Below are 65878 nucleotides of genomic sequence, written 5' to 3'. Positions count from 1 at the left end.
TGGTGGCGGGGTGGAGGAGCTGCAGCCGGCCTCCAGCAGCTGATGGCGGGGTGCAGGAGCTGCAGGCAGCCTCCAGCAGCTGGTGGCGGGGTGGAGGAGCTGCAGCCAGCCTCCAGCAGCTGATGGCGGGGTGCAGGAGCAGCAGCCAGCCTCCAGCAGCTCATGGCGGGGTGCAGGAGCCGCAGGCAGCCTCCAGCAGCTGATGGCGGGGTGCAGGAGCTGCAGCTAGCCTCCAGCTGGTGATGGCGGGGTGGAAGAGCAGCAGCCAGCCTCCAGCAGCCAGCCTCCAGCTGCTGATGGCGGGGTGGAGGAACAGAAGCCTCCAGCAGCTGATGGCGGGGTGCAGGAGCTCCAGGCAGCCTCCAGCAGCTGATGGCGGGGTGCAGGAGCTGCAGCCAGCCTCCAGCTGGTGATGGCGGGGTGGAGGAGCAGCAGCCAGCCTCCAGCAGCCAGCCTCAAGCTGCTGATGGCGGGGTGGAGGAACAGAAGCCTCCAGCAGCTGATGGCGGGGTGCAGGAGCAGCAGCCAGCCTCCAGCAGCTGGTGGCGGGGTGGAGGAGCAGAAGCCAGCCTCCAGCAGCGGATGGCGGGGTGGAGGAGCTGCAGCCAGCCTCCAGCAGCTGATGGCGGGGTGCAGGAGCAGCAGCCAGCCTCCAGCAGCTGGTGGCGGGGTGGAGGAGCAGAAGCCAGCCTCCAGCAGCGGATGGCGGGGTGGAGGAGCTGCAGCTAGCCTCCAGCAGGTCATGGTGGGGTGGAGGAGCAGCAGCCAGCCTCCAGCAGCTGATGGCGGGGTGCAGGAGCAGCAGCCAGCCTCCAGCAGCTGATGGCGGGGTGCAGGAGCTGCAGGCAGCCTCCAGCAGCTGATGGCGGGGTGCAGGAGCTGCAGCCAGCCTCCAGCGGCCAGCCTCCAGCTGCTGATGGCGGGGTAGAGGAAGAGAAGCCTCCAGCAGCTGATGGCGGGGTGCAGGAGCTCCAGGCAGCCTCCAGCAGCTGATGGCGGGGTGCAGGAGCTGCAGCCAGCCTCCAGCTGGTGATGGCGGGGTGGAGGAGCAGCAGCCAGCCTCCAGCAGCCAGCCTCCAGCTGCTGATGGCGGGGTGGAGGAACAGAAGCCTCCAGCAGCTGATGGCGGGGTGCAGGAGCTGCAGCCAGCCTCCAGCAGCTGATGGCGGGGTGCAGGAGCTGCAGCCAGCCTCCAGCAGCTGATGGCGGGGTGCAGGAGCTGCAGGCAGCCTCCAGCAGCTGATGGCGGGGTGCAGGAGCTGCAGGGAGCTGCAGCCAGCCTCCAGCAGGTCATGGTGAGGTGGAGGAGCAGCAGCCAGCCTCCAGCAGCTGATGGCGGGGTGCAGGAGCAGCAGCCAGCCTCCAGCAGCTGATGGCGGGGTGCAGGAGCTGCAGGCAGCCTCCAGCAGCTGATGGCGGGGTGCAGGAGCTGCAGCCAGCCTCCAGCTGGTGATGGCGGGGTGGAGGAGCAGCAGCCAGCCTCCAGCAGCCAGCCTCCAGCTGCTGATGGCGGGGTGGAGGAACAGAAGCCTCCGGCAGCTGATGGCGGGGTGCAGGAGCTCCAGGCAGCCTCCAGCAGCTGATGGCGGGGTGCAGGAGCTGCAGCCAGCCTCCAGCTGGTGATGGTGGGGTGGAGGGGCATCAGCCAGCCTCCAGCAGCCAGCCTCCAGCTGCTGATGGCGGGGTGGAGGAACAGAAGCCTCCAGCAGCTGATGGCGGGGTGCAGGAGCAGCAGCCAGCCTCCAGCAGCTGGTGGCGGGGTGGAGGAGCAGAAGCCAGCCTCCAGCAGCTGATGGCGGGGTGGAGGAGCTGCAGCCAGCCTCCAGCAGCTGATGGCAGGTTGCAGGAGCTGCAGGCAGCCTCCAGCAGCTGATGGCGGGGTGGAGGAGCTGCAGGCAGCCTCCAGCAGCTGATGGCGGGGTGCAGGAGCTGCAGGAAGCCTCCAGCAGCTGATGGCGGGGTGGAGGAGCTGCAGGCAGCCTCCAGCAGCTGATGGCGGGGTGCAGGAGCTGCAGGAAGCCTCCAGCAGCTGATGGCGGGGTGGAGGAGCTGCAGGCAGCCTCCAGCAGCTGATGGCGGGGTGCAGGAGCTGCAGCCAGCCTCCAGCTGGTGATGGCGGGGTGGAGGAGCAGCAGCCAGCCTCCAGCAGCCAGCCTCCAGCTGCTGATGGCGGGGTGGAGGAACAGAAGCCTCCAGCAGCTGATGGCGGGGTGCAGGAGCACCAGGCAGCCTCCAGCAGCTGATGGCGGGGTGCAGGAGCTGCAGCCAGCCTCCAGCTGGTGATGGCGGGGTGGAGGAGCAGCAGCCAGCCTCAAGCAGCCAGCCTCCAGCTGCTGATGGCGGGGTCGAGGAACAGAAGCCTCCAGCAGCTGATGGCGGGGTGCAGGAGCAGCAGCCAGCCTCCAGCAGCTGGTGGCGGGGTGGAGGAGCAGAAGCCAGCCTCCAGCAGCTGATGGCGGGGTGGAGGAGCTGCAGCCAGCCTCCAGCAGCTGATGGCGGGGTGCAGGAGCTGCAGGCAGCCTCCAGCAGCTGATGGCGGGGTGGAGGAGCTGCAGCCAGCCTCCAGCAGGTCATGGTGGGGTGGAGGAGCAGCAGCCAGCCTCCAGCAGGTGATGGCGGGGTGCAGGAGCAGCAGCCAGCCTCCAGCAGCTGATGGCGCGGTGCAGGAGCTGAAGGCAGCCTCCAGCAGCTGATGGCGGGGTGCAGGAGCTGCAGCCAGCCTCCAGCTGGTGATGGCGGGGTGGAGGAGCAGCAGCCAGACTCCAGCAGCCAGCCTCCAGCTGCTGATGGCGGGGTGGAGGAACAGAAGCCTCCAGCAGCTGATGGCGGGGTGCAGGAGCTCCAGGCAGCCTCCAGCAGCTAATGGCGGGGTGCAGGAGCTGCAGCCAGCCTCCAGCTGGTGATGGCGGAGTGGAGGAGCAGCAGCCAGCCTCCAGCAGCTGATGGCGGGGTGCAGGAGCAGCAGCCAGCCTCCAGCAGCTGGTGGCGGGGTGGAGGAGCAGAAGCCAGCCTCCAGCAGCTGATGGCGGGGTGGAGGAGCTGCAGCCAGCCTCCAGCAGCTGATGGCGGGGTGCAGGAGCTACAGGCAGCCTCCAGCAGCTGATGGCGGGGTGCAGGAGCTGCAGGCAGCCTCCAGCAGCTGATGGCGGAGTGCAGGAGCTGCAGCCAGCCTCCAGCAGGTCATGGTGGGGTGGAGGAGCAGCAGCCAGCCTCCAGCAGCTGATGGCGGGCGTGCAGGAGCAGCAGCCAGCCTCCAGCAGCTGATGGCGGAGTGCAGGAGCTGCAGGCAGCCTCCAGCAGCTGATGGCGGGGTGCAGGAGCTGCAGCCAGCCTCCAGCTGGTGATGGCGGGGTGGAGGAACAGCAGCCAGCCTCCAGCTGCTGATGGCGGGGTGGAGGAACAGAATCCTCCAGCAGCTGATGGCGGGGTGAGGGAGCTCCAGGCAGACTCCAGCAGCTGATGGCGGGGTGCAGGAGCTGCAGCCAGCCTCCAGCAGCCAGCCTCCAGCTGCTGATGGCGGGGTGGAGGAACAGAAGCCTCCAGCAGCTGATGGCGGGGTGCAGGAGCAGCAGCCAGCCTCCAGCAGCTGGTGGCGGGGTGGAGGAGCAGAAGCCAGCCTCCAGCAGCTGATGGCGGGGTGGAGGAGCTGCAGCCAGCCTCCAGCAGCTGATGGCGGGGTGCAGGAGCTGCAGGCAGCCTCCATCAGCTGATGGCTGGTTGCAGGAGCTGCAGGCAGCCTCCAGCAGCTGATGGCGGGGTGGAGGAGCTGCAGCCAGCCTCCAGCAGGTCATGGTGGGGTTGAGGAGCAGCAGCCAGACTCCAGCAGCTGATGGCGGGGTGCAGGAGCAGCAGCCAGCCTCCAGCAGCTGATGGCGGGGTGACGGAGCTGCAGCCAGCCTCCAGCAGCTGATGGCGGGGTGCAGGAGCTGCAGCCAGCCTCCAGCTGGTGATGGCGGGGTGGAGGAGCAGCAGCCAGCCTCCAGCAGCCAGCCTCCAGCTGCTGATGGCGGGGTGGAGGAACAGAAGCCTCCAGAAGCTGATGGCGGGGTGCAGGAGCTCCAGGCAGCCTCCAGCAGCTGATGGCGGGGTGGAGGAGCTGCAGCCAGCCTCCAGCAGCTGATGGCGGGGTGCAGGAGCTGCAGGCAGCCTCCAGCAGCTGATGGCGGGGTGCAGGAGCTGCAGGCAGCCTCCAGCAGCTGATGGCGGGGTGGAGGAGCTGCAGCCAGCCTCCAGCAGGTCATGGTGGGGTGGAGGAGCAGCAGCCAGCCTCCAGCAGCTGATGGCGGGGTGCAGGAGCAGCAGCCAGCCTCCAGCAGCTGATGGCGGGGTGCAGGAGCTGCAGGCAGCCTCCAGCAGCTGATGGCGGGGTGCAGGAGCTGCAACCAGCCTCCAGCTGGTGATGGCGGGGTGGAGGAGCAGCATCCAGCCTCCAGCAGCCAGCCTCCAGCTGCTGATGGCGGGGTGGAGGAACAGAAGCCTCCAGCAGCTGATGGTGGAGTGCAGGAGCTCCAGGCAGCCTCCAGCAGCTGGTGGCGGGGTGGAGGAGCAGAAGCCAGCCTCCAGCAGCTATTGGCGGGGTGGAGGAGCTGCAGGTAGCCTCCAGCAGCTGATGGCGGGGTGCAGGAGCTGCAGGCAGCCTCCAGCTGGTGATGGCGGGGTGGAGGAGCAGCAGCCAGCCTCCAGCTGCTGATGGCGGGGTGGAGGAACAGAAGCCTCCAGCAGCTGATGGCGGGGTGCAGGAGCTCCAGGCAGCCTCCAGCAGCTGATGGCGGGGTGCAGGAGCTGCAGCCAGCCTCCAGCTGGTGATGGCGGGGTGGAGGAGCAGCAGCCAGCCTCCAGCAGCCAGCCTCCAGCTGCTGATGGCGGGGTGGAGGAACAGAAGCCTCCAGCAGCTGATGGCGGGGTGCAGGAGCAGCAGCCAGCCTCCAGCAGCTGGTGGCGGGGTGGAGGAGCAGAAGCCAGCCTCCAGCAGCGGATTGCGGGGTGGAGGAGCTGCAGCCAGTCTCCAGCAGCTGATGGCGGGGTGCAGGAGCTGCAGGCAGCCTCCAGCAGCTGATGGCGGGGTGCAGGAGCTGCAGGCAGCCTCCAGCAGCTGATGGCGGGGTGGAGGAGCTGCAGCCAGCCTCCAGCAGGTCATGGTGGGGTGGAGGAGCAGCAGCCAGCCTCCAGCAGCTGATGGCGGGGTGCAGGAGCTGCAGCCAGCCTCCAGCTGGTGATGGCGGGGTGGAGGAGCAGCAGCCAGCCTCCAGCAGCCAGCCTCCAGCTGCTGATGGCGGGGTGGAGGAACAGAAGCCTCCAGCAGCTGATGGCGGGGTGCAGGAGCTCCAGGCAGCCTCCAGCAGCTGATGGCGGGGTGCAGGAGCTGCAGCCAGCCTCCAGCAGCTGATGGTGGGGTGGAGGAGCTGCAGCCAGCCTCCAGCAGGTCATGGTGGGGTGGAGGAGCAGCAGCCAGCCTCCAGCAGCTGATGGCGGAGTGCAGGAGCAGCAGCCAGCCTCCAGCAGCTGATGGCGGGGTGCAGGAGCTGCAGCCAGCCTCCAGCTGGTGATGGCAGGGTGGAGGAGCAGCAGCCAGCCTCCAGCAGCCAGCCTCCAGCTGCTGATGGCGGGGTGGAGGAAGAGAAGCCTCCAGCAGCTGATGGCGGGGTGCAGGAGCTCCAGGCAGCCTCCAGCAGCTGATGGCGGGGTGGAGGAGCTGCAGCCAGCCTCCAGCAGGTCATGGTGGGGTGGAGGAGCAGCAGCCAGCCTCCAGCAGCTGATGGCGGGGTGCAGGAGCAGCAGCCAGCCTCCAGCAGCCAGCCTCCAGCTGCTGATGGCGGGGTGGAGGAACAGAAGCCTCCAGCAGCTGATGGCGGGGTGCAGGAGCTCCAGGCAGCCTCCAGCAGCTGATGGCGGCGTGCAGGAGCTGCAGCCAGCCTCCAGCAGCTGATGGCGGGGTGGAGGAGCTGCAGCCAGCCTCCAGCATGTCATGGTGGGGTGGAGGAGCAGCAGCCAGCCTCCAGCAGCTGATGGCGGGGTGCAGGAGCAGCAGCCAGCCTCCAGCAGCTGATGGCGGGGTGCAGGAGCTGCAGGCAGCCTCCAGCAGCTAATGGCGGGGTGCAGGAGCTGCAGCCACCCTCCAGCTGGTGATGGCGGGGTGGAGGAGCAGCAGCCAGCCTCCAGCTGCTGATGGCGGGGTGGAGGAAGAGAAGCCTCCAGCAGCTGATGGCGGGGTGCAGGAGCTCCAGGCAGCCTCCAGCAGCTGATGGTGGGGTGCAGGAGCTGCAGCCAGCCTCCAGCTGGTGATGGCGGGGTGGAGGAGCAGCAGCCAGCCTCCAGCAGCCAGCCTCCAGCTGCTGATGGCGGGGTGGAGGAACAGAAGCCTCCAGCAGGTCATGGTGGGGTGGAGGAGCAGCAGCCAGCCTCCAGCAGCTGATGGCGGGGTGCAGGAGCAGCAGCCAGCCTCCAGCAGCTGATGGCGGGGTGCAGGAGCTGCAGGCAGCCTCCAGCAGCTGATGGCGGGGTGCAGGAGCTGCAGCCAGCCTCCAGCTGGTGATGGCGGGGTGGAGGAGCAGCAGCCAGCCTCCAGCAGCCAGCCTCCAGCTGCTGATGGCGGGCTTGAGGAAGAGAAGCCTCCAGCAGCTGATGGAGGGGTGCAGGAGCTGCAGCCAGCCTCCAGCTGGTGATGGCGGGGTGGAGGAGCAGCAGCCAGCCTCCAGCAGCCAGCCTCCAGCTGCTGATGGCGGGGTGGAGGAACAGAAGCCTCCAGCAGCTGATGGCGGGGTGCAGGAGCTCCAGGCAGCCTCCAGCTGCTGATGGCGGGGTGGAGGAACAGAAGCCTCCAGCAGCTGATGGCGGGGTGCAGGAGCAGCAGCCAGCCTCCAGCAGCTGGTGGCGGGGTGGAGGAGCAGAAGCCAGCCTCCAGCAGATGATGGCGGGGTGGAGGAGCTGCAGCCAGCCTCCAGCAGCTGATGGCGGGGTGCAGGAGCTGCAGGCAGCCTCCAGCAGCTGATGGCGGGGTGCAGGAGCTGCAGGGAGCTGCAGCCAGCCTCCATCAGGTCATGGTGAGGTGGAGGAGCAGCAGCCAGCCTCCAGCAGCTGATGGCGGGGTGCAGGAGCAGCAGCCAGCCTCCAGCAGCTGATGGCGGGGTGCAGGAGCTGCAGGCAGCCTCCAGCAGCTGATGGCGGGGTGCAGGAGCTGCAGCCAGCCTCCAGCTGGTGATGGCGGGGTGGAGGAGCAGCAGCCAGCCTCCAGCAGCCAGCCTCCAGCTGCTGATGGCGGGGTGGAGGAACAGAAGCCTCCGGCAGCTGATGGCGGGGTGCAGGAGCTCCAGGCAGCCTCCAGCAGCTGATGGCGGGGTGCAGGAGCTGCAGCCAGCCTCCAGCTGGTGATGGTGGGGTGGAGGGGCATCAGCCAGCCTCCAGCAGCCAGCCTCCAGCTGCTGATGGCGGGGTGGAGGAACAGAAGCCTCCAGCAGCTGATGGCGGGGTGCAGGAGCAGCAGCCAGCCTCCAGCAGCTGGTGGCGGGGTGGAGGAGCAGAAGCCAGCCTCCAGCAGCTGATGGCGGGGTGGAGGAGCTGCAGCCAGCCTCCAGCAGCTGATGGCAGGTTGCAGGAGCTGCAGGCAGCCTCCAGCAGCTGATGGCGGGGTGGAGGAGCTGCAGGCAGCCTCCAGCAGCTGATGGCGGGGTGCAGGAGCTGCAGGAAGCCTCCAGCAGCTGATGGCGGGGTGCAGGAGCTGCAGCCAGCCTCCAGCTGGTGATGGCGGGGTGGAGGAGCAGCAGCCAGCCTCCAGCAGCCAGCCTCCAGCTGCTGATGGCGGGGTGGAGGAACAGAAGCCTCCAGCAGCTGATGGCGGGGTGCAGGAGCTGCAGCCAGCCTCCAGCTGGTGATGGCGGGGTGGAGGAGCAGCAGCCAGCCTCAAGCAGCCAGCCTCCAGCTGCTGATGGCGGGGTCGAGGAACAGAAGCCTCCAGCAGCTGATGGCGGGGTGCAGGAGCAGCAGCCAGCCTCCAGCAGCTGGTGGCGGGGTGGAGGAGCAGAAGCCAGCCTCCAGCAGCTGATGGCGGGGTGGAGGAGCTGCAGCCAGCCTCCAGCAGCTGATGGCGGGGTGCAGGAGCTGCAGGCAGCCTCCAGCAGCTAATGGCGGGGTGGAGGAGCTGCAGCCAGCCTCCAGCAGGTCATGGTGGGGTGGAGGAGCAGCAGCCAGCCTCCAGCAGGTGATGGCGGGGTGCAGGAGCAGCAGCCAGCCTCCAGCAGCTGATGGCGCGGTGCAGGAGCTTCAGGCAGCCTCCAGCAGCTGATGGCGGGGTGCAGGAGCTGCAGCCAGCCTCCAGCTGGTGATGGCGGGGTGGAGGAGCAGCAGCCAGAATCCAGCAGCCAGCCTCCAGCTGCTGATGGCGGGGTGGAGGAACAGAAGCCTCCAGCAGCTGATGGCGGGGTGCAGGAGCTCCAGGCAGCCTCCAGCAGCTGATGGCGGGGTGCAGGAGCTGCAGCCAGCCTCCAGCTGGTGATGGCGGAGTGGAGGAGCAGCAGCCAGCCTCCAGCAGCTGATGGCGGGGTGCAGGAGCAGCAGCCAGCCTCCAGCAGCTGGTGGCGGGGTGGAGGAGCAGAAGCCAGCCTCCAGCAGCTGATGGCGGGGTGGAGGAGCTGCAGCCAGCCTCCAGCAGCTGATGGCGGGGTGCAGGAGCTACAGGCAGCCTCCAGCAGCTGATGGCGGGGTGCAGGAGCTGCAGGCAGCCTCCAGCAGCTGATGGCGGTGTGGAGGAGCTGCAGCCAGCCTCCAGCAGGTCATGGTGGGGTGGAGGAGCAGCAACCAGCCTCCAGCAGCTGATGGCGGGCGTGCAGGAGCAGCAGCCAGCCTCCAGCAGCTGATGGCGGAGTGCAGGAGCTGCAGGCAGCCTCCAGCAGCTGATGGCGGGGTGCAGGAGCTGCAGCCAGCCTCCAGCTGGTGATGGCGGGGTGGAGGAACAGCAGCCAGCCTCAAGCTGCTGATGGCGGGGTGGAGGAACAGAATCCTCCAGCAGCTGATGGCGGGGTGAGGGAGCTCCAGGCAGACTCCAGCAGCTGATGGCGGGGTGCAGGAGCTGCAGCCAGCCTCCAGCAGCCAGCCTCCAGCTGCTGATGGCGGGGTGGAGGAACAGAAGCCTCCAGCAGCTGATGGCGGGGTGCAGGAGCAGCAGCCAGCCTCCAGCAGCTGGTGGCGGGGTGGAGGAGCAGAAGCCAGCCTCCAGCAGCTGATGGCGGGGTGCAGGAGCTGCAGGCAGCCTCCAGCAGCTGATGGCTGGTTGCAGGAGCTGCAGGCAGCCTCCAGCAGCTGATGGCGGGGTGGAGGAGCTGCAGCCAGCCTCCAGCAGGTCATGGTGGGGTTGAGGAGCAGCAGCCAGACTCCAGCAGCTGATGGCGGGGTGCAGGAGCAGCAGCCAGCCTCCAGCAGCTGATGGCGGGGTGCAGGAGCTGCAGCCAGCCTCCAGCAGCTGATGGCGGGGTGCAGGAGCTGCAGCCAGCCTCCAGCTGGTGATGGCGGGGTGGAGGAGCAGCAGCCAGCCTCCAGCAGCCAGCCTCCAGCTGCTGATGGCGGGGTGGAGGAACAGAAGCCTCCAGAAGCTGATGGCGGGGTGCAGGAGCTCCAGGCAGCCTCCAGCAGCTGATGGCGGGGTGGAGGAGCTTCAGCCAGCCTCCAGCAGCTGATGGCGGGGTGCAGGAGCTGCCGGCAGCCTCCAGCAGCTGATGGCGGGGTGCAGGAGCTGCAGGCAGCCTCCAGCAGCTGATGGCGGGGTGGAGGAGCTGCAACCAGCCTCCAGCAGGTCATGGTGGGGTGGAGGAGCAGCAGCCAGCCTCCAGCAGGTCATGGTGGGGTGGAGGAGCAGCAGCCAGCCTCCAGCAGCTGATGGCGGGGTGCAGGAGCAGCAGCCAGCCTCCAGCAGCTGATGGCGGGGTGCAGGAGCTGCAGGCAGCCTCCAGCAGCTGATGGCGGGGTGCAGGAGCTGCAACCAGCCTCCAGCTGGTGATGGCGGGGTGGAGGAGCAGCATCCAGCCTCCAGCAGCCAGCCTCCAGCTGCTGATGGCGGGGTGGAGGAACAGAAGCCTCCAGCAGCTGATGGTTTAGTGCAGGAGCTCCAGGCAGCCTCCAGCAGCTGGTGGCGGGGTGGAGGAGCAGAAGCCAGCCTCCAGCAGCTAATGGCGGGGTGGAGGAGCTGCAGGTAGCCTCCAGCAGCTGATGGCGGGGTGCAGGAGCTGCAGGCAGCCTCCAGCTGGTGATGGCGGGGTGGAGGAGCAGCAGCCAGCCTCCAGCTGCTGATGGCGGGGTGGAGGAACAGAAGCCTCCAGCAGCTGATGGCGGGGTGCAGGAGCTCCAGGCAGCCTCCAGCAGCTGATGGCGGGGTGCAGGAGCTGCAGCCAGCCTCCAGCTGGTGATGGCGGGGTGGAGGAGCAGCAGCCAGCCTCCAGCAGCCAGCCTCCAGCTGCTGATGGCGGGGTGGAGGAACAGAAGCCTCCAGCAGCTGATGGCGGGGTGCAGGAGCAGCAGCCAGCCTCCAGCAGCTGGTGGCGGGGTGGAGGAGCAGAAGCCAGCCTCCAGCAGCGGATGGCGGGGTGGAGGAGCTGCAGCCAGTCTCCAGCAGCTGATGGCGGGGTGCAGGAGCTAAAGGCAGCCTCCAGCAGCTGATGGCGGGGTGCAGGAGCTGCAGGCAGCCTCCAGCAGCTGATGGCGGGGTGGAGGAGCTGCAGCCAGCCTCCAGCAGGTCATGGTGGGGTGGAGGAGCAGCAGCCAGCCTCCAGCAGCTGATGGCGGGGTGCAGGAGCTGCAGCCAGCCTCCAGCTGGTGATGGCGGGGTGGAGGAGCAGCAGCCAGCCTCCAGCAGCCAGCCTCCAGCTGCTGATGGCGGGGTGGAGGAACAGAAGCCTCCAGCAGCTGATGGCGGGGTGCAGGAGCTCCAGGCAGCCTCCAGCAGCTGATGGCGGGGTGCAGGAGCTGCAGCCAGCCTCCAGCAGCTGATGGTGGGGTGGAGGAGCTGCAGCCAGCCTCCAGCAGGTCATGGTGGGGTGGAGGAGCAGCAGCCAGCCTCCAGCAGCTGATGGCGGAGTGCAGGAGCAGCAGCCAGCCTCCAGCAGCTGATGGCGGGGTGCAGGAGCTGCAGCCAGCCTCCAGCTGGTGATGGCAGGGTGGAGGAGCAGCAGCCAGCCTCCAGCAGCCAGCCTCCAGCTGCTGATGGCGGGGTGGAAGAAGAGAAGCCTCCAGCAGCTGATGGCGGGGTGCAGGAGCTCCAGGCAGCCTCCAGCAGCTGATGGCGGGGTGGAGGAGCTGCAGCCAGCCTCCAGCAGGTCATGGTGGGGTGGAGGAGCAGCAGCCAGCCTCCAGCAGCTGATGGCGGGGTGCAGGAGCAGCAGCCAGCCTCCAGCAGCCAGCCTCCAGCTGCTGATGGCGGGGTGGAGGAACAGAAGCCTCCAGCAGCTGATGGCGGGGTGCAGGAGCTCCAGGCAGCCTCCAGCAGCTGATGGCGGCGTGCAGGAGCTGCAGCCAGCCTCCAGCAGCTGATGGCGGGGTGGAGGAGCTGCAGCCAGCCTCCAGCATGTCATGGTGGGGTGGAGGAGCAGCAGCCAGCCTCCAGCAGCTGATGGCGGGGTGCAGGAGCAGCAGCCAGCCTCCAGCAGCTGATGGCGGGGTGCAGGAGCTGCAGGCAGCCTCCAGCAGCTAATGGCGGGGTGCAGGAGCTGCAGCCACCCTCCAGCTGGTGATGGCGGGGTGGAGGAGCAGCAGCCAGCCTCCAGCTGCTGATGGCGGGGTGGAGGAAGAGAAGCCTCCAGCAGCTGATGGCGGGGTGCAGGAGCTCCAGGCAGCCTCCAGCAGCTGATGGTGGGGTGCAGGAGCTGCAGCCAGCCTCCAGCTGGTGATGGCGGGGTGGAGGAGCAGCAGCCAGCCTCCAGCAGCCAGCCTCCAGCTGCTGATGGCGGGGTGGAGGAACAGAAGCCTCCAGCAGGTCATGGTGGGGTGGAGGAGCAGCAGCCAGCCTCCAGCAGCTGATGGCGGGGTGCAGGAGCAGCAGCCAGCCTCCAGCAGCTGATGGCGGGGTGCAGGAGCTGCAGGCAGCCTCCAGCAGCTGATGGCGGGGTGCAGGAGCTGCAGCCAGCCTCCAGCTGGTGATGGCGGGGTGGAGGAGCAGCAGCCAGCCTCCAGCAGCCAGCCTCCAGCTGCTGATGGCGGGCTTGAGGAAGAGAAGCCTCCAGCAGCTGATGGAGGGGTGCAGGAGCTGCAGCCAGCCTCCAGCTGGTGATGGCGGGGTGGAGGAGCAGCAGCCAGCCTCCAGCAGCCAGCCTCCAGCTGCTGATGGCGGGGTGGAGGAACAGAAGCCTCCAGCAGCTGATGGCGGGGTGCAGGAGCTCCAGGCAGCCTCCAGCTGCTGATGGCGGGGTGGAGGAACAGAAGCCTCCAGCAGCTGATGGCGGGGTGCAGGAGCAGCAGCCAGCCTCCAGCAGCTGGTGGCGGGGTGGAGGAGCAGAAGCCAGCCTCCAGCAGATGATGGCGGGGTGGAGGAGCTGCAGCCAGCCTCCAGCAGCTGATGGCGGGGTGCAGGAGCTGCAGGCAGCCTCCAGCAGCTGATGGCGGGGTGCAGGAGCTGCAGGGAGCTGCAGCCAGCCTCCAGCAGGTCATGGTGAGGTGGAGGAGCAGCAGCCAGCCTCCAGCAGCTGATGGCGGGGTGCAGGAGCTGCAGGCAGCCTCCAGCAGCTGATGGCGGGGTGCAGGAGCAGCAGCCAGCCTCCAGCAGCTGGTGGCGGGGTGGAGGAGCAGAAGCCAGCCTCCAGCAGCTGATGGCGGGGTGGAGGAGCTGCAGCCAGCCTCCAGCAGCTGATGGCAGGTTGCAGGAGCTGCAGGCAGCCTCCAGCAGCTGATGGCGGGGTGGAGGAGCTGCAGGCAGCCTCCAGCAGCTGATGGCGGGGTGCAGGAGCTGCAGGAAGCCTCCAGCAGCTGATGGCGGGGTGCAGGAGCTGCAGCCAGCCTCCAGCTGGTGATGGCGGGGTGGAGGAGCAGCAGCCAGCCTCCAGCAGCCAGCCTCCAGCTGCTGATGGCGGGGTGGAGAAACAGAAGCCTCCAGCAGCTGATGGCGGGGTGCAGGAGCACCAGGCAGCCTCCAGCAGCTGATGGCGGGGTGCAGGAGCAGCAGCCAGCCTCCAGCTGGTGATGGCGGGGTGGAGGAGCAGCAGCCAGCCTCAAGCAGCCAGCCTCCAGCTGCTGATGGCGGGGTCGAGGAACAGAAGCCTCCAGCAGCTGATGGCGGGGTGCAGGAGCAGCAGCCAGCCTCCAGCAGCTGGTGGCGGGGTGGAGGAGCAGAAGCCAGCCTCCAGCAGCTGATGGCGGGGTGGAGGAGCTGCAGCCAGCCTCCAGCAGCTGATGGCGGGGTGCAGGAGCTGCAGGCAGCCTCCAGCAGCTGATGGCGGGGTGGAGGAGCTGCAGCCAGCCTCCAGCAGGTCATGGTGGGGTGGAGGAGCAGCAGCCAGCCTCCAGCAGGTGATGGCGGGGTGCAGGAGCAGCAGCCAGCCTCCAGCAGCTGATGGCGCGGTGCAGGAGCTGCAGGCAGCCTCCAGCAGCTGATGGCGGGGTGCAGGAGCTGCAGCCAGCCTCCAGCTGGTGATGGCGGGGTGGAGGAGCAGCAGCCAGACTCCAGCAGCCAGCCTCCAGCTGCTGATGGCGGGGTGGAGGAACAGAAGCCTCCAGCAGCTGATGGCGGGGTGCAGGAGCTCCAGGCAGCCTCCAGCAGCTGATGGCGGGGTGCAGGAGCTGCAGCCAGCCTCCAGCTGGTGATGGCGGAGTGGAGGAGCAGCAGCCAGCCTCCAGCAGCTGATGGCGGGTTGCAGGAGCAGCAGCCAGCCTCCAGCAGCTGGTGGCGGGGTGGAGGAGCAGAAGCCAGCCTCCAGCAGCTGATGGCGGGGTGGAGGAGCTGCAGCCAGCCTCCAGCAGCTGATGGCGGGGTGCAGGAGCTACAGGCAGCCTCCAGCAGCTGATGGCGGGGTGCAGGAGCTGCAGGCAGCCTCCAGCAGCTGATGGCGGTGTGGAGGAGCTGCAGCCAGCCTCCAGCAGGTCATGGTGGGGTGGAGGAGCAGCAGCCAGCCTCCAGCAGCTGATGGCGGGCGTGCAGGAGCAGCAGCCAGCCTCCAGCAGCTGATGGCGGAGTGCAGGAGCTGCAGGCAGCCTCCAGCAGCTGATGGCGGGGTGCAGGAGCTGCAGCCAGCCTCCAGCTGGTGATGGCGGGGTGGAGGAACAGCAGCCAGCCTCCAGCTGCTGATGGCGGGGTGGAGGAACAGAATCCTCAAAGCAGCTGATGGCGGGGTGAGGGAGCTCCAGGCAGACTCCAGCAGCTGATGGCGGGGTGCAGGAGCTGCAGCCAGCCTCCAGCAGCCAGCCTCCAGCTGCTGATGGCGGGGTGGAGGAACAGAAGCCTCCAGCAGCTGATGGCGGGGTGCAGGAGCTGCAGCCAGCCTCCAGCAGCTGATGGCGGGGTGCAGGAGCTGCAGGCAGCCTCCAGCAGCTGATGGCGGGGTGCAGGAGCTGCAGGCAGCCTCCAGCAGCTGATGGCGGGGTGGAGGAGCTGCAGCCAGCCTCCAGCAGGTCATGGTGGGGTGGAGGAGCAGCAGCCAGCCTCCAGCAGCTGATGGCGGGGTGCAGGAGCAGCAGCCAGCCTCCAGCAGCTGATGGCGGGGTGCAGGAGCTGCAGGCAGCCTCCAGCAGCTGATGGCGGGGTGCAGGAGCTGCAACCAGCCTCCAGCTGGTGATGGCGGGGTGGAGGAGCAGCATCCAGCCTCCAGCAGCCAGCCTCCAGCTGCTGATGGCGGGGTGGAGGAACAGAAGCCTCCAGCAGCTGATGGTGGAGTGCAGGAGCTCCAGGCAGCCTCCAGCAGCTGGTGGCGGGGTGGAGGAGCAGAAGCCAGCCTCCAGCAGCTAATGGCGGGGTGGAGGAGCTGCAGGCAGCCTCCAGCTGGTGATGGCGGGGTGGAGGAGCAGCAGCCAGCCTCCAGCTGCTGATGGCGGGGTGGAGGAACAGAAGCCTCCAGCAGCTGATGGCGGGGTGCAGGAGCTCCAGGCAGCCTCCAGCAGCTGATGGCGGGGTGCAGGAGCTGCAGCCAGCCTCCAGCTGGTGATGGCGGGGTGGAGGAGCAGCAGCCAGCCTCCAGCAGCCAGCCTCCAGCTGCTGATGGCGGGGTGGAGGAACAGAAGCCTCCAGCAGCTGATGGCGGGGTGCAGGAGCAGCAGCCAGCCTCCAGCAGCTGGTGGCGGGGTGGAGGAGCAGAAGCCAGCCTCCAGCAGCGGATGCCGGGGTGGAGGAGCTGCAGCCAGTCTCCAGCAGCTGATGGCGGGGTGCAGGAGCTGCAGGCAGCCTCCAGCAGCTGATGGCGGGGTGCAGGAGCTGCAGGCAGCCTCCAGCAGCTGATGGCGGGGTGGAGGAGCTGCAGCCAGACTCCAGCAGGTCATGGTGGGGTGGAGGAGCAGCAGCCAGCCTCCAGCAGCTGATGGCGGGGTGCAGGAGCAGCAGCCAGCCTCCAGCAGCTGATGGCGGGGTGCAGGAGCTGCAGGCAGCCTCCAGCAGCTGATGGCGGGGTGCAGGAGCTGCAGCCAGCCTCCAGCTGGTGATGGCGGGGTGGAGGAGCAGCAGCCAGCCTCCAGCAGCCAGCCTCCAGCTGCTGATGGCGGGGTGGAGGAACAGAAGCCTCCAGCAGCTGATGGCGGGTTGCAGGAGCTCCAGGCAGCCTCCAGCAGCTGATGGCGGGGTGCAGGAGCTGCAGCCAGCCTCCAGCTGGTGATGGCGGGGTGGAGGAGCAGCAGCCAGCCTCCAGCAGCCAGCCTCCAGATGCTGATGGCGGGGTGGAGGAACAGAAGCCTCCAGCAGCTGATGGCGGGGTGCAGGAGCAGCAGCCAGCCTCCAGCAGCTGGTGGCGGGGTGGAGGAGCAGAAGCCAGCCTCCAGCAGCTGATGGCGTGGTGGAGGAACTGCACCAGCCTCCAGCAGCTGATGGCGGGGTGCAGGAGCTGCAGGCAGCCACCAGCAGCTGATGGCGGGGTGCAGGAGCTGCAGGCAGCCTCCAGCAGCTGATGGCGGGGTGGAGGAGCTGCAGCCAGCCTCCAGCAGGTCATGGTGGGGTGGAGGAGCAGCAGCCAGCCTCCAGCAGCTGATGGCGGGGTGCAGGAGCAGCAGCCAGCCTCCAGCAGCCAGCCTCCAGCTGCTGATGGCGGGGTGGAGGAACAGAAGCCTCCAGCAGCTGATGGCGGGGTGCAGGAGCTCCAGGCAGCCTCCAGCAGCTGATGGCGGCGTGCAGGAGCTGCAGCCAGCCTCCAGCAGCTGATGGCGGGGTGGAGGAGCTGCAGCCAGCCTCCAGCATGTCATGGTGGGGTGGAGGAGCAGCAGCCAGCCTCCAGCAGCTGATGGCGGGGTGCAGGAGCAGCAGCCAGCCTCCAGCAGCTGATGGCGGGGTGCAGGAGCTGCAGGCAGCCTCCAGCAGCTAATGGCGGGGTGCAGGAGCTGCAGCCACCCTCCAGCTGGTGATGGCGGGGTGGAGGAGCAGCAGCCAGCCTCCAGCTGCTGATGGCGGGGTGGAGGAAGAGAAGCCTCCAGCAGCTGATGGCGGGGTGCAGGAGCTCCAGGCAGCCTCCAGCAGCTGATGGTGGGGTGCAGGAGCTGCAGCCAGCCTCCAGCTGGTGATGGCGGGGTGGAGGAGCAGCAGCCAGCCTCCAGCAGCCAGCCTCCAGCTGCTGATGGCGGGGTGGAGGAACAGAAGCCTCCAGCAGCTGATGGCGGGGTGCAGGAGCAGCAGCCAGCCTCCAGCAGCTGGTGGCGGGGTGGAGGAGCAGAAGCCAGCCTCCAGCAGATGATGGCGGGGTGGAGGAGCTGCAGCCAGCCTCCAGCAGCTGATGGCGGGGTGCAGGAGCTGCAGGCAGCCTCCAGCAGCTGATGGCGGGGTGCAGGAGCTGCAGGGAGCTGCAGCCAGCCTCCAGCAGGTCATGGTGAGGTGGAGGAGCAGCAGCCAGCCTCCAGCAGCTGATGGCGGGGTGCAGGAGCAGCAGCCAGCCTCCAGCAGCTGATGGCGGGGTGCAGGAGCTGCAGGCAGCCTCCAGCAGCTGATGGCGGGGTGCAGGAGCTGCAGCCAGCCTCCAGCTGGTGATGGCGGGGTGGAGGAGCAGCAGCCAGCCTCCAGCAGCCAGCCTCCAGCTGCTGATGGCGGGGTGGAGGAACAGAAGCCTCCGGCAGCTGATGGCGGGGTGCAGGAGCTCCAGGCAGCCTCCAGCAGCTGATGGCGGGGTGCAGGAGCTGCAGCCAGCCTCCAGCTGGTGATGGTGGGGTGGAGGGGCATCAGCCAGCCTCCAGCAGCCAGCCTCCAGCTGCTGATGGCGGGGTGGAGGAACAGAAGCCTCCAGCAGCTGATGGCGGGGTGCAGGAGCAGCAGCCAGCCTCCAGCAGCTGGTGGCGGGGTGGAGGAGCAGAAGCCAGCCTCCAGCAGCTGATGGCGGGGTGGAGGAGCTGCAGCCAGCCTCCAGCAGCTGATGGCAGGTTGCAGGAGCTGCAGGCAGCCTCCAGCAGCTGATGGCGGGGTGGAGGAGCTGCAGGCAGCCTCCAGCAGCTGATGGCGGGGTGCAGGAGCTGCAGGAAGCCTCCAGCAGCTGATGGCGGGGTGCAGGAGCTGCAGCCAGCCTCCAGCTGGTGATGGCGGGGTGGAGGAGCAGCAGCCAGCCTCCAGCAGCCAGCCTCCAGCTGCTGATGGCGGGGTGGAGGAACAGAAGCCTCCAGCAGCTGATGGCGGGGTGCAGGAGCACCAGGCAGCCTCCAGCAGCTGATGGCGGGGTGCAGGAGCTGCAGCCAGCCTCCAGCTGGTGATGGCGGGGTGGAGGAGCAGCAGCCAGCCTCAAGCAGCCAGCCTCCAGCTGCTGATGGCGGGGTCGAGGAACAGAAGCCTCCAGCAGCTGATGGCGGGGTGCAGGAGCAGCAGCCAGCCTCCAGCAGCTGGTGGCGGGGTGGAGGAGCAGAAGCCAGCCTCCAGCAGCTGATGGCGGGGTGGAGGAGCTGCAGCCAGCCTCCAGCAGCTGATGGCGGGGTGCAGGAGCTGCAGGCAGCCTCCAGCAGCTGATGGCGGGGTGGAGGAGCTGCAGCCAGCCTCCAGCAGGTCATGGTGGGGTGGAGGAGCAGCAGCCAGCCTCCAGCAGGTGATGGCGGGGTGCAGGAGCAGCAGCCAGCCTCCAGCAGCTGATGGCGCGGTGCAGGAGCTGCAGGCAGCCTCCAGCAGCTGATGGCGGGGTGCAGGAGCACCAGCCAGCCTCCAGCTGGTGATGGCGGGGTGGAGGAGCAGCAGCCAGACTCCAGCAGCCAGCCTCCAGCTGCTGATGGCGGGGTGGAGGAACAGAAGCCTCCAGCAGCTGATGGCGGGGTGCAGGAGCTCCAGGCAGCCTCCAGCAGCTGATGGCGGGGTGCAGGAGCTGCAGCCAGCCTCCAGCTGGTGATGGCGGAGTGGAGGAGCAGCAGCCAGCCTCCAGCAGCTGATGGTGGGGTGCAGGAGCAGCAGCCAGCCTCCAGCAGCTGGTGGCGGGGTGGAGGAGCAGAAGCCAGCCTCCAGCAGCTGATGGCGGGGTGGAGGAGCTGCAGCCAGCCTCCAGCAGCTGATGGCGGGGTGCAGGAGCTACAGGCAGCCTCCAGCAGCTGATGGCGGGGTGCAGGAGCTGCAGGCAGCCTCCAGCAGCTGATGGCGGTGTGGAGGAGCTGCAGCCAGCCTCCAGCAGGTCATGGTGGGGTGGAGGAGCAGCAGCCAGCCTCCAGCAGCTGATGGCGGGCGTGCAGGAGCAGCAGCCAGCCTCCAGCAGCTGATGGCGGAGTGCAGGAGCTGCAGGCAGCCTCCAGCAGCTGATGGCGGGGTGCAGGAGCTGCAGCCAGCCTCCAGCTGGTGATGGCGGGGTGGAGGAACAGCAGCCAGCCTCCAGCTGCTGATGGCGGGGTGGAGGAACAGAATCCTCCAGCAGCTGATGGCGGGGTGAGGGAGCTCCAGGCAGACTCCAGCAGCTGATGGCGGGGTGCAGGAGCTGCAGCCAGCCTCCAGCAGCCAGCCTCCAGCTGCTGATGGCGGGGTGGAGGAACAGAAGCCTCCAGCAGCTGATGGCGGGGTGCAGGAGCAGCAGCCAGCCTCCAGCAGCTGGTGGCGGGGTGGAGGAGCAGAAGCCAGCCTCCAGCAGCTGATGGCGGGGTGGAGGAGCTGCAGCCAGCCTCCAGCAGCTGATGGCGGGGTGCAGGAGCTGCAGGCAGCCTCCAGCAGCTGATGGCTGGTTGCAGGAGCTGCAGGCAGCCTCCAGCAGCTGATGGCGGGGTGGAGGAGCTGCAGCCAGCCTCCAGCAGGTCATGGTGGGGTTGAGGAGCAGCAGCCAGACTCCAGCAGCTGATGGCGGGGTGCAGGAGCAGCAGCCAGCCTCCAGCAGCTGATGGCGGGGTGCAGGAGCTGCAGCCAGCCTCCAGCAGCTGATGGCGGGGTGCAGGAGCTGCAGCCAGCCTCCAGCTGGTGATGGCGGGGTGGAGGAGCAGCAGCCAGCCTCCAGCAGCCAGCCTCCAGCTGCTGATGGCGGGGTGGAGGAACAGAAGCCTCCAGAAGCTGATGGCGGGGTGCAGGAGCTCCAGGCAGCCTCCAGCAGCTGATGGCGGGGTGGAGGAGCTGCAGCCAGCCTCCAGCAGCTGATGGCGGGGTGGAGGAGCTGCAGCCAGCCTCCAGCAGGTCATGGTGGGGTGGAGGAGCAGCAGCCAGCCTCCAGCAGCTGATGGCGGGGTGCAGGAGCAGCAGCCAGCCTCCAGCAGCTGATGGCGGGGTGCAGGAGCTGCAGGCAGCCTCCAGCAGCTGATGGCGGGGTGCAGGAGCTGCAACCAGCCTCCAGCTGGTGATGGCGGGGTGGAGGAGCAGCATCCAGCCTCCAGCAGCCAGCCTCCAGCTGCTGATGGCGGGGTGGAGGAACAGAAGCCTCCAGCAGCTGATGGTGGAGTGCAGGAGCTCCAGGCAGCCTCCAGCAGCTGGTGGCGGGGTGGAGGAGCAGAAGCCAGCCTCCAGCAGCTAATGGCGGGGTGGAGGAGCTGCAGGTAGCCTCCAGCAGCTGATGGCGGGGTGCAGGAGCTGCAGGCAGCCTCCAGCTGGTGATGGCGGGGTGGAGGAGCAGCAGCCAGCCTCCAGCTGCTGATGGCGGGGTGGAAGAACAGAAGCCTCCAGCAGCTGATGGCGGGGTGCAGGAGCTCCAGGCAGCCTCCAGCAGCTGATGGCGGGGTGCAGGAGCTGCAGCCAGCCTCCAGCTGGTGATGGCGGGGTGGAGGAGCAGCAGCCAGCCTCCAGCAGCCAGCCTCCAGCTGCTGATGGCGGGGTGGAGGAACAGAAGCCTCCAGCAGCTGATGGCGGGGTGCAGGAGCAGCAGCCAGCCTCCAGCAGCTGGTGGCGGGGTGGAGGAGCAGAAGCCAGCCTCCAGCAGCGGATGCCGGGGTGGAGGAGCTGCAGCCAGTCTCCAGCAGCTGATGGCGGGGTGCAGGAGCTGCAGGCAGCCTCCAGCAGCTGATGGCGGGGTGCAGGAGCTGCAGGCAGCCTCCAGCAGCTGATGGCGGGGTGGAGGAGCTGCAGCCAGCCTCCAGCAGGTCATGGTGGGGTGGAGGAGCAGCAGCCAGCCTCCAGCAGCTGATGGCGGGGTGCAGGAGCAGCAGCCAGCCTCCAGCAGCTGATGGCGGGGTGCAGGAGCTGCAGGCAGCCTCCAGCAGCTGATGGCGGGGTGCAGGAGCTGCAGCCAGCCTCCAGCTGGTGATGGCGGGGTGGAGGAGCAGCAGCCAGCCTCCAGCAGCCAGCCTCCAGCTGCTGATGGCGGGGTGGAGGAACAGAAGCCTCCAGCAGCTGATGGCGGGTTGCAGGAGCTCCAGGCAGCCTCCAGCAGCTGATGGCGGGGTGCAGGAGCTGCAGCCAGCCTCCAGCTGGTGATGGCGGGGTGGAGGAGCAGCAGCCAGCCTCCAGCAGCCAGCCTCCAGATGCTGATGGCGGGGTGGAGGAACAGAAGCCTCCAGCAGCTGATGGCGGGGTGCAGGAGCAGCAGCCAGCCTCCAGCAGCTGGTGGCGGGGTGGAGGAGCAGAAGCCAGCCTCCAGCAGCTGATGGCGGGGTGGAGGAACTGCACCAGCCTCCAGCAGCTGATGGCGGGGTGCAGGAGCTGCAGGCAGCCACCAGCAGCTGATGGCGGGGTGCAGGAGCTGCAGGCAGCCTCCAGCAGCTGATGGCGGGGTGGAGGAGCTGCAGCCAGCCTCCAGCAGGTCATGGTGGGGTGGAGGAGCAGCAGCCAGCCTCCAGCAGCTGATGGCGGGGTGCAGGAGCAGCAACCAGCCTCCAGCAGCTGATGGCGGGGTGCAGGAGCTGCAGGCAGCCTCCAGCAGCTGATGGCGGGGTGCAGGAGCTGCAGCCAGCCTCCAGCTGGTGATGGCGGGGTGGAGGAGCAGCAGCCAGCCTCCAGCAGCCAGCCTCCAGCAGCTGATGGCGGGGTGCAGGAGCTGCAGGCAGCCTCCAGCAGCTGAATGCGGGGTGCAGGAGCTGCAGCCAGCCTCCAGCTGCTGATGGCGGGGTGGAGGAACAGAAGCCTCCAGCAGCTGATGGCGGGGTGCAGGAGCTCCAGTCAGCCTCCAGCAGCTGATGGTGGGGTGCAGGAGTTGCAGCCAGCCTCCAGCTGGTGATGGCGGGGTGGAGGAGCAGCAGCCAGCCTCCAGCAGCCAGCCTCCAGCTGCCGATGGCGGGGTGGAGGAACAGAAGCCTCCAGCAGCTGATGGCAGGGTGGAGGAGCTGCAGCCAGCCTCCAGCAGATGATGGCGGGGTGCAGGAGCTGCAGGCAGCCTCCAGCAGCTGATGGCGGGGTGGAGGAGCTGCAGGCAGCCTCCAGCAGCTGGTGGCGGGGTGGAGGAGCTGCAGCCGGCCTCCAGCAGCTGATGGCGGGGTGCAGGAGCTGCAGGCAGCCTCCAGCAGCTGGTGGCGGGGTGGAGGAGCTGCAGCCAGCCTCCAGCAGCTGATGGCGGGGTGCAGGAGCAGCAGCCAGCCTCCAGCAGCTCATGGCGGGGTGCAGGAGCCGCAGGCAGCCTCCAGCAGCTGATGGCGGGGTGCAGGAGCTGCAGCTAGCCTCCAGCTGGTGATGGCGGGGTGGAAGAGCAGCAGCCAGCCTCCAGCAGCCAGCCTCCAGCTGCTGATGGCGGGGTGGAGGAACAGAAGCCTCCAGCAGCTGATGGCGGGGTGCAGGAGCTCCAGGCAGCCTCCAGCAGCTGATGGCGGGGTGCAGGAGCTGCAGCCAGCCTCCAGCTGGTGATGGCGGGGTGGAGGAGCAGCAGCCAGCCTCCAGCAGCCAGCCTCAAGCTGCTGATGGCGGGGTGGAGGAACAGAAGCCTCCAGCAGCTGATGGCGGGGTGCAGGAGCAGCAGCCAGCCTCCAGCAGCTGGTGGCGGGGTGGAGGAGCAGAAGCCAGCCTCCAGCAGCGGATGGCGGGGTGGAGGAGCTGCAGCCAGCCTCCAGCAGCTGATGGCGGGGTGCAGGAGCAGCAGCCAGCCTCCAGCAGCTGGTGGCGGGGTGGAGGAGCAGAAGCCAGCCTCCAGCAGCGGATGGCGGGGTGGAGGAGCTGCAGCTAGCCTCCAGCAGGTCATGGTGGGGTGGAGGAGCAGCAGCCAGCCTCCAGCAGCTGATGGCGGGGTGCAGGAGCAGCAGCCAGCCTCCAGCAGCTGATGGCGGGGTGCAGGAGCTGCAGGCAGCCTCCAGCAGCTGATGGCGGGGTGCAGGAGCTGCAGCCAGCCTCCAGCGGCCAGCCTCCAGCTGCTGATGGCGGGGTAGAGGAAGAGAAGCCTCCAGCAGCTGATGGCGGGGTGCAGGAGCTCCAGGCAGCCTCCAGCAGCTGATGGCGGGGTGCAGGAGCTGCAGCCAGCCTCCAGCTGGTGATGGCGGGGTGGAGGAGCAGCAGCCAGCCTCCAGCAGCCAGCCTCCAGCTGCTGATGGCGGGGTGGAGGAACAGAAGCCTCCAGCAGCTGATGGCGGGGTGCAGGAGCTGCAGCCAGCCTCCAGCAGCTGATGGCGGGGTGCAGGAGCTGCAGCCAGCCTCCAGCAGCTGATGGCGGGGTGCAGGAGCTGCAGGCAGCCTCCAGCAGCTGATGGCGGGGTGCAGGAGCTGCAGGGAGCTGCAGCCAGCCTCCAGCAGGTCATGGTGAGGTGGAGGAGCAGCAGCCAGCCTCCAGCAGCTGATGGCGGGGTGCAGGAGCAGCAGCCAGCCTCCAGCAGCTGATGGCGGGGTGCAGGAGCTGCAGGCAGCCTCCAGCAGCTGATGGCGGGGTGCAGGAGCTGCAGCCAGCCTCCAGCTGGTGATGGCGGGGTGGAGGAGCAGCAGCCAGCCTCCAGCAGCCAGCCTCCAGCTGCTGATGGCGGGGTGGAGGAACAGAAGCCTCCGGCAGCTGATGGCGGGGTGCAGGAGCTCCAGGCAGCCTCCAGCAGCTGATGGCGGGGTGCAGGAGCTGCAGCCAGCCTCCAGCTGGTGATGGTGGGGTGGAGGGGCATCAGCCAGCCTCCAGCAGCCAGCCTCCAGCTGCTGATGGCGGGGTGGAGGAACAGAAGCCTCCAGCAGCTGATGGCGGGGTGCAGGAGCAGCAGCCAGCCTCCAGCAGCTGGTGGCGGGGTGGAGGAGCAGAAGCCAGCCTCCAGCAGCTGATGGCGGGGTGGAGGAGCTGCAGCCAGCCTCCAGCAGCTGATGGCAGGTTGCAGGAGCTGCAGGCAGCCTCCAGCAGCTGATGGCGGGGTGGAGGAGCTGCAGGCAGCCTCCAGCAGCTGATGGCGGGGTGCAGGAGCTGCAGGAAGCCTCCAGCAGCTGATGGCGGGGTGGAGGAGCTGCAGGCAGCCTCCAGCAGCTGATGGCGGGGTGCAGGAGCTGCAGGAAGCCTCCAGCAGCTGATGGCGGGGTGGAGGAGCTGCAGGCAGCCTCCAGCAGCTGATGGCGGGGTGCAGGAGCTGCAGCCAGCCTCCAGCTGGTGATGGCGGGGTGGAGGAGCAGCAGCCAGCCTCCAGCAGCCAGCCTCCAGCTGCTGATGGCGGGGTGGAGGAACAGAAGCCTCCAGCAGCTGATGGCGGGGTGCAGGAGCACCAGGCAGCCTCCAGCAGCTGATGGCGGGGTGCAGGAGCTGCAGCCAGCCTCCAGCTGGTGATGGCGGGGTGGAGGAGCAGCAGCCAGCCTCAAGCAGCCAGCCTCCAGCTGCTGATGGCGGGGTCGAGGAACAGAAGCCTCCAGCAGCTGATGGCGGGGTGCAGGAGCAGCAGCCAGCCTCCAGCAGCTGGTGGCGGGGTGGAGGAGCAGAAGCCAGCCTCCAGCAGCTGATGGCGGGGTGGAGGAGCTGCAGCCAGCCTCCAGCAGCTGATGGCGGGGTGCAGGAGCTGCAGGCAGCCTCCAGCAGCTGATGGCGGGGTGGAGGAGCTGCAGCCAGCCTCCAGCAGGTCATGGTGGGGTGGAGGAGCAGCAGCCAGCCTCCAGCAGGTGATGGCGGGGTGCAGGAGCAGCAGCCAGCCTCCAGCAGCTGATGGCGCGGTGCAGGAGCTGCAGGCAGCCTCCAGCAGCTGATGGCGGGGTGCAGGAGCTGCAGCCAGCCTCCAGCTGGTGATGGCGGGGTGGAGGAGCAGCAGCCAGACTCCAGCAGCCAGCCTCCAGCTGCTGATGGCGGGGTGGAGGAACAGAAGCCTCCAGCAGCTGATGGCGGGGTGCAGGAGCTCCAGGCAGCCTCCAGCAGCTAATGGCGGGGTGCAGGAGCTGCAGCCAGCCTCCAGCTGGTGATGGCGGAGTGGAGGAGCAGCAGCCAGCCTCCAGCAGCTGATGGCGGGGTGCAGGAGCAGCAGCCAGCCTCCAGCAGCTGGTGGCGGGGTGGAGGAGCAGAAGCCAGCCTCCAGCAGCTGATGGCGGGGTGGAGGAGCTGCAGCCAGCCTCCAGCAGCTGATGGCGGGGTGCAGGAGCTACAGGCAGCCTCCAGCAGGTGATGGCGGGGTGCAGGAGCTGCAGGCAGCCTCCAGCAGCTGATGGCGGTGTGGAGGAGCTGCAGCCAGCCTCCAGCAGGTCATGGTGGGGTGGAGGAGCAGCAGCCAGCCTCCAGCAGCTGATGGCGGGCGTGCAGGAGCAGCAGCCAGCCTCCAGCAGCTGATGGCGGAGTGCAGGAGCTGCAGGCAGCCTCCAGCAGCTGATGGCGGGGTGCAGGAGCTGCAGCCAGCCTCCAGCTGGTGATGGCGGGGTGGAGGAACAGCAGCCAGCCTCCAGCTGCTGATGGCGGGGTGGAGGAACAGAATCCTCCAGCAGCTGATGGCGGGGTGAGGGAGCTCCAGGCAGACTCCAGCAGCTGATGGCGGGGTGCAGGAGCTGCAGCCAGCCTCCAGCAGCCAGCCTCCAGCTGCTGATGGCGGGGTGGAGGAACAGAAGCCTCCAGCAGCTGATGGCGGGGTGCAGGAGCAGCAGCCAGCCTCCAGCAGCTGGTGGCGGGGTGGAGGAGCAGAAGCCAGCCTCCAGCAGCTGATGGCGGGGTGGAGGAGCTGCAGCCAGCCTCCAGCAGCTGATGGCGGGGTGCAGGAGCTGCAGGCAGCCTCCATCAGCTGATGGCTGGTTGCAGGAGCTGCAGGCAGCCTCCAGCAGCTGATGGCGGGGTGGAGGAGCTGCAGCCAGCCTCCAGCAGGTCATGGTGGGGTTGAGGAGCAGCAGCCAGACTCCAGCAGCTGATGGCGGGGTGCAGGAGCAGCAGCCAGCCTCCAGCAGCTGATGGCGGGGTGACGGAGCTGCAGCCAGCCTCCAGCAGCTGATGGCGGGGTGCAGGAGCTGCAGCCAGCCTCCAGCTGGTGATGGCGGGGTGGAGGAGCAGCAGCCAGCCTCCAGCAGCCAGCCTCCAGCTGCTGATGGCGGGGTGGAGGAACAGAAGCCTCCAGAAGCTGATGGCGGGGTGCAGGAGCTCCAGGCAGCCTCCAGCAGCTGATGGCGGGGTGGAGGAGCTGCAGCCAGCCTCCAGCAGCTGATGGCGGGGTGCAGGAGCTGCAGGCAGCCTCCAGCAGCTGATGGCGGGGTGCAGGAGCTGCAGGCAGCCTCCAGCAGCTGATGGCGGGGTGGAGGAGCTGCAGCCAGCCTCCAGCAGGTCATGGTGGGGTGGAGGAGCAGCAGCCAGCCTCCAGCAGCTGATGGCGGGGTGCAGGAGCAGCAGCCAGCCTCCAGCAGCTGATGGCGGGGTGCAGGAGCTGCAGGCAGCCTCCAGCAGCTGATGGCGGGGTGCAGGAGCTGCAACCAGCCTCCAGCTGGTGATGGCGGGGTGGAGGAGCAGCATCCAGCCTCCAGCAGCCAGCCTCCAGCTGCTGATGGCGGGGTGGAGGAACAGAAGCCTCCAGCAGCTGATGGTGGAGTGCAGGAGCTCCAGGCAGCCTCCAGCAGCTGGTGGCGGGGTGGAGGAGCAGAAGCCAGCCTCCAGCAGCTATTGGCGGGGTGGAGGAGCTGCAGGTAGCCTCCAGCAGCTGATGGCGGGGTGCAGGAGCTGCAGGCAGCCTCCAGCTGGTGATGGCGGGGTGGAGGAGCAGCAGCCAGCCTCCAGCTGCTGATGGCGGGGTGGAGGAAGAGAAGCCTCCAGCAGCTGATGGCGGGGTGCAGGAGCTCCAGGCAGCCTCCAGCAGCTGATGGTGGGGTGCAGGAGCTGCAGCCAGCCTCCAGCTGGTGATGGCGGGGTGGAGGAGCAGCAGCCAGCCTCCAGCAGCCAGCCTCCAGCTGCTGATGGCGGGGTGGAGGAACAGAAGCCTCCAGCAGGTCATGGTGGGGTGGAGGAGCAGCAGCCAGCCTCCAGCAGCTGATGGCGGGGTGCAGGAGCAGCAGCCAGCCTCCAGCAGCTGATGGCGGGGTGCAGGAGCTGCAGGCAGCCTCCAGCAGCTGATGGCGGGGTGCAGGAGCTGCAGCCAGCCTCCAGCTGGTGATGGCGGGGTGGAGGAGCAGCAGCCAGCCTCCAGCAGCCAGCCTCCAGCTGCTGATGGCGGGCTTGAGGAAGAGAAGCCTCCAGCAGCTGATGGAGGGGTGCAGGAGCTGCAGCCAGCCTCCAGCTGGTGATGGCGGGGTGGAGGAGCAGCAGCCAGCCTCCAGCAGCCAGCCTCCAGCTGCTGATGGCGGGGTGGAGGAACAGAAGCCTCCAGCAGCTGATGGCGGGGTGCAGGAGCAGCAGCCAGCCTCCAGCAGCTGGTGGCGGGGTGGAGGAGCAGAAGCCAGCCTCCAGCAGATGATGGCGGGGTGGAGGAGCTGCAGCCAGCCTCCAGCAGCTGATGGCGGGGTGCAGGAGCTGCAGGCAGCCTCCAGCAGCTGATGGCGGGGTGCAGGAGCTGCAGGGAGCTGCAGCCAGCCTCCATCAGGTCATGGTGAGGTGGAGGAGCAGCAGCCAGCCTCCAGCAGCTGATGGCGGATTGCAGGAGCAGCAGCCAGCCTCCAGCAGCTGATGGCGGGGTGCAGGAGCTGCAGGCAGCCTCCAGCAGCTGATGGCGGGGTGCAGGAGCTGCAGCCAGCCTCCAGCTGGTGATGGCGGGGTGGAGGAGCAGCAGCCAGCCTCCAGCAGCCAGCCTCCAGCTGCTGATGGCGGGGTGGAGGAACAGAAGCCTCCGGCAGCTGATGGCGGGGTGCAGGAGCTCCAGGCAGCCTCCAGCAGCTGATGGCGGGGTGCAGGAGCTGCAGCCAGCCTCCAGCTGGTGATGGTGGGGTGGAGGGGCATCAGCCAGCCTCCAGCAGCCAGCCTCCAGCTGCTGATGGCGGGGTGGAGGAACAGAAGCCTCCAGCAGCTGATGGCGGGGTGCAGGAGCAGCAGCCAGCCTCCAGCAGCTGGTGGCGGGGTGGAGGAGCAGAAGCCAGCCTCCAGCAGCTGATGGCGGGGTGGAGGAGCTGCAGCCAGCCTCCAGCAGCTGATGGCAGGTTGCAGGAGCTGCAGGCAGCCTCCAGCAGCTGATGGCGGGGTGGAGGAGCTGCAGGCAGCCTCCAGCAGCTGATGGCGGGGTGCAGGAGCTGCAGGAAGCCTCCAGCAGCTGATGGCGGGGTGCAGGAGCTGCAGCCAGCCTCCAGCTGGTGATGGCGGGGTGGAGGAGCAGCAGCCAGCCTCCAGCAGCCAGCCTCCAGCTGCTGATGGCGGGGTGGAGGAACAGAAGCCTCCAGCAGCTGATGGCGGGGTGCAGGAGCTGCAGCCAGCCTCCAGCTGGTGATGGCGGGGTGGAGGAGCAGCAGCCAGCCTCAAGCAGCCAGCCTCCAGCTGCTGATGGCGGGGTCGAGGAACAGAAGCCTCCAGCAGCTGATGGCGGGGTGCAGGAGCAGCAGCCAGCCTCCAGCAGCTGGTGGCGGGGTGGAGGAGCAGAAGCCAGCCTCCAGCAGCTGATGGCGGGGTGGAGGAGCTGCAGCCAGCCTCCAGCAGCTGATGGCGGGGTGCAGGAGCTGCAGGCAGCCTCCAGCAGCTAATGGCGGGGTGGAGGAGCTGCAGCCAGCCTCCAGCAGGTCATGGTGGGGTGGAGGAGCAGCAGCCAGCCTCCAGCAGGTGATGGCGGGGTGCAGGAGCAGCAGCCAGCCTCCAGCAGCTGATGGCGCGGTGCAGGAGCTTCAGGCAGCCTCCAGCAGCTGATGGCGGGGTGCAGGAGCTGCAGCCAGCCTCCAGCTGGTGATGGCGGGGTGGAGGAGCAGCAGCCAGAATCCAGCAGCCAGCCTCCAGCTGCTGATGGCGGGGTGGAGGAACAGAAGCCTCCAGCAGCTGATGGCGGGGTGCAGGAGCTCCAGGCAGCCTCCAGCAGCTGATGGCGGGGTGCAGGAGCTGCAGCCAGCCTCCAGCTGGTGATGGCGGAGTGGAGGAGCAGCAGCCAGCCTCCAGCAGCTGATGGCGGGGTGCAGGAGCAGCAGCCAGCCTCCAGCAGCTGGTGGCGGGGTGGAGGAGCAGAAGCCAGCCTCCAGCAGCTGATGGCGGGGTGGAGGAGCTGCAGCCAGCCTCCAGCAGCTGATGGCGGGGTGCAGGAGCTACAGGCAGCCTCCAGCAGCTGATGGCGGGGTGCAGGAGCTGCAGGCAGCCTCCAGCAGCTGATGGCGGTGTGGAGGAGCTGCAGCCAGCCTCCAGCAGGTCATGGTGGGGTGGAGGAGCAGCAACCAGCCTCCAGCAGCTGATGGCGGGCGTGCAGGAGCAGCAGCCAGCCTCCAGCAGCTGATGGCGGAGTGCAGGAGCTGCAGGCAGCCTCCAGCAGCTGATGGCGGGGTGCAGGAGCTGCAGCCAGCCTCCAGCTGGTGATGGCGGGGTGGAGGAACAGCAGCCAGCCTCAAGCTGCTGATGGCGGGGTGGAGGAACAGAATCCTCCAGCAGCTGATGGCGGGGTGAGGGAGCTCCAGGCAGACTCCAGCAGCTGATGGCGGGGTGCAGGAGCTGCAGCCAGCCTCCAGCAGCCAGCCTCCAGCTGCTGATGGCGGGGTGGAGGAACAGAAGCCTCCAGCAGCTGATGGCGGGGTGCAGGAGCAGCAGCCAGCCTCCAGCAGCTGGTGGCGGGGTGGAGGAGCAGAAGCCAGCCTCCAGCAGCTGATGGCGGGGTGCAGGAGCTGCAGGCAGCCTCCAGCAGCTGATGGCTGGTTGCAGGAGCTGCAGGCAGCCTCCAGCAGCTGATGGCGGGGTGGAGGAGCTGCAGCCAGCCTCCAGCAGGTCATGGTGGGGTTGAGGAGCAGCAGCCAGACTCCAGCAGCTGATGGCGGGGTGCAGGAGCAGCAGCCAGCCTCCAGCAGCTGATGGCGGGGTGCAGGAGCTGCAGCCAGCCTCCAGCAGCTGATGGCGGGGTGCAGGAGCTGCAGCCAGCCTCCAGCTGGTGATGGCGGGGTGGAGGAGCAGCAGCCAGCCTCCAGCAGCCAGCCTCCAGCTGCTGATGGCGGGGTGGAGGAACAGAAGCCTCCAGAAGCTGATGGCGGGGTGCAGGAGCTCCAGGCAGCCTCCAGCAGCTGATGGCGGGGTGGAGGAGCTGCAGCCAGCCTCCAGCAGCTGATGGCGGGGTGCAGGAGCTGCAGGCAGCCTCCAGCAGCTGATGGCGGGGTGCAGGAGCTGCAGGCAGCCTCCAGCAGCTGATGGCGGGGTGGAGGAGCTGCAGCCAGCCTCCAGCAGGTCATGGTGGGGTGGAGGAGCAGCAGCCAGCCTCCAGCAGCTGATGGCGGGGTGCAGGAGCAGCAGCCAGCCTCCAGCAGCTGATGGCGGGGTGCAGGAGCTGCAGGCAGCCTCCAGCAGCTGATGGCGGGGTGCAGGAGCTGCAACCAGCCTCCAGCTGGTGATGGCGGGGTGGAGGAGCAGCATCCAGCCTCCAGCAGCCAGCCTCCAGCTGCTGATGGCGGGGTGGAGGAACAGAAGCCTCCAGCAGCTGATGGTGGAGTGCAGGAGCTCCAGGCAGCCTCCAGCAGCTGGTGGCGGGGTGGAGGAGCAGAAGCCAGCCTCCAGCAGCTAATGGCGGGGTGGAGGAGCTGCAGGTAGCCTCCAGCAGCTGATGGCGGGGTGCAGGAGCTGCAGGCAGCCTCCAGCTGGTGATGGCGGGGTGGAGGAGCAGCAGCCAGCCTCCAGCTGCTGATGGCGGGGTGGAGGAACAGAAGCCTCCAGCAGCTGATGGCGGGGTGCAGGAGCTCCAGGCAGCCCCCAGCAGCTGATGGCGGGGTGGAGGAGCTGCAGGTAGCCTCCAGCAGCTGATGGCGGGGTGCAGGAGCTGCAGCCAGCCTCCAGCTGGTGATGGCGGGGTGGAGGAGCAGCAGCCAGCCTCCAGCAGCCAGCCTCCAGCTGCTGATGGCGGGGTGGAGGAACAGAAGCCTCCAGCAGCTGATGGCGGGGTGCAGGAGCAGAAGCCAGCCTCCAGCAGCGGATGCCGGGGTGGAGGAGCTGCAGCCAGTCTCCAGCAGCTGATGGCGGGGTGCAGGAGCTGCAGGCAGCCTCCAGCAGCTGATGGCGGGGTGCAGGAGCTGCAGGCAGCCTCCAGCAGCTGATGGCGGGGTGGAGGAGCTGCAGCCAGACTCCAGCAGGTCATGGTGGGGTGGAGGAGCAGCAGCCAGCCTCCAGCAGCTGATGGCGGGGTGCAGGAGCAGCAGCCAGCCTCCAGCAGCTGATGGCGGGGTGCAGGAGCTGCAGGCAGCCTCCAGCAGCTGATGGCGGGGTGCAGGAGCTGCAGCCAGCCTCCAGCTGGTGATGGCGGGGTGGAGGAGCAGCAGCCAGCCTCCAGCAGCCAGCCTCCAGCTGCTGATGGCGGGGTGGAGGAACAGAAGCCTCCAGCAGCTGATGGCGGGTTGCAGGAGCTCCAGGCAGCCTCCAGCAGCTGATGGCGGGGTGCAGGAGCTGCAGCCAGCCTCCAGCTGGTGATGGCGGGGTGGAGGAGCAGCAGCCAGCCTCCAGCAGCCAGCCTCCAGATGCTGATGGCGGGGTGGAGGAACAGAAGCCTCCAGCAGCTGATGGCGGGGTGCAGGAGCAGCAGCCAGCCTCCAGCAGCTGGTGGCGGGGTGGAGGAGCAGAAGCCAGCCTCCAGCAGCTGATGGCGGGGTGGAGGAACTGCACCAGCCTCCAGCAGCTGATGGCGGGGTGCAGGAGCTGCAGGCAGCCACCAGCAGCTGATGGCGGGGTGCAGGAGCTGCAGGCAGCCTCCAGCAGCTGATGGCGGGGTGGAGGAGCTGCAGCCAGCCTCCAGCAGGTCATGGTGGGGTGGAGGAGCAGCAGCCAGCCTCCAGCAGCTGATGGCGGGGTGCAGGAGCAGCAACCAGCCTCCAGCAGCTGATGGCGGGGTGCAGGAGCTGCAGGCAGCCTCCAGCAGCTGATGGCGGGGTGCAGGAGCTGCAGCCAGCCTCCAGCTGGTGATGGCGGGGTGGAGGAGCAGCAGCCAGCCTCCAGCAGCCAGCCTCCAGCAGCTGATGGCGGGGTGCAGGAGCTGCAGGCAGCCTCCAGCAGCTGAATGCGGGGTGCAGGAGCTGCAGCCAGCCTCCAGCTGCTGATGGCGGGGTGGAGGAACAGAAGCCTCCAGCAGCTGATGGCGGGGTGCAGGAGCTCCAGTCAGCCTCCAGCAGCTGATGGTGGGGTGCAGGAGTTGCAGCCAGCCTCCAGCTGGTGATGGCGGGGTGGAGGAGCAGCAGCCAGCCTCCAGCAGCCAGCCTCCAGCTGCCGATGGCGGGGTGGAGGAACAGAAGCCTCCAGCAGCTGATGGCAGGGTGGAGGAGCTGCAGCCAGCCTCCAGCAGATGATGGCGGGGTGCAGGAGCTGCAGGCAGCCTCCAGCAGCTGATGGCGGGGTGGAGGAGCTGCAGGCAGCCTCCAGCAGCTGGTGGCGGGGTGGAGGAGCTGCAGCCGGCCTCCAGCAGCTGATGGCGGGGTGCAGGAGCTGCAGACAGCCTCCAGCAGCTGGTGGCGGGGTGGAGGAGCTGCAGCCAGCCTCCAGCAGCTGATGGCGGGGTGCAGGAGCAGAAGCCAGCCTCCAGCAGCTGATGGCGGGGTGGAGGAGCTGCAGGAAGCCTCCAGCAGCTGATGGCGGGGTGAAGGAGCTGCAGCCAGCCTCCAGCAGGTCATGGTGGGGTGGAGGAGCAGCAGTCAGCCTCCAGCAGCTGATGGCGGGGTGCAGGAGCAGCAGCCAGCCTCCAGCAGCTCATGGCGGGGTGCAGGAGCCGCAGGCAGCCTCCAGCAGCTGATGGCGGGGTGCAGGAGCTGCAGCTAGCCTCCAGCTGGTGATGGCGGGGTGGAAGAGCAGCAGCCAGCCTCCAGCAGCCAGCCTCCAGCTGCTGATGGCGGGGTGGAGGAACAGAAGCCTCCAGCAGCTGATGGCGGGGTGCAGGAGCTCCAGGCAGCCTCCAGCAGCTGATGGCGGGGTGCAGGAGCTGCAGCCAGCCTCCAGCTGGTGATGGCGGGGTGGAGGAGCAGCAGCCAGCCTCCAGCAGCCAGCCTCAAGCTGCTGATGGCGGGGTGGAGGAACAGAAGCCTCCAGCAGCTGATGGCGGGGTGCAGGAGCAGCAGCCAGCCTCCAGCAGCTGGTGGCGGGGTGGAGGAGCAGAAGCCAGCCTCCAGCAGCGGATGGCGGGGTGGAGGAGCTGCAGCCAGCCTCCAGCAGCTGATGGCGGGGTGCAGGAGCAGCAGCCAGCCTCCAGCAGCTGGTGGCGGGGTGGAGGAGCAGAAGCCAGCCTCCAGCAGCGGATGGCGGGGTGGAGGAGCTGCAGCTAGCCTCCAGCAGGTCATGGTGGGGTGGAGGAGCAGCAGCCAGCCTCCAGCAGCTGATGGCGGGGTGCAGGAGCAGCAGCCAGCCTCCAGCAGCTGATGGCGGGGTGCAGGAGCTGCAGGCAGCCTCCAGCAGCTGATGGCGGGGTGCAGGAGCTGCAGCCAGCCTCCAGCAGCTGATGGCGGGGTGCAGGAGCTGCAGGCAGCCTCCAGCAGCTGATGGCGGGGTGCAGGAGCTGCAGCCAGCCTCCAGCTGGTGATGGCGGGGTGTAGGAGCAGCAGCCAGCCTCCAGCGGCCAGCCTCCAGCTGCTGATGGCGGGGTAGAGGAAGAGAAGCCTCCAGCAGCTGATGGCGGGGTGCAGGAGCTCCAGGCAGCCTCCAGCAGCTGATGGCGGGGTGCAGGAGCTGCAGCCAGCCTCCAGCTGCTGATGGCGGGGTGGAGGAACAGAAGCCTCCAGCAGCTGATGGCGGGGTGCAGGAGCTGCAGCCAGCCTCCAGCAGCTGATGGCGGGGTGCAGGAGCTGCAGGCAGCCTCCAGCAGCTGATGGCGGGGTGCAGGAGCTGCAGGCAGCCTCCAGCAGCTGATGGCGGGTTGGAGGAGCTGCAGCCAGCCTCCAGCAGGTCATGGTGGGGTGGAGGAGCAGCAGCCAGCCTCCAGCAGCTGATGGCGGGGTGCAGGAGCTGCAGGCAGCCTCCAGCAGCTGATGGCTGGGTACAGGAGCTGCAGCCAGCCTCCAGTTGGTGATGGCGGGGTGTAGGAGCAGCAGCCAGCCTCCAGCTGCTGATGGCGGCGTGGAGGAAGAGAAGCCTCCAGCAGCTAATGGCGGGGTGCAGGAGCTCCAGGCACCCTCCAGCAGCTGATGGCGGGGTGCAGGAGCTGCAGCCAGCCTCCAGCTGGTGATGGCGGGGTGGAGGAGCAGCAGCCAGCCTCCAGCAGCCAGCCTCCAGCTGCTGATGGCGGGGTGGAGGAACAGAAGCCTCCAGCAGCTGATGGCGGGGTGCAGGAGCTCCAGGCAGCCTCCAGCAGCTGATGGCGGGGTGCAGGAGCTGCAGCCAGCCTCCAGCAGCTGATGGCGGGGTGGAGGAGCTGCAGCGAGCCTCGAGCAGGTCATGGTGGGGTGGAGGAGCAGCAGCCAGCCTCCAGCAGCTGATGGCGGAGTGCAGGAGCTGCAGGCAGCCTCCAGCAGCTGTTGGTGGGGTGCAGGAGCTGCAGGCAGTCTCCAGCAGCTGATGGCGGGGTGGAGGAGCTGCAGCCAGCCTCCAGCAGGTCATGGTGGGGTGGAGGAGCAGCAGCCAGCCTCCAGCAGCTGATGGCGGGGTGCAGGAGCAGCAGCCAGCCTCCAGCAGCTGATGGCGGGGTGCAGGAGCTGCAGGCAGCCTCCAGCAGCTGATGGCGGGGTGCTGGAGCTGCAGCCAGCCTCCAGCTGGTGATGGCGGGGTGGAGGAGCAGCAGCCGGCCTCCAGCAGCCAGCCTCCAGCTGCTGATGGCGGGGTGGAGGAACAGAAGCCTCCAGTAGCTGATGGCGGGGTGCAGGAGCAGCAGCCAGCCTCCAGCAGCTGGTGGCGGGGTGGAGGAGCAGAAGCCAGCCTCCAGCTGCTGATGGCGGGGTGGAGGAGCAGCAGCCAGCCTCCAGCAGCTGATGTTGGGGTGCAGGAGCAGCAGCCAGCCTCCAGCAGCTGATGGCGGGGTGCAGGAGCTCCCTTCAGCCTCCAGCAGCTGATGGCGGGGTGCAGGAGCTGCAGCCAGCCTCCAGCTGGTGATGGCGGGGTGGAGGAGCAGCAGCCAGCCTCCAGCAGCCAGCCTCCAGCTGCTGATGGCGGGGTGGAGGAACAGAAGCCTCCAGCAGCTGATGGCAGGGTGCAGGAGCTGCAGGCAGCCTCCAGCAGCTGATGGCGGGGTGCAGGAGCTGCAGCCAGCCTCCAGCTGGTGATGGCGGGGTGGAGGAGCAGAAGCCAGCCTCCAGCTGCTGATGGCGGGGTGGAGAAACAGAAGCCTCCAGCAGCTGATGGCGGGGTGCAGGAGCTCCAGGCAGCCTCCAGCAGCTGATGGCGGGGTGCAGGAGCTGCAGCCAGCCTCCAGCTGGTGATGGCGGGGTGGAGGAGCAGCAGCCAGCCTCCATCTGGTGATGGCGGGGTGGAGGAGCAGCAGCCAGCCTCCAGCAGCTGATGGCGGGGTGCAGGAGCAGCAGCCAGCCTCCAGCAGCTGGTGGCGGGGTGGAGGAGCAGAAGCCAGCCTCCAGCAGCTGATGGCGGGTTGGAGGAGCTGCAGCCAGCCTCCAGCAGCTGATGGCGGGGTGCAGGAGCTGCAGGCAGCCTCCAGCAGCTGATGGCTGGTTGCAGGAGCTGCAGGCAGCCTCCAGCAGCTGATGGCGGGGTGGAGGAGCTGCAGCCAGCCTCCAGCAGGTCATGGTGGGGTTGAGGAGCAGCAGCCAGACTCCAGCAGCTGATGGCGGGGTGCAGGAGCAGCAGCCAGCCTCCAGCAGCTGATGGCAGGGTGCAGGAGCTGCAGCCAGCCTCCAGCAGCTGATGGCGGGGTGCAGGAGCTGCAGCCAGCCTCCAGCTGGTGATGGCGGGGTGGAGGAGCAGCAGCCAGCCTCCAGCAGCCAGCCTCCAGCTGCTGATGGTGGGGTGGAGGAACAGAAGCCTCCAGAAGCTGATGGCGGGGTGCAGGAGCTCCAGGCAGCCTCCAGCAGCTGATGGCGGGGTGGAGGAGCTGCAGCCAGCCTCCAGCAGCTGATGGCGGGGTGCAGGAGCTGCAGGCAGCCTCCAGCAGCTGATGGCGGGGTGCAGGAGCTGCAGGCAGCCTCCAGCAGCTGATGGCGGGGTGGAGGAGCTGCAGCCAGCCTCCAGCAGGTCATGGTGGGGTGGAGGAGCAGCAGCCAGCCTCCAGCAGCTGATGGCGGGGTGCAGGAGCAGCAGCCAGCCTCCAGCAGCTGATGGCGGGGTGCAGGAGCTGCAGGCAGCCTCCAGCAGCTGATGGCGGGGTGCAGGAGCTGCAACCAGCCTCCAGCTGGTGATGGCGGGGTGGAGGAGCAGCATCCAGCCTCCAGCAGCCAGCCTCCAGCTGCTGATGGCGGGGTGGAGGAACAGAAGCCTCCAGCAGCTGATGGTGGAGTGCAGGAGCTCCAGGCAGCCTCCAGCAGCTGGTGGCGGGGTGGAGGAGCAGAAGCCAGCCTCCAGCAGCTAATGGCGGGGTGGAGGAGCTGCAGGTAGCCTCCAGCAGCTGATGGCGGGGTGCAGGAGCTGCAGGCAGCCTCCAGCTGGTGATGGCGGGGTGGAGGAGCAGCAGCCAGCCTCCAGCTGCTGATGGCGGGGTGGAGGAACAGAAGCCTCCAGCAGCTGATGGCGGGGTGCAGGAGCTCCAGGCAGCCTCCAGCAGCTGATGGCGGGGTGCAGGAGCTGCAGCCAGCCTCCAGCTGGTGATGGCGGGGTGGAGGAGCAGCAGCCAGCCTCCAGCAGCCAGCCTCCAGCTGCTGATGGCGGGGTGGAGGAACAGAAGCCTCCAGCAGCTGATGGCGGGGTGCAGGAGCAGCAGCCAGCCTCCAGCAGCTGGTGGCGGGGTGGAGGAGCAGAAGCCAGCCTCCAGCAGCGGATGGCGGGGTGGAGGAGCTGCAGCCAGTCTCCAGCAGCTGATGGCGGGGTGCAGGAGCTGCAGGCAGCCTCCAGCAGCTGATGGCGGGGTGCAGGAGCTGCAGGCAGCCTCCAGCAGCTGATGGCGGGGTGGAGGAGCTGCAGCCAGCCTCCAGCAGGTCATGGTGGGGTGGAGTAGCAGCAGCCAGCCTCCAGCAGCTGATGGCGGGGTGCAGGAGCTGCAGCCAGCCTCCAGCTGGTGATGGCGGGGTGGAGGAGCAGCAGCCAGCCTCCAGCTGCTGATGGCGGGGTGGAGGAACAGAAGCCTCCAGCAGCTGATGGCGGGGTGCAGGAGCTCCAGGCAGCCTCCAGCAGCTGATGGCGGGGTGCAGGAGCTGCAGCCAGCCTCCAGCAGCTGATGGTGGGGTGGAGGAGCTGCAGCCAGCCTCCAGCAGGTCATGGTGGGGTGGAGGAGCAGCAGCCAGCCTCCAGCAGCTGATGGCGGAGTGCAGGAGCAGCAGCCAGCCTCCAGCAGCTGATGGCGGGGTGCAGGAGCTGCAGGCAGCCTCCAGCAGCTGATGGCGGGGTGCAGGAGCTGCAGCCAGCCTCCAGCTGGTGATGGCAGGGTGGAGGAGCAGCAGCCAGCCTCCAGCAGCCAGCCTCCAGCTGCTGATGGCGGGTTGGAGGAAGAGAAGCCTCCAGCAGCTGATGGCGGGGTGCAGGAGCTCCAGGCAGCCTCCAGCAGCTGATGGCGGGGTGGAGGAGCTGCAGCCAGCCTCCAGCAGGTCATGGTGGGGTGGAGGAGCAGCAGCCAGCCTCCAGCAGCTGATGGCGGGGTGCAGGAGCAGCAGCCAGCCTCCAGCAGCCAGCCTCCAGCTGCTGATGGCGGGGTGGAGGAACAGAAGCCTCCAGCAGCTGATGGCGGGGTGCAGGAGCTCCAGGCAGCCTCCAGCAGCTGATGGCGGCGTGCAGGAGCTGCAGCCAGCCTCCAGCAGCTGATGGCGGGGTGGAGGAGCTGCAGCCAGCCTCCAGCATGTCATGGTGGGGTGGAGGAGCAGCAGCCAGCCTCCAGCAGCTGATGGCGGGGTGCAGGAGCAGCAGCCAGCCTCCAGCAGCTGATGGCGGGGTGCAGGAGCTGCAGGCAGCCTCCAGCAGCTAATGGCGGGGTGCAGGAGCTGCAGCCACCCTCCAGCTGGTGATGGCGGGGTGGAGGAGCAGCAGCCAGCCTCCAGCTGCTGATGGCGGGGTGGAGGAAGAGAAGCCTCCAGCAGCTGATGGCGGGGTGCAGGAGCTCCAGGCAGCCTCCAGCAGCTGATGGTGGGGTGCAGGAGCTGCAGCCAGCCTCCAGCTGGTGATGGCGGGGTGGAGGAGCATCAGCCAGCCTCCAGCAGCCAGCCTCCAGCTGCTGATGGCGGGGTGGAGGAACAGAAGCCTCCAGCAGGTCATGGTGGGGTGGAGGAGCAGCAGCCAGCCTCCAGCAGCTGATGGCGGGGTGCAGGAGCAGCAGCCAGCCTCCAGCAGCTGATGGCGGGGTGCAGGAGCTGCAGGCAGCCTCCAGCAGCTGATGGCGGGGTGCAGGAGCTGCAGCCAGCCTCCAGCTGGTGATGGCGGGGTGGAGGAGCAGCAGCCAGCCTCCAGCAGCCAGCCTCCAGCTGCTGATGGCGGGCTTGAGGAAGAGAAGCCTCCAGCAGCTGATGGAGGGGTGCAGGAGCTGCAGCCAGCCTCCAGCTGGTGATGGCAGGGTGGAGGAGCAGCAGCCAGCCTCCAGCAGCCAGCCTCCAGCTGCTGATGGCGGGGTGGAGGAACAGAAGCCTCCAGCAGCTGATGGCGGGGTGCAGGAGCTCCAGGCAGCCTCCAGCTGCTGATGGCGGGGTGGAGGAACAGAAGCCTCCAGCAGCTGGTGGCGGGGTGGAGGAGCAGAAGCCAGCCTCCAGCAGCTGATGGCGGGGTGGAGGAGCTGCAGCCAGCCTCCAGCAGCTGATGGCGGGGTGCAGGAGCTGCAGGCAGCCTCCAGCAGCTGATGGCGGGGTGCAGGAGCTGCAGGGAGCTGCAGCCAGCCTCCAGCAGGTCATGGTGAGGTGGAGGAGCAGCAGCCAGCCTCCAGCAGCTGATGGCGGGGTGCAGGAGCAGCAGCCAGCCTCCAGCAGCTGATGGCGGGGTGCAGGAGCTGCAGGCAGCCTCCAGCAGCTGATGGCGGGGTGCAGGAGCTGCAGCCAGCCTCCAGCTGGTGATGGCGGGGTGGAGGAGCAGCAGCCAGCCTCCAGCAGCCAGCCTCCAGCTGCTGATGGCGGGGTGGAGGAACAGAAGCCTCCGGCAACTGATGGCGGGGTGCAGGAGCTCCAGGCAGCCTCCAGCAGCTGATGGCGGGGTGCAGGAGCTGCAGCCAGCCTCCAGCTGGTGATGGCGGGGTGGAGGAACAGAAGCCTCCAGCAGCTGATGGCGGGGTGCAGGAGCAGCAGCCAGCCTCCAGCAGCTGGTGGCGGGGTGGAGGAGCAGAAGCCAGCCTCCAGCAGCTGATGGCGGGGTGGAGGAGCTGCAGCCAGCCTCCAGCAGCTGATGGCAGGTTGCAGGAGCTGCAGGCAGCCTCCAGCAGCTGATGGCGGGGTGGAGGAGCTGCAGGCAGCCTCCAGCAGCTGATGGCGGGGTGCAGGAGCTGCAGGAAGCCTCCAGCAGCTGATGGCGGGGTGCAGGAGCTGCAGCCAGCCTCCAGCTGGTGATGGCGGGGTGGAGGAGCAGCAGCCAGCCTCCAGCAGCCAGCCTCCAGCTGCTGATGGCGGGGTGGAGGAACAGAAGCATCCAGCAGCTGATGGCGGGGTGCAGGAGCACCAGGCAGCCTCCAGCAGCTGATGGCGGGGTGCAGGAGCTGCAGCCAGCCTCCAGCTGGTGATGGCGGGGTGGAGGAGCAGCAGCCAGCCTCAAGCAGCCAGCCTCCAGCTGCTGATGGCGGGGTCGAGGAACAGAAGCCTCCAGCAGATGATGGCGGGGTGCAGGAGCAGCAGCCAGCCTCCAGCAGCTGGTGGCGGGGTGGAGGAGCAGAAGCCAGCCTCCAGCAGCTGATGGCGGGGTGGAGGAGCTGCAGCCAGCCTCCAGCAGCTGATGGCGGGGTGCAGGAGCTGCAGGCAGCCTCCAGCAGCTGATGGTGGGGTGGAGGAGCTGCAGCCAGCCTCCAGCAGGTCATGGTGGGGTGGAGGAGCAGCAGCCAGCCTCCAGCAGGTGATGGCGGGGTGCAGGAGCAGCAGCCAGCCTCCAGCAGCTGATGGCGCGGTGCAGGAGCTGCAGGCAGCCTCCAGCAGCTGATGGCGGGGTGCAGGAGCTGCAGCCAGCCTCCAGCTGGTGATGGCGGGGTGGAGGAGCAGCAGCCAGACTCCAGCAGCCAGCCTCCAGCTGCTGATGGCGGGGTGGAGGAACAGAAGCCTCCAGCAGCTGATGGCGGGGTGCGGGAGCTCCAGGCAGCCTCCAGCAGCTGATGGCGGGGTGCAGGAGCTGCAGCCAGCCTCCAGCTGGTGATGGCGGAGTGGAGGAGCAGCAGCCAGCCTCCAGCAGCTGATGGCGGGGTGCAGGAGCAGCAGCCAGCCTCCAGCAGCTGGTGGCGGGGTGGAGGAGCAGAAGCCAGCCTCCAGCAGCTGATGGCGGGGTGGAGGAGCTGCAGCCAGCCTCCAGCAGCTGATGGCGGGGTGCAGGAGCTACAGGCAGCCTCCAGCAGCTGATGGCGGGGTGCAGGAGCTGCAGGCAGCCTCCAGCAGCTGATGGCGGGGTGCAGGAGCTGCAGGCAGCCTCCAGCAGCTGATGGCGGTGTGGAGGAGCTGCAGCCAGCCTCCAGCAGGTCATGGTGGGGTGGAGGAGCAGCAGCCAGCCTCCAGCAGCTGATGGCGGGCGTGCAGGAGCAGCAGCCAGCCTCCAGCAGCTGATGGCGGAGTGCAGGAGCTGCAGGCAGCCTCCAGCAGCTGATGGCGGGGTGCAGGAGCTGCAGCCAGCCTCCAGCTGCTGATGGCGGGGTGGAGGAACAGAATCCTCCAGCAGCTGATGGCGGGGTGAGGGAGCTCCAGGCAGACTCCAGCAGCTGATGGCGGGGTGCAGGAGCTGCAGCCAGCCTCCAGCAGCCAGCCTCCAGCTGCTGATGGCGGGGTGGAGGAACAGAAGCCTCCAGCAGCTGATGGCGGGGTGCAGGAGCAGCAGCCAGCATCCAGCAGCTGGTGGCGGGGTGGAGGAGCAGAAGCCAGCCTCCAGCAGCTGATGGCGGGGTGGAGGAGCTGCAGCCAGCCTCCAGCAGCTGATGGCGGGGTGCAGGAGCTGCAGGCAGCCTCCAGCAGCTGATGGCTGGTTGCAGGAGCTGCAGGCAGCCTCCAGCAGCTGATGGCGGGGTGGAGGAGCTGCAGCCAGCCTCCAGCAGGTCATGGTGGGGTTGAGGAGCAGCAGCCAGACTCCAGCAGCTGATGGCGGGGTGCAGGAGCAGCAGCCAGCCTCCAGCAGCTGATGGCGGGGTGCAGGAGCTGCAGCCAGCCTCCAGCAGCTGATGGCGGGGTGCAGGAGCTGCAGCCAGCCTCCAGCTGGTGATGGCGGGGTGGAGGAGCAGCAGCCAGCCTCCAGCAGCCAGCCTCCAGCTGCTGATGGCGGGGTGGAGGAACAGAAGCCTCCAGAAGCTGATGGCGGGGTGCAGGAGCTCCAGGCAGCCTCCAGCAGCTGATGGCGGGGTGGAGGAGCTGCAGCCAGCCTCCAGCAGCTGATGGCGGGGTGCAGGAGCTGCAGGCAGCCTCCAGCAGCTGATGGCGGGGTGCAGGAGCTGCACGCAGCCTCCAGCAGCTGATGGCGGGGTGGAGGAGCTGCAGCCAGCCTCCAGCAGGTCATGGTGGGGTGGAGGAGCAGCAGCCAGCCTCCAGCAGCTGATGGCGGGGTGCAGGAGCAGCAGCCAGCCTCCAGCAGCTGATGGCGGGGTGCAGGAGCTGCAGGCAGCCTCCAGCAGCTGATGGCGGGGTGCAGGAGCTGCAACCAGCCTCCAGCTGGTGATGGCGGGGTGGAGGAGCAGCATCCAGCCTCCAGCAGCCAGCCTCCAGCTGCTGATGGCGGGGTGGAGGAACAGAAGCCTCCAGCAGCTGATGGTGGAGTGCAGGAGCTCCAGGCAGCCTCCAGCAGCTGGTGGCGGGGTGGAGGAGCAGAAGCCAGCCTCCAGCAGCTAATGGCGGGGTGGAGGAGCTGCAGGTAGCCTCCAGCAGCTGATGGCGGGGTGCAGGAGCTGCAGGCAGCCTCCAGCTGGTGATGGCGGGGTGGAGGAGCAGTAGCCAGCCTCCAGCTGCTGATGGCGGGGTGGAGGAACAGAAGCCTCCAGCAGCTGATGGCGGGGTGCAGGAGCTCCAGGCAGCCTCCAGCAGCTGATGGCGGGGTGCAGGAGCTGCAGCCAGCCTCCAGCTGGTGATGGCGGGGTGGAGGAGCAGCAGCCAGCCTCCAGCAGCCAGCCTCCAGCTGCTGATGGCGGGGTGGAGGAACAGAAGCCTCCAGCAGCTGATGGCGGGGTGGAGGAGCAGAAGCCAGCCTCCAGCAGCGGATGCCGGGGTGGAGGAGCTGCAGCCAGTCTCCAGCAGCTGATGGCGGGGTGCAGGAGCTGCAGGCAGCCTCCAGCAGCTGATGGCGGGGTGGAGGAGCTGCAGCCAGCCTCCAGCAGGTCATGGTGGGGTGGAGGAGCAGCAGCCAGCCTCCAGCAGCTGATGGCGGGGTGCAGGAGCTGCAGGCAGCCTCCAGCAGCTGATGGCGGGGTGCAGGAGCTGCAGCCAGCCTCCAGCTGGTGATGGCGGGGTGGAGGAGCAGCAGCCAGCCTCCAGCAGCCAGCCTCCAGCTGCTGATGGCGGGGTGGAGGAACAGAAGCCTCCAGCAGCTGATGGCGGGTTGCAGGAGCTCCAGGCAGCCTCCAGCAGCTGATGGCGGGGTGCAGGAGCTGCAGCCAGCCTCCAGCTGGTGATGGCGGGGTGGAGGAGCAGCAGCCAGCCTCCAGCAGCCAGCCTCCAGCTGCTGATGGCGGGGTGGAGGAACAGAAGCCTCCAGCAGCTGATGGCGGGGTGCAGGAGCAGCAGCCAGCCTCCAGCAGCTGGTGGCGGGGTGGAGGAGCAGAAGCCAGCCTCCAGCAGCGGATGCCGGGGTGGAGGAGCTGCAGCCAGCCTCCAGCAGGTCATGGTGGGGTGGAGGAGCAGCAGCCAGCCTCCAGCAGCTGATGGCGGGGTGCAGGAGCAGCAGCCAGCCTCCAGCAGCTGATGGCGGGGTGCAGGAGCTGCAGGCAGCCTCCAGCAGCTGATGGCGGGGTGCAGGAGCTGCAGCCAGCCTCCAGCTGGTGATGGCGGGGTGGAGGAGCAGCAGCCAGCCTCCAGCAGCCAGCCTCCAGCTGCTGATGGTGGGGTGGAGGAACAGAAGCCTCCAGCAGCTGATGGCGGGTTGCAGGAGCTCCAGGCAGCCTCCAGCAGCTGATGGCGGGGTGCAGGAGCTGCAGCCAGCCTCCAGCTGGTGATGGCGGGGTGGAGGAGCAGCAGCCAGCCTCCAGCAGCCAGCCTCCAGATGCTGATGGCGGGGTGGAGGAACAGAAGCCTCCAGCAGCTGATGGCGGGGTGCAGGAGCAGCAGCCAGCCTCCAGCAGCTGGTGGCGGGGTGGAGGAGCAGAAGCCAGCCTCCAGCAGCTGATGGCGGGGTGGAGGAACTGCACCAGCCTCCAGCAGCTGATGGCGGGGTGCAGGAGCTGCAGGCAGCCACCAGCAGCTGATGGCGGGGTGCAGGAGCTGCAGGCAGCCTCCAGCAGCTGATGGCGGGGTGGAGGAGCTGCAGCCAGCCTCCAGCAGGTCATGGTGGGGTGGAGGAGCAGCAGCCAGCCTCCAGCAGCTGATGGCGGGGTGCAGGAGCAGCAACCAGCCTCCAGCAGCTGATGGCGGGGTGCAGGAGCTGCAGGCAGCCTCCAGCAGCTGATGGCGGGGTGCAGGAGCTGCAGCCAGCCTCCAGCTGGTGATGGCGGGGTGGAGGAGCAGCAGCCAGCCTCCAGCAGCCAGCCTCCAGCAGCTGATGGCGGGGTGCAGGAGCTGCAGGCAGCCTCCAGCAGCTGAATGCGGGGTGCAGGAGCTGCAGCCAGCCTCCAGCTGCTGATGGCGGGGTGGAGGAACAGAAGCCTCCAGCAGCTGATGGCGGGGTGCAGGAGCTCCAGTCAGCCTCCAGCAGCTGATGGTGGGGTGCAGGAGTTGCAGCCAGCCTCCAGCTGGTGATGGCGGGGTGGAGGAGCAGCAGCCAGCCTCCAGCAGCCAGCCTCCAGCTGCCGATGGCGGGGTGGAGGAACAGAAGCCTCCAGCAGCTGATGGCAGGGTGGAGGAGCTGCAGCCAGCCTCCAGCAGATGATGGCGGGGTGCAGGAGCTGCAGGCAGCCTCCAGCAGCTGATGGCGGGGTGGAGGAGCTGCAGGCAGCCTCCAGCAGCTGGTGGCGGGGTGGAGGAGCTGCAGCCGGCCTCCAGCAGCTGATGGCGGGGTGCAGGAGCTGCAGGCAGCCTCCAGCAGCTGGTGGCGGGGTGGAGGAGCTGCAGCCGGCCTCCAGCAGCTGATGGCGGGGTGCAGGAGCAGAAGCCAGCCTCCAGCAGCTGATGGCGGGGTGGAGGAGCTGCAGGAAGCCTCCAGCAGCTGATGGCGGGGTGAAGGAGCTGCAGCCAGCCTCCAGCAGGTCATGGTGGGGTGGAGGAGCAGCAGTCAGCCTCCAGCAGCTGATGGCGGGGTGCAGGAGCAGCAGCCAGCCTCCAGCAGCTCATGGCGGGGTGCAGGAGCCGCAGGCAGCCTCCAGCAGCTGATGGCGGGGTGCAGGAGCTGCAGCTAGCCTCCAGCTGGTGATGGCGGGGTGGAAGAGCAGCAGCCAGCCTCCAGCAGCCAGCCTCCAGCTGCTGATGGCGGGGTGGAGGAACAGAAGCCTCCAGCAGCTGATGGCGGGGTGCAGGAGCTCCAGGCAGCCTCCAGCAGCTGATGGCGGGGTGCAGGAGCTGCAGCCAGCCTCCAGCTGGTGATGGCGGGGTGGAGGAGCAGCAGCCAGCCTCCAGCAGCCAGCCTCAAGCTGCTGATGGCGGGGTGGAGGAACAGAAGCCTCCAGCAGCTGATGGCGGGGTGCAGGAGCAGCAGCCAGCCTCCAGCAGCTGGTGGCGGGGTGGAGGAGCAGAAGCCAGCCTCCAGCAGCGGATGGCGGGGTGGAGGAGCTGCAGCCAGCCTCCAGCAGCTGATGGCGGGGTGCAGGAGCAGCAGCCAGCCTCCAGCAGCTGGTGGCGGGGTGGAGGAGCAGAAGCCAGCCTCCAGCAGCGGATGGCGGGGTGGAGGAGCTGCAGCTAGCCTCCAGCAGGTCATGGTGGGGTGGAGGAGCAGCAGCCAGCCTCCAGCAGCTGATGGCGGGGTGCAGGAGCAGCAGCCAGCCTCCAGCAGCTGATGGCGGGGTGCAGGAGCTGCAGGCAGCCTCCAGCAGCTGATGGCGGGGTGCAGGAGCTGCAGCCAGCCTCCAGCAGCTGATGGCGGGGTGCAGGAGCTGCAGGCAGCCTCCAGCAGCTGATGGCGGGGTGCAGGAGCTGCAGCCAGCCTCCAGCTGGTGATGGCGGGGTGTAGGAGCAGCAGCCAGCCTCCAGCGGCCAGCCTCCAGCTGCTGATGGCGGGGTAGAGGAAGAGAAGCCTCCAGCAGCTGATGGCGGGGTGCAGGAGCTCCAGGCAGCCTCCAGCAGCTGATGGCGGGGTGCAGGAGCTGCAGCCAGCCTCCAGCTGGTGATGGCGGGGTGGAGGAGCAGCAGCCAGCCTCCAGCAGCCAGCCTCCAGCTGCTGATGGCGGGGTGGAGGAACAGAAGCCTCCAGCAGCTGATGGCGGGGTGCAGGAGCTGCAGCCAGCCTCCAGCAGCTGATGGCGGGGTGCAGGAGCTGCAGGCAGCCTCCAGCAGCTGATGGCGGGGTGCAGGAGCTGCAGGCAGCCTCCAGCAGCTGATGGCGGGTTGGAGGAGCTGCAGCCAGCCTCCAGCAGGTCATGGTGGGGTGGAGGAGCAGCAGCCAGCCTCCAGCAGCTGATGGCGGGGTGCAGGAGCTGCAGGCAGCCTCCAGCAGCTGATGGCTGGGTACAGGAGCTGCAGCCAGCCTCCAGTTGGTGATGGCGGGGTGTAGGAGCAGCAGCCAGCCTCCAGCTGCTGATGGCGGCGTGGAGGAAGAGAAGCCTCCAGCAGCTAATGGCGGGGTGCAGGAGCTCCAGGCACCCTCCAGCAGCTGATGGCGGGGTGCAGGAGCTGCAGCCAGCCTCCAGCTGGTGATGGCGGGGTGGAGGAGCAGCAGCCAGCCTCCAGCAGCCAGCCTCCAGCTGCTGATGGCGGGGTGGAGGAACAGAAGCCTCCAGCAGCTGATGGCGGGGTGCAGGAGCTCCAGGCAGCCTCCAGCAGCTGATGGCGGGGTGCAGGAGCTGCAGCCAGCCTCCAGCAGCTGATGGCGGGGTGGAGGAGCTGCAGCGAGCCTCGAGCAGGTCATGGTGGGGTGGAGGAGCAGCAGCCAGCCTCCAGCAGCTGATGGCGGAGTGCAGGAGCTGCAGGCAGCCTCCAGCAGCTGTTGGTGGGGTGCAGGAGCTGCAGGCAGTCTCCAGCAGCTGATGGCGGGGTGGAGGAGCTGCAGCCAGCCTCCAGCAGGTCATGGTGGGGTGGAGGAGCAGCAGCCAGCCTCCAGCAGCTGATGGCGGGGTGCAGGAGCAGCAGCCAGCCTCCAGCAGCTGATGGCGGGGTGCAGGAGCTGCAGGCAGCCTCCAGCAGCTGATGGCGGGGTGCTGGAGCTGCAGCCAGCCTCCAGCTGGTGATGGCGGGGTGGAGGAGCAGCAGCCGGCCTCCAGCAGCCAGCCTCCAGCTGCTGATGGCGGGGTGGAGGAACAGAAGCCTCCAGCAGCTGATGGCGGGGTGCAGGAGCAGCAGCCAGCCTCCAGCAGCTGGTGGCGGGGTGGAGGAGCAGAAGCCAGCCTCCAGCTGCTGATGGCGGGGTGGAGGAGCAGCAGCCAGCCTCCAGCAGCTGATGTTGGGGTGCAGGAGCAGCAGCCAGCCTCCAGCAGCTGATGGCGGGGTGCAGGAGCTCCCTTCAGCCTCCAGCAGCTGATGGCGGGGTGCAGGAGCTGCAGCCAGCCTCCAGCTGGTGATGGCGGGGTGGAGGAGCAGCAGCCAGCCTCCAGCAGCCAGCCTCCAGCTGCTGATGGCGGGGTGGAGGAACAGAAGCCTCCAGCAGCTGATGGCAGGGTGCAGGAGCTGCAGGCAGCCTCCAGCAGCTGATGGCGGGGTGCAGGAGCTGCAGCCAGCCTCCAGCTGGTGATGGCGGGGTGGAGGAGCAGAAGCCAGCCTCCAGCTGCTGATGGCGGGGTGGAGAAACAGAAGCCTCCAGCAGCTGATGGCGGGGTGCAGGAGCTCCAGGCAGCCTCCAGCAGCTGATGGCGGGGTGCAGGAGCTGCAGCCAGCCTCCAGCTGGTGATGGCGGGGTGGAGGAGCAGCAGCCAGCCTCCATCTGGTGATGGCGGGGTGGAGGAGCAGCAGCCAGCCTCCAGCAGCTGATGGCGGGGTGCAGGAGCAGCAGCCAGCCTCCAGCAGCTGGTGGCGGGGTGGAGGAGCAGAAGCCAGCCTCCAGCAGCTGATGGCGGGTTGGAGGAGCTGCAGCCAGCCTCCAGCAGCTGATGGCGGGGTGCAGGAGCTGCAGGCAGCCTCCAGCAGCTGATGGCTGGTTGCAGGAGCTGCAGGCAGCCTCCAGCAGCTGATGGCGGGGTGGAGGAGCTGCAGCCAGCCTCCAGCAGGTCATGGTGGGGTTGAGGAGCAGCAGCCAGACTCCAGCAGCTGATGGCGGGGTGCAGGAGCAGCAGCCAGCCTCCAGCAGCTGATGGCGGGGTGCAGGAGCTGCAGCCAGCCTCCAGCAGCTGATGGCGGGGTGCAGGAGCTGCAGCCAGCCTCCAGCTGGTGATGGCGGGGTGGAGGAGCAGCAGCCAGCCTCCAGCAGCCAGCCTCCAGCTGCTGATGGCGGGGTGGAGGAACAGAAGCCTCCAGAAGCTGATGGCGGGGTGCAGGAGCTCCAGGCAGCCTCCAGCAGCTGATGGCGGGGTGGAGGAGCTGCAGCCAGCCTCCAGCAGCTGATGGCGGGGTGCAGGAGCTGCAGGCAGCCTCCAGCAGCTGATGGCGGGGTGCAGGAGCTGCAGGCAGCCTCCAGCAGCTGATGGCGGGGTGGAGGAGCTGCAGCCAGCCTCCAGCAGGTCATGGTGGGGTGGAGGAGCAGCAGCCAGCCTCCAGCAGCTGATGGCGGGGTGCAGGAGCAGCAGCCAGCCTCCAGCAGCTGATGGCGGGGTGCAGGAGCTGCAGGCAGCCTCCAGCAGCTGATGGCGGGGTGCAGGAGCTGCAACCAGCCTCCAGCTGGTGATGGCGGGGTGGAGGAGCAGCATCCAGCCTCCAGCAGCCAGCCTCCAGCTGCTGATGGCGGGGTGGAGGAACAGAAGCCTCCAGCAGCTGATGGTGGAGTGCAGGAGCTCCAGGCAGCCTCCAGCAGCTGGTGGCGGGGTGGAGGAGCAGAAGCCAGCCTCCAGCAGCTAATGGCGGGGTGGAGGAGCTGCAGGTAGCCTCCAGCAGCTGATGGCGGGGTGCAGGAGCTGCAGGCAGCCTCCAGCTGGTGATGGCGGGGTGGAGGAGCAGCAGCCAGCCTCCAGCTGCTGATGGCGGGGTGGAGGAACAGAAGCCTCCAGCAGCTGATGGCGGGGTGCAGGAGCTCCAGGCAGCCTCCAGCAGCTGATGGCGGGGTGCAGGAGCTGCAGCCAGCCTCCAGCTGGTGATGGCGGGGTGGAGGAGCAGCAGCCAGCCTCCAGCAGCCAGCCTCCAGCTGCTGATGGCGGGGTGGAGGAACAGAAGCCTCCAGCAGCTGATGGCGGGGTGCAGGAGCAGCAGCCAGCCTCCAGCAGCTGGTGGCGGGGTGGAGGAGCAGAAGCCAGCCTCCAGCAGCGGATGGCGGGGTGGAGGAGCTGCAGCCAGTCTCCAGCAGCTGATGGCGGGGTGCAGGAGCTGCAGGCAGCCTCCAGCAGCTGATGGCGGGGTGCAGGAGCTGCAGGCAGCCTCCAGCAGCTGATGGCGGGGTGGAGGAGCTGCAGCCAGCCTCCAGCAGGTCATGGTGGGGTGGAGGAGCAGCAGCCAGCCTCCAGAAGCTGATGGCGGGGTGCAGGAGCTGCAGCCAGCCTCCAGCTGGTGATGGCGGGGTGGAGGAGCAGCAGCCAGCCTCCAGCAGCCAGCCTCCAGCTGCTGATGGCGGGGTGGAGGAACAGAAGCCTCCAGCAGCTGATGGCGGGGTGCAGGAGCTCCAGGCAGCCTCCAGCAGCTGATGGCGGGGTGCAGGATCTGCAGCCAGCCTCCAGCAGCTGATGGTGGGGTGGAGGAGCTGCAGCCAGCCTCCAGCAGGTCATGGTGGGGTGGAGGAGCAGCAGCCAGCCTCCAGCAGCTGATGGCGGGGTGCAGGAGCTGCAGGCAGCCTCCAGCAGCTGATGGCGGGGTGCAGGAGCTGCAGCCAGCCTCCAGCTGGTGATGGCAGGGTGGAGGAGCAGCAGCCAGCCTCCAGCAGCCAGCCTCCAGCTGCTGATGGCGGGTTGGAGGAAGAGAAGCCTCCAGCAGCTGATGGCGGGGTGCAGGAGCTCCAGGCAGCCTCCAGCAGCTGATGGCGGGGTGCAGGAGCTGCAGCCAGCCTCCAGCAGCTGATGGCGGGGTGCAGGAGCTGCAGCCAGCCTCCAGCTGGTGATGGCGGGGTGGAGGAGCAGCAGCCAGCCTCCAGCAGCTAGCCTCCAGCAGCTGATGGCGGGGTGCAGGAGCTGCAGGCAGCCTCCAGCAGCTGAATGCGGGGTGCAGGAGCTGCAGCCAGCCTCCAGCTGCTGATGGCGGGGTGGAGGAACAGAAGCCTCCAGCAGCTGATGGCGGGGTGCAGGAGCTCCAGTCAGCCTCCAGCAGCTGATGGTGGGGTGCAGGAGTTGCAGCCAGCCTCCAGCTGGTGATGGCGGGGTGGAGGAGCAGCAGCCAGCCTCCAGCAGCCAGCCTCCAGCTGCCGATGGCGGGGTGGAGGAACAGAAGCCTCCAGCAGCTGATGGCAGGGTGGAGGAGCTGCAGCCAGCCTCCAGCAGATGATGGCGGGGTGCAGGAGCTGCAGGCAGCCTCCAGCAGCTGATGGCGGGGTGGAGGAGCTGCAGGCAGCCTCCAGCAGCTGGTGGCGGGGTGGAGGAGCTGCAGCCGGCCTCCAGCAGCTGATGGCGGGGTGCAGGAGCTGCAGGCAGCCTCCAGCAGCTGGTGGCGGGGTGGAGGAGCTGCAGCCAGCCTCCAGCAGCTGATGGCGGGGTGCAGGAGCAGAAGCCAGCCTCCAGCAGCTGATGGCGGGGTGGAGGAGCTGCAGGAAGCCTCCAGCAGCTGATGGCGGGGTGAAGGAGCTGCAGCCAGCCTCTAGCAGGTCATGGTGGGGTGGAGGAGCAGCAGTCAGCCTCCAGCAGCTGATGGCGGGGTGCAGGAGCAGCAGCCAGCCTCCAGCAGCTCATGGCGGGGTGCAGGAGCCGCAGGCAGCCTCCAGCAGCTGATGGCGGGGTGCAGGAGCTGCAGCTAGCCTCCAGCTGGTGATGGCGGGGTGGAAGAGCAGCAGCCAGCCTCCAGCAGCCAGCCTCCAGCTGCTGATGGCGGGGTGGAGGAACAGAAGCCTCCAGCAGCTGATGGCGGGGTGCAGGAGCTCCAGGCAGCCTCCAGCAGCTGATGGCGGGGTGCAGGAGCTGCAGCCAGCCTCCAGCTGGTGATGGCGGGGTGGAGGAGCAGCAGCCAGCCTCCAGCAGCCAGCCTCAAGCTGCTGATGGCGGGGTGGAGGAACAGAAGCCTCCAGCAGCTGATGGCGGGGTGCAGGAGCAGCAGCCAGCCTCCAGCAGCTGGTGGCGGGGTGGAGGAGCAGAAGCCAGCCTCCAGCAGCGGATGGCGGGGTGGAGGAGCTGCAGCCAGCCTCCAGCAGCTGATGGCGGGGTGCAGGAGCAGCAGCCAGCCTCCAGCAGCTGGTGGCGGGGTGGAGGAGCAGAAGCCAGCCTCCAGCAGCGGATGGCGGGGTGGAGGAGCTGCAGCTAGCCTCCAGCAGGTCATGGTGGGGTGGAGGAGCAGCAGCCAGCCTCCAGCAGCTGATGGCGGGGTGCAGGAGCAGCAGCCAGCCTCCAGCAGCTGATGGCGGGGTGCAGGAGCTGCAGGCAGCCTCCAGCAGCTGATGGCGGGGTGCAGGAGCTGCAGCCAGCCTCCAGCAGCTGATGGCGGGGTGCAGGAGCTGCAGGCAGCCTCCAGCAGCTGATGGCGGGGTGCAGGAGCTGCAGCCAGCCTCCAGCTGGTGATGGCGGGGTGTAGGAGCAGCAGCCAGCCTCCAGCGGCCAGCCTCCAGCTGCTGATGGCGGGGTAGAGGAAGAGAAGCCTCCAGCAGCTGATGGCGGGGTGCAGGAGCTCCAGGCAGCCTCCAGCAGCTGATGGCGGGGTGCAGGAGCTGCAGCCAGCCTCCAGCTGGTGATGGCGGGGTGGAGGAGCAGCAGCCAGCCTCCAGCAGCCAGCCTCCAGCTGCTGATGGCGGGGTGGAGGAACAGAAGCCTCCAGCAGCTGATGGCGGGGTGCAGGAGCTGCAGCCAGCCTCCAGCAGCTGATGGCGGGGTGCAGGAGCTGCAGGCAGCCTCCAGCAGCTGATGGCGGGGTGCAGGAGCTGCAGGCAGCCTCCAGCAGCTGATGGCGGGTTGGAGGAGCTGCAGCCAGCCTCCAGCAGGTCATGGTGGGGTGGAGGAGCAGCAGCCAGCCTCCAGCAGCTGATGGCGGGGTGCAGGAGCTGCAGGCAGCCTCCAGCAGCTGATGGCTGGGTACAGGAGCTGCAGCCAGCCTCCAGTTGGTGATGGCGGGGTGTAGGAGCAGCAGCCAGCCTCCAGCTGCTGATGGCGGCGTGGAGGAAGAGAAGCCTCCAGCAGCTAATGGCGGGGTGCAGGAGCTCCAGGCACCCTCCAGCAGCTGATGGCGGGGTGCAGGAGCTGCAGCCAGCCTCCAGCTGGTGATGGCGGGGTGGAGGAGCAGCAGCCAGCCTCCAGCAGCCAGCCTCCAGCTGCTGATGGCGGGGTGGAGGAACAGAAGCCTCCAGCAGCTGATGGCGGGGTGCAGGAGCTCCAGGCAGCCTCCAGCAGCTGATGGCGGGGTGCAGGAGCTGCAGCCAGCCTCCAGCAGCTGATGGCGGGGTGGAGGAGCTGCAGCGAGCCTCGAGCAGGTCATGGTGGGGTGGAGGAGCAGCAGCCAGCCTCCAGCAGCTGATGGCGGAGTGCAGGAGCTGCAGGCAGCCTCCAGCAGCTGTTGGTGGGGTGCAGGAGCTGCAGGCAGTCTCCAGCAGCTGATGGCGGGGTGGAGGAGCTGCAGCCAGCCTCCAGCAGGTCATGGTGGGGTGGAGGAGCAGCAGCCAGCCTCCAGCAGCTGATGGCGGGGTGCAGGAGCAGCAGCCAGCCTCCAGCAGCTGATGGCGGGGTGCAGGAGCTGCAGGCAGCCTCCAGCAGCTGATGGCGGGGTGCTGGAGCTGCAGCCAGCCTCCAGCTGGTGATGGCGGGGTGGAGGAGCAGCAGCCGGCCTCCAGCAGCCAGCCTCCAGCTGCTGATGGCGGGGTGGAGGAACAGAAGCCTCCAGCAGCTGATGGCGGGGTGCAGGAGCAGCAGCCAGCCTCCAGCAGCTGGTGGCGGGGTGGAGGAGCAGAAGCCAGCCTCCAGCTGCTGATGGCGGGGTGGAGGAGCAGCAGCCAGCCTCCAGCAGCTGATGTTGGGGTGCAGGAGCAGCAGCCAGCCTCCAGCAGCTGATGGCGGGGTGCAGGAGCTCCCTTCAGCCTCCAGCAGCTGATGGCGGGGTGCAGGAGCTGCAGCCAGCCTCCAGCTGGTGATGGCGGGGTGGAGGAGCAGCAGCCAGCCTCCAGCAGCCAGCCTCCAGCTGCTGATGGCGGGGTGGAGGAACAGAAGCCTCCAGCAGCTGATGGCAGGGTGCAGGAGCTGCAGGCAGCCTCCAGCAGCTGATGGCGGGGTGCAGGAGCTGCAGCCAGCCTCCAGCTGGTGATGGCGGGGTGGAGGAGCAGAAGCCAGCCTCCAGCTGCTGATGGCGGGGTGGAGGAGCAGAAGCCAGCCTCCAGCTGGTGATGGCGGGGTGGAGGAGCAGCAGCCAGCCTCCATCTGGTGATGGCGGGGTGGAGGAGCAGCAGCCAGCCTCCAGCAGCTGATGGCGGGGTGCAGGAGCAGCAGCCAGCCTCCAGCAGCTGGTGGCGGGGTGGAGGAGCAGAAGCCAGCCTCCAGCAGCTGATGGCGGGTTGGAGGAGCTGCAGCCAGCCTCCAGCAGCTGATGGCGGGGTGCAGGAGCTGCAGGCAGCCTCCAGCAGCTGATGGCTGGTTGCAGGAGCTGCAGGCAGCCTCCAGCAGCTGATGGCGGGGTGGAGGAGCTGCAGCCAGCCTCCAGCAGGTCATGGTGGGGTTGAGGAGCAGCAGCCAGACTCCAGCAGCTGATGGCGGGGTGCAGGAGCAGCAGCCAGCCTCCAGCAGCTGATGGCGGGGTGCAGGAGCTGCAGCCAGCCTCCAGCAGCTGATGGCGGGGTGCAGGAGCTGCAGCCAGCCTCCAGCTGGTGATGGCGGGGTGGAGGAGCAGCAGCCAGCCTCCAGCAGCCAGCCTCCAGCTGCTGATGGCGGGGTGGAGGAACAGAAGCCTCCAGAAGCTGATGGCGGGGTGCAGGAGCTCCAGGCAGCCTCCAGCAGCTGATGGCGGGGTGGAGGAGCTGCAGCCAGCCTCCAGCAGCTGATGGCGGGGTGCAGGAGCTGCAGGCAGCCTCCAGCAGCTGATGGCGGGGTGCAGGAGCTGCAGGCAGCCTCCAGCAGCTGATGGCGGGGTGCAGGAGCTGCAACCAGCCTCCAGCTGGTGATGGCGGGGTGGAGGAGCAGCATCCAGCCTCCAGCAGCCAGCCTCCAGCTGCTGATGGCGGGGTGGAGGAACAGAAGCCTCCAGCAGCTGATGGTGGAGTGCAGGAGCTCCAGGCAGCCTCCAGCAGCTGGTGGCGGGGTGGAGGAGCAGAAGCCAGCCTCCAGCAGCTAATGGCGGGGTGGAGGAGCTGCAGGTAGCCTCCAGCAGCTGATGGCGGGGTGCAGGAGCTGCAGGCAGCCTCCAGCTGGTGATGGCGGGGTGGAGGAGCAGCAGCCAGCCTCCAGCTGCTGATGGCGGGGTGTAGGAACTGAAGCCTCCAGCAGCTGATGGCGGGGTGCAGGAGCTCCAGGCAGCCTCCAGCAGCTGATGGCGGGGTGCAGGAGCTGCAGCCAGCCTCCAGCTGGTGATGGCGGGGTGGAGGAGCAGCAGCCAGCCTCCAGCAGCCAGCCTCCAGCTGCTGATGGCGGGGTGGAGGAACAGAAGCCTCCAGCAGCTGATGGCGGGGTGCAGGAGCAGCAGCCAGCCTCCAGCAGCTGGTGGCGGGGTGGAGGAGCAGAAGCCAGCCTCCAGCAGCGGATGGCGGGGTGCAGGAGCTGCAGCCAGTCTCCAGCAGCTGATGGCGGGGTGCAGGAGCTGCAGGCAGCCTCCAGCAGCTGATGGCGGGGTGCAGGAGCTGCAGGCAGCCTCCAGCAGCTGATGGCGGGGTGGAGGAGCTGCAGCCAGCCTCCAGCAGGTCATGGTGGGGTGGAGGAGCAGCAGCCAGCCTCCAGCAGCTGATGGCGGGGTGCAGGAGCTGCAGCCAGCCTCCAGCTGGTGATGGCGGGGTGGAGGAGCAGCAGCCAGCCTCCAGCAGCCAGCCTCCAGCTGCTGATGGCGGGGTGGAGGAACAGAAGCCTCCAGCAGCTGATGGCGGGGTGCAGGAGCTCCAGGCAGCCTCCAGCAGCTGATGGCGGGGTGCAGGAGCTGCAGCCAGCCTCCAGCAGCTGATGGTGGGGTGGAGGAGCTGCAGCCAGCCTCCAGCAGGTCATGGTGGGGTGGAGGAGCAGCAGCCAGCCTCCAGCAGCTGATGGCGGAGTGCAGGAGCAGCAGCCAGCCTCCAGCAGCTGATGGCGGGGTGCAGGAGCTGCAGGCAGCCTCCAGCAGCTGATGGCGGGGTGCAGGAGCTGCAGCCAGCCTCCAGCTGGTGATGGCAGGGTGGAGGAGCAGCAGCCAGCCTCCAGCAGCCAGCCTCCAGCTGCTGATGGCGGGTTGGAGGAAGAGAAGCCTCCAGCAGCTGATGGCGGGGTGCAGGAGCTCCAGGCAGCCTCCAGCAGCTGATGGCGGGGTGGAGGAGCTGCAGCCAGCCTCCAGCAGGTCATGGTGGGGTGGAGGAGCAGCAGCCAGCCTCCAGCAGCTGATGGCGGGGTGCAGGAGCAGCAGCCAGCCTCCAGCAGCCAGCCTCCAGCTGCTGATGGCGGGGTGGAGGAACAGAAGCCTCCAGCAGCTGATGGCGGGGTGCAGGAGCTCCAGGTAGCCTCCAGCAGCTGATGGCGGCGTGCAGGAGCTGCAGCCAGCCTCCAGCAGCTGATGGCGGGGTGGAGGAGCTGCAGCCAGCCTCCAGCATGTCATGGTGGGGTGGAGGAGCAGCAGCCAGCCTCCAGCAGCTGATGGCGGGGTGCAGGAGCAGCAGCCAGCCTCCAGCAGCTGATGGCGGGGTGCAGGAGCTGCAGGCAGCCTCCAGCAGCTAATGGCGGGGTGCAGGAGCTGCAGCCACCCTCCAGCTGGTGATGGCGGGGTGGAGGAGCAGCAGCCAGCCTCCAGCTGCTGATGGCGGGGTGGAGGAAGAGAAGCCTCCAGCAGCTGATGGCGGGGTGCAGGAGCTCCAGGCAGCCTCCAGCAGCTGATGGTGGGGTGCAGGAGCTGCAGCCAGCCTCCAGCTGGTGATGGCGGGGTGGAGGAGCAGCAGCCAGCCTCCAGCAGCCAGCCTCCAGCTGCTGATGGCGGGGTGGAGGAACAGAAGCCTCCAGCAGGTCATGGTGGGGTGGAGGAGCAGCAGCCAGCCTCCAGCAGCTGATGGCGGGGTGCAGGAGCAGCAGCCAGCCTCCAGCAGCTGATGGCGGGGTGCAGGAGCTGCAGGCAGCCTCCAGCAGCTGATGGCGGGGTGCAGGAGCTGCAGCCAGCCTCCAGCTGGTGATGGCGGGGTGGAGGAGCAGCAGCCAGCCTCCAGCAGCCAGCCTCCAGCTGCTGATGGCGGGCTTGAGGAAGAGAAGCCTCCAGCAGCTGATGGAGGGGTGCAGGAGCTGCAGCCAGCCTCCAGCTGGTGATGGCGGGGTGGAGGAGCAGCAGCCAGCCTCCAGCAGCCAGCCTCCAGCTGCTGATGGCGGGGTGGAGGAACAGAAGCCTCCAGCAGCTGATGGCGGGGTGCAGGAGCTCCAGGCAGCCTCCAGCTGCTGATGGCGGGGTGGAGGAACAGAAGCCTCCAGCAGCTGGTGGCGGGGTGGAGGAGCAGAAGCCAGCCTCCAGCAGCTGATGGCGGGGTGGAGGAGCTGCAGCCAGCCTCCAGCAGCTGATGGCGGGGTGCAGGAGCTGCAGGCAGCCTCCAGCAGCTGATGGCGGGGTGCAGGAGCTGCAGGGAGCTGCAGCCAGCCTCCAGCAGGTCATGGTGAGGTGGAGGAGCAGCAGCCAGCCTCCAGCAGCTGATGGCGGGGTGCAGGAGCAGCAGCCAGCCTCCAGCAGCTGATGGCGGGGTGCAGGAGCTGCAGGCAGCCTCCAGCAGCTGATGGCGGGGTGCAGGAGCTGCAGCCAGCCTCCAGCTGGTGATGGCGGGGTGGAGGAGCAGCAGCCAGCCTCCAGCAGCCAGCCTCCAGCTGCTGATGGCGGGGTGGAGGAACAGAAGCCTCCGGCAACTGATGGCGGGGTGCAGGAGCTCCAGGCAGCCTCCAGCAGCTGATGGCGGGGTGCAGGAGCTGCAGCCAGCCTCCAGCTGGTGATGGTGGGGTGGAGGGGCATCAGCCAGCCTCCAGCAGCCAGCCTCCAGCTGCTGATGGCGGGGTGGAGGAACAGAAGCCTCCAGCAGCTGATGGCGGGGTGCAGGAGCAGCAGCCAGCCTCCAGCAGCTGGTGGCGGGGTGGAGGAGCAGAAGCCAGCCTCCAGCAGCTGATGGCGGGGTGGAGGAGCTGCAGCCAGCCTCCAGCAGCTGATGGCAGGTTGCAGGAGCTGCAGGCAGCCTCCAGCAGCTGATGGCGGGGTGGAGGAGCTGCAGGCAGCCTCCAGCAGCTGATGGCGGGGTGCAGGAGCTGCAGGAAGCCTCCAGCAGCTGATGGCGGGGTGCAGGAGCTGCAGCCAGCCTCCAGCTGGTGATGGCGGGGTGGAGGAGCAGCAGCCAGCCTCCAGCAGCCAGCCTCCAGCTGCTGATGGCGGGGTGGAGGAACAGAAGCATCCAGCAGCTGATGGCGGGGTGCAGGAGCACCAGGCAGCCTCCAGCAGCTGATGGCGGGGTGCAGGAGCTGCAGCCAGCCTCCAGCTGGTGATGGCGGGGTGGAGGAGCAGCAGCCAGCCTCCATCTGGTGATGGCGGGGTGGAGGAGCAGCAGCCAGCCTCCAGCAGCTGATGGCGGGGTGCAGGAGCAGCAGCCAGCCTCCAGCAGCTGGTGGCGGGGTGGAGGAGCAGAAGCCAGCCTCCAGCAGCTGATGGCGGGTTGGAGGAGCTGCAGCCAGCCTCCAGCAGCTGATGGCGGGGTGCAGGAGCTGCAGGCAGCCTCCAGCAGCTGATGGCTGGTTGCAGGAGCTGCAGGCAGCCTCCAGCAGCTGATGGCGGGGTGGAGGAGCTGCAGCCAGCCTCCAGCAGGTCATGGTGGGGTTGAGGAGCAGCAGCCAGACTCCAGCAGCTGATGGCGGGGTGCAGGAGCAGCAGCCAGCCTCCAGCAGCTGATGGCGGGGTGCAGGAGCTGCAGCCAGCCTCCAGCAGCTGATGGCGGGGTGCAGGAGCTGCAGCCAGCCTCCAGCTGGTGATGGCGGGGTGGAGGAGCAGCAGCCAGCCTCCAGCAGCCAGCCTCCAGCTGCTGATGGCGGGGTGGAGGAACAGAAGCCTCCAGAAGCTGATGGCGGGGTGCAGGAGCTCCAGGCAGCCTCCAGCAGCTGATGGCGGGGTGGAGGAGCTGCAGCCAGCCTCCAGCAGCTGATGGCGGGGTGCAGGAGCTGCAGGCAGCCTCCAGCAGCTGATGGCGGGGTGCAGGAGCTGCAGGCAGCCTCCAGCAGCTGATGGCGGGGTGCAGGAGCTGCAACCAGCCTCCAGCTGGTGATGGCGGGGTGGAGGAGCAGCATCCAGCCTCCAGCAGCCAGCCTCCAGCTGCTGATGGCGGGGTGGAGGAACAGAAGCCTCCAGCAGCTGATGGTGGAGTGCAGGAGCTCCAGGCAGCCTCCAGCAGCTGGTGGCGGGGTGGAGGAGCAGAAGCCAGCCTCCAGCAGCTAATGGCGGGGTGGAGGAGCTGCAGGTAGCCTCCAGCAGCTGATGGCGGGGTGCAGGAGCTGCAGGCAGCCTCCAGCTGGTGATGGCGGGGTGGAGGAGCAGCAGCCAGCCTCCAGCTGCTGATGGCGGGGTGTAGGAACTGAAGCCTCCAGCAGCTGATGGCGGGGTGCAGGAGCTCCAGGCAGCCTCCAGCAGCTGATGGCGGGGTGCAGGAGCTGCAGCCAGCCTCCAGCTGGTGATGGCGGGGTGGAGGAGCAGCAGCCAGCCTCCAGCAGCCAGCCTCCAGCTGCTGATGGCGGGGTGGAGGAACAGAAGCCTCCAGCAGCTGATGGCGGGGTGCAGGAGCAGCAGCCAGCCTCCAGCAGCTGGTGGCGGGGTGGAGGAGCAGAAGCCAGCCTCCAGCAGCGGATGGCGGGGTGCAGGAGCTGCAGCCAGTCTCCAGCAGCTGATGGCGGGGTGCAGGAGCTGCAGGCAGCCTCCAGCAGCTGATGGCGGGGTGCAGGAGCTGCAGGCAGCCTCCAGCAGCTGATGGCGGGGTGGAGGAGCTGCAGCCAGCCTCCAGCAGGTCATGGTGGGGTGGAGGAGCAGCAGCCAGCCTCCAGCAGCTGATGGCGGGGTGCAGGAGCTGCAGCCAGCCTCCAGCTGGTGATGGCGGGGTGGAGGAGCAGCAGCCAGCCTCCAGCAGCCAGCCTCCAGCTGCTGATGGCGGGGTGGAGGAACAGAAGCCTCCAGCAGCTGATGGCGGGGTGCAGGAGCTCCAGGCAGCCTCCAGCAGCTGATGGCGGGGTGCAGGAGCTGCAGCCAGCCTCCAGCAGCTGATGGTGGGGTGGAGGAGCTGCAGCCAGCCTCCAGCAGGTCATGGTGGGGTGGAGGAGCAGCAGCCAGCCTCCAGCAGCTGATGGCGGAGTGCAGGAGCAGCAGCCAGCCTCCAGCAGCTGATGGCGGGGTGCAGGAGCTGCAGGCAGCCTCCAGCAGCTGATGGCGGGGTGCAGGAGCTGCAGCCAGCCTCCAGCTGGTGATGGCAGGGTGGAGGAGCAGCAGCCAGCCTCCAGCAGCCAGCCTCCAGCTGCTGATGGCGGGTTGGAGGAAGAGAAGCCTCCAGCAGCTGATGGCGGGGTGCAGGAGCTCCAGGCAGCCTCCAGCAGCTGATGGCGGGGTGGAGGAGCTGCAGCCAGCCTCCAGCAGGTCATGGTGGGGTGGAGGAGCAGCAGCCAGCCTCCAGCAGCTGATGGCGGGGTGCAGGAGCAGCAGCCAGCCTCCAGCAGCCAGCCTCCAGCTGCTGATGGCGGGGTGGAGGAACAGAAGCCTCCAGCAGCTGATGGCGGGGTGCAGGAGCTCCAGGTAGCCTCCAGCAGCTGATGGCGGCGTGCAGGAGCTGCAGCCAGCCTCCAGCAGCTGATGGCGGGGTGGAGGAGCTGCAGCCAGCCTCCAGCATGTCATGGTGGGGTGGAGGAGCAGCAGCCAGCCTCCAGCAGCTGATGGCGGGGTGCAGGAGCAGCAGCCAGCCTCCAGCAGCTGATGGCGGGGTGCAGGAGCTGCAGGCAGCCTCCAGCAGCTAATGGCGGGGTGCAGGAGCTGCAGCCACCCTCCAGCTGGTGATGGCGGGGTGGAGGAGCAGCAGCCAGCCTCCAGCTGCTGATGGCGGGGTGGAGGAAGAGAAGCCTCCAGCAGCTGATGGCGGGGTGCAGGAGCTCCAGGCAGCCTCCAGCAGCTGATGGTGGGGTGCAGGAGCTGCAGCCAGCCTCCAGCTGGTGATGGCGGGGTGGAGGAGCAGCAGCCAGCCTCCAGCAGCCAGCCTCCAGCTGCTGATGGCGGGGTGGAGGAACAGAAGCCTCCAGCAGGTCATGGTGGGGTGGAGGAGCAGCAGCCAGCCTCCAGCAGCTGATGGCGGGGTGCAGGAGCAGCAGCCAGCCTCCAGCAGCTGATGGCGGGGTGCAGGAGCTGCAGGCAGCCTCCAGCAGCTGATGGCGGGGTGCAGGAGCTGCAGCCAGCCTCCAGCTGGTGATGGCGGGGTGGAGGAGCAGCAGCCAGCCTCCAGCAGCCAGCCTCCAGCTGCTGATGGCGGGCTTGAGGAAGAGAAGCCTCCAGCAGCTGATGGAGGGGTGCAGGAGCTGCAGCCAGCCTCCAGCTGGTGATGGCGGGGTGGAGGAGCAGCAGCCAGCCTCCAGCAGCCAGCCTCCAGCTGCTGATGGCGGGGTGGAGGAACAGAAGCCTCCAGCAGCTGATGGCGGGGTGCAGGAGCTCCAGGCAGCCTCCAGCTGCTGATGGCGGGGTGGAGGAACAGAAGCCTCCAGCAGCTGGTGGCGGGGTGGAGGAGCAGAAGCCAGCCTCCAGCAGCTGATGGCGGGGTGGAGGAGCTGCAGCCAGCCTCCAGCAGCTGATGGCGGGGTGCAGGAGCTGCAGGCAGCCTCCAGCAGCTGATGGCGGGGTGCAGGAGCTGCAGGGAGCTGCAGCCAGCCTCCAGCAGGTCATGGTGAGGTGGAGGAGCAGCAGCCAGCCTCCAGCAGCTGATGGCGGGGTGCAGGAGCAGCAGCCAGCCTCCAGCAGCTGATGGCGGGGTGCAGGAGCTGCAGGCAGCCTCCAGCAGCTGATGGCGGGGTGCAGGAGCTGCAGCCAGCCTCCAGCTGGTGATGGCGGGGTGGAGGAGCAGCAGCCAGCCTCCAGCAGCCAGCCTCCAGCTGCTGATGGCGGGGTGGAGGAACAGAAGCCTCCGGCAACTGATGGCGGGGTGCAGGAGCTCCAGGCAGCCTCCAGCAGCTGATGGCGGGGTGCAGGAGCTGCAGCCAGCCTCCAGCTGGTGATGGTGGGGTGGAGGGGCATCAGCCAGCCTCCAGCAGCCAGCCTCCAGCTGCTGATGGCGGGGTGGAGGAACAGAAGCCTCCAGCAGCTGATGGCGGGGTGCAGGAGCAGCAGCCAGCCTCCAGCAGCTGGTGGCGGGGTGGAGGAGCAGAAGCCAGCCTCCAGCAGCTGATGGCGGGGTGGAGGAGCTGCAGCCAGCCTCCAGCAGCTGATGGCAGGTTGCAGGAGCTGCAGGCAGCCTCCAGCAGCTGATGGCGGGGTGGAGGAGCTGCAGGCAGCCTCCAGCAGCTGATGGCGGGGTGCAGGAGCTGCAGGAAGCCTCCAGCAGCTGATGGCGGGGTGCAGGAGCTGCAGCCAGCCTCCAGCTGGTGATGGCGGGGTGGAGGAGCAGCAGCCAGCCTCCAGCAGCCAGCCTCCAGCTGCTGATGGCGGGGTGGAGGAACAGAAGCATCCAGCAGCTGATGGCGGGGTGCAGGAGCACCAGGCAGCCTCCAGCAGCTGATGGCGGGGTGCAGGAGCTGCAGCCAGCCTCCAGCTGGTGATGGCGGGGTGGAGGAGCAGCAGCCAGCCTCAAGCAGCCAGCCTCCAGCTGCTGATGGCGGGGTCGAGGAACAGAAGCCTCCAGCAGCTGATGGCGGGGTGCAGGAGCAGCAGCCAGCCTCCAGCAGCTGGTGGCGGGGTGGAGGAGCAGAAGCCAGCCTCCAGCAGCTGATGGCGGGGTGGAGGAGCTGCAGCCAGCCTCCAGCAGCTGATGGCGGGGTGCAGGAGCTGCAGGCAGCCTCCAGCAGCTGATGGCGGGGTGGAGGAGCTGCAGCCAGCCTCCAGCAGGTCATGGTGGGGTGGAGGAGCAGCAGCCAGCCTCCAGCAGGTGATGGCGGGGTGCAGGAGCAGCAGCCAGCCTCCAGCAGCTGATGGCGCGGTGCAGGAGCTGCAGGCAGCCTCCAGCAGCTGATGGCGGGGTGCAGGAGCTGCAGCCAGCCTCCAGCTGGTGATGGCGGGGTGGAGGAGCAGCAGCCAGACTCCAGCAGCCAGCCTCCAGCTGCTGATGGCGGGGTGGAGGAACAGAAGCCTCCAGCAGCTGATGGCGGGGTGCAGGAGCTCCAGGCAGCCTCCAGCAGCTGATGGCGGGGTGCAGGAGCAGCAGCCAGCCTCCAGCAGCTGATGGCGGGGTGCAGGAGCAGCAGCCAGCCTCCAGCAGCTGGTGGCGGGGTGGAGGAGCAGAAGCCAGCCTCCAGCAGCTGATGGCGGGGTGGAGGAGCTGCAGCCAGCCTCCAGCAGCTGATGGCGGGGTGCAGGAGCTACAGGCAGCCTCCAGCAGCTGATGGCGGGGTGCAGGAGCTGCAGGCAGCCTCCAGCAGCTGATGGCGGGGTGCAGGAGCTGCAGGCAGCCTCCAGCAGCTGATGGCGGTGTGGAGGAGCTGCAGCCAGCCTCCAGCAGGTCATGGTGGGGTGGAGGAGCAGCAGCCAGCCTCCAGCAGCTGATGGCGGGCGTGCAGGAGCAGCAGCCAGCCTCCAGCAGCTGATGGCGGAGTGCAGGAGCTGCAGGCAGCCTCCAGCAGCTGATGGCGGGGTGCAGGAGCTGCAGCCAGCCTCCAGCTGGTGATGGCGGGGTGGAGGAACAGCAGCCAGCCTCCAGCTGCTGATGGCGGGGTGGAGGAACAGAATCCTCCAGCAGCTGATGGCGGGGTGAGGGAGCTCCAGGCAGACTCCAGCAGCTGATGGCGGGGTGCAGGAGCTGCAGCCAGCCTCCAGCAGCCAGCCTCCAGCTGCTGATGGCGGGGTGGAGGAACAGAAGCCTCCAGCAGCTGATGGCGGGGTGCAGGAGCAGCAGCCAGCATCCAGCAGCTGGTGGCGGGGTGGAGGAGCAGAAGCCAGCCTCCAGCAGCTGATGGCGGGGTGGAGGAGCTGCAGCCAGCCTCCAGCAGCTGATGGCGGGGTGGAGGAGCTGCAGCCAGCCTCCAGCAGGTCATGGTGGGGTGGAGGAGCAGCAGCCAGCCTCCAGCAGCTGATGGCGGGGTGCAGGAGCAGCAGCCAGCCTCCAGCAGCTGATGGCGGGGTGCAGGAGCTGCAGGCAGCCTCCAGCAGCTGATGGCGGGGTGCAGGAGCTGCAACCAGCCTCCAGCTGGTGATGGCGGGGTGGAGGAGCAGCATCCAGCCTCCAGCAGCCAGCCTCCAGCTGCTGATGGCGGGGTGGAGGAACAGAAGCCTCCAGCAGCTGATGGTGGAGTGCAGGAGCTCCAGGCAGCCTCCAGCAGCTGGTGGCGGGGTGGAGGAGCAGAAGCCAGCCTCCAGCAGCTAATGGCGGGGTGGAGGAGCTGCAGGTAGCCTCCAGCAGCTGATGGCGGGGTGCAGGAGCTGCAGGCAGCCTCCAGCTGGTGATGGCGGGGTGGAGGAGCAGTAGCCAGCCTCCAGCTGCTGATGGCGGGGTGGAGGAACAGAAGCCTCCAGCAGCTGATGGCGGGGTGCAGGAGCTCCAGGCAGCCTCCAGCAGCTGATGGCGGGGTGCAGGAGCTGCAGCCAGCCTCCAGCTGGTGATGGCGGGGTGGAGGAGCAGCAGCCAGCCTCCAGCAGCCAGCCTCCAGCTGCTGATGGCGGGGTGGAGGAACAGAAGCCTCCAGCAGCTGATGGCGGGGTGCAGGAGCAGCAGCCAGCCTCCAGCAGCTGGTGGCGGGGTGGAGGAGCAGAAGCCAGCCTCCAGCAGCGGATGCCGGGGTGGAGGAGCTGCAGCCAGTCTCCAGCAGCTGATGGCGGGGTGCAGGAGCTGCAGGCAGCCTCCAGCAGCTGATGGCGGGGTGGAGGAGCTGCAGCCAGCCTCCAGCAGGTCATGGTGGGGTGGAGGAGCAGCAGCCAGCCTCCAGCAGCTGATGGCGGGGTGCAGGAGCAGCAGCCAGCCTCCAGCAGCTGATGGCGGGGTGCAGGAGCTGCAGGCAGCCTCCAGCAGCTGATGGCGGGGTGCAGGAGCTGCAGCCAGCCTCCAGCTGGTGATGGCGGGGTGGAGGAGCAGCAGCCAGCCTCCAGCAGCCAGCCTCCAGCTGCTGATGGCGGGGTGGAGGAACAGAAGCCTCCAGCAGCTGATGGCGGGTTGCAGGAGCTCCAGGCCGCCTCCAGCAGCTGATGGCGGGGTGCAGGAGCTGCAGCCAGCCTCCAGCTGGTGATGGCGGGGTGGAGGAGCAGCAGCCAGCCTCCAGCAGCCAGCCTCCAGCTGCTGATGGCGGGGTGGAGGAACAGAAGCCTCCAGCAGCTGATGGCGGGGTGCAGGAGCAGCAGCCAGCCTCCAGCAGCTGGTGGCGGGGTGGAGGAGCAGAAGCCAGCCTCCAGCAGCGGATGCCGGGGTGGAGGAGCTGCAGCCAGTCTCCAGCAGCTGATGGCGGGGTGCAGGAGCTGCAGGCAGCCTCCAGCAGCTGATGGCGGGGTGGAGGAGCTGCAGCCAGTCTCCAGCAGGTCATGGTGGGGTGGAGGAGCAGCAGCCAGCCTCCAGCAGCTGATGGCGGGGTGCAGGAGCAGCAGCCAGCCTCCAGCAGCTGATGGCGGGGTGCAGGAGCTGCAGGCAGCCTCCAGCAGCTGATGGCGGGGTGCAGGAGCTGCAGCCAGCCTCCAGCTGGTGATGGCGGGGTGGAGGAGCAGCAGCCAGCCTCCAGCAGCCAGCCTCCAGCTGCTGATGGCGGGGTGGAGGAACAGAAGCCTCCAGCAGCTGATGGCGGGTTGCAGGAGCTCCAGGCAGCCTCCAGCAGCTGATGGCGGGGTGCAGGAGCTGCAGCCAGCCTCCAGCTGGTGATGGCGGGGTGGAGGAGCAGCAGCCAGCCTCCAGCAGCCAGCCTCCAGATGCTGATGGCGGGGTGGAGGAACAGAAGCCTCCAGCAGCTGATGGCGGGGTGCAGGAGCAGCAGCCAGCCTCCAGCAGCTGGTGGCGGGGTGGAGGAGCAGAAGCCAGCCTCCAGCAGCTGATGGCGGGGTGGAGGAACTGCACCAGCCTCCAGCAGCTGATGGCGGGGTGCAGGAGCTGCAGGCAGCCACCAGCAGCTGATGGCGGGGTGCAGGAGCTGCAGGCAGCCTCCAGCAGCTGATGGCGGGGTGGAGGAGCTGCAGCCAGCCTCCAGCAGGTCATGGTGGGGTGGAGGAGCAGCAGCCAGCCTCCAGCAGCTGATGGCGGGGTGCAGGAGCAGCAACCAGCCTCCAGCAGCTGATGGCGGGGTGCAGGAGCTGCAGGCAGCCTCCAGCAGCTGATGGCGGGGTGCAGGAGCTGCAGCCAGCCTCCAGCTGGTGATGGCGGGGTGGAGGAGCAGCAGCCAGCCTCCAGCAGCCAGCCTCCAGCAGCTGATGGCGGGGTGCAGGAGCTGCAGGCAGCCTCCAGCAGCTGAATGCGGGGTGCAGGAGCTGCAGCCAGCCTCCAGCTGCTGATGGCGGGGTGGAGGAACAGAAGCCTCCAGCAGCTGATGGCGGGGTGCAGGAGCTCCAGTCAGCCTCCAGCAGCTGATGGTGGGGTGCAGGAGTTGCAGCCAGCCTCCAGCTGGTGATGGCGGGGTGGAGGAGCAGCAGCCAGCCTCCAGCAGCCAGCCTCCAGCTGCCGATGGCGGGGTGGAGGAACAGAAGCCTCCAGCAGCTGATGGCAGGGTGGAGGAGCTGCAGCCAGCCTCCAGCAGATGATGGCGGGGTGCAGGAGCTGCAGGCAGCCTCCAGCAGCTGATGGCGGGGTGGAGGAGCTGCAGGCAGCCTCCAGCAGCTGGTGGCGGGGTGGAGGAGCTGCAGCCGGCCTCCAGCAGCTGATGGCGGGGTGCAGGAGCTGCAGGCAGCCTCCAGCTGCTGGTGGCGGGGTGGAGGAGCTGCAGCCAGCCTCCAGCAGCTGATGGCGGGGTGCAGGAGCAGAAGCCAGCCTCCAGCAGCTGATGGCGGGGTGGAGGAGCTGCAGGAAGCCTCCAGCAGCTGATGGCGGGGTGAAGGAGCTGCAGCCAGCCTCCAGCAGGTCATGGTGGG

Source organism: Nothobranchius furzeri, unplaced genomic scaffold (assembly GCF_043380555.1).
Source record: "Nothobranchius furzeri strain GRZ-AD unplaced genomic scaffold, NfurGRZ-RIMD1 Scf022, whole genome shotgun sequence".
Lineage (NCBI taxonomy): Eukaryota > Metazoa > Chordata > Actinopteri > Cyprinodontiformes > Nothobranchiidae > Nothobranchius > Nothobranchius furzeri.
Note: the sequence above shows the minus strand (reverse complement) of the source record.